The sequence below is a fragment of the Capra hircus genome (assembly GCF_001704415.2).
Source record: "Capra hircus breed San Clemente chromosome X unlocalized genomic scaffold, ASM170441v1, whole genome shotgun sequence".
Classification (NCBI taxonomy): domain Eukaryota; kingdom Metazoa; phylum Chordata; class Mammalia; order Artiodactyla; family Bovidae; genus Capra; species Capra hircus.
The window spans coordinates 19,376,873-19,448,961 of record NW_017189516.1 but is presented as its reverse complement, the minus strand read 5'-3'; the positions used below and the strand labels follow the sequence as shown (position 1 = coordinate 19,448,961).

The 72,089-nt window shown below is 38.7% G+C and overlaps 1 protein-coding gene and 1 pseudogene across 1 annotated transcript; both read right to left on the bottom strand.

Annotated features, from left to right (window-relative positions):
• Positions 1–15,082: 15,082 nt before the first annotated feature.
• Positions 15,083–67,385, bottom strand: RP2 (retinitis pigmentosa 2 (X-linked recessive)). Its single transcript, XM_005700814.3, has 5 exons — positions 67,086–67,385; positions 37,440–38,105; positions 32,142–32,256; positions 18,926–19,011; positions 15,083–17,468 (listed from the first exon to the last, which is right to left on the bottom strand). Exons 1-5 carry the CDS (start codon positions 67,185–67,187, stop codon positions 17,385–17,387), a joined length of 1,053 nt encoding a protein of 350 aa, XP_005700871.1. The 5' UTR covers positions 67,188–67,385; the 3' UTR covers positions 15,083–17,384.
• Positions 67,386–70,792: 3,407 nt separating this feature from the next.
• On the bottom strand, positions 70,793–71,737 carry LOC102187386 (annotated as a pseudogene).
• Positions 71,738–72,089: the final 352 nt, after the last annotated feature.

Here is a 72,089-nt window from a genome sequence, read left to right as displayed (position 1 = left end):
ATCATTATTCCCACTTCACAGGTACACAGACTGAGATTCAGAGAGAAAATAACTTTCCCCACACCATTAACAGAGAGTAGATATGCTTCAAACAAAATGCTTTTTACTCTTGTGTAGGTTTCATTATTTAAAACATCCACCATTTTTATTTCAAGGGAGAGTAGAAGTTGTCAATTAATCTAGCCCAATATTCATTAAACATTTGTTGCATGATGGGAATTCCCTTGGCGGTGCAGTGGTTATGACTCAGCGCTTTCACTGCCGGGACCTGGGTTCAATCCCTGATCGAGAAACTAAGATCCTAAAAGCTGTGTAACACAGCCAAATAAATAGATACATGATTTACAGATGAAGAAATACACACCTATCCCTTGAAATGCTTTCTTCCTTTTTAGGTGTTAACTGCAATTGAGTTGGAGAACTAGTTTTCTTACCAATAGAAAGTAAAAGTCGCTCAGTTGTGCCCAACTCTTTGCGACCCCATGGACTATACAGTCCATGGAATTCTCCAGGCCAGAATACTGGAGTGGGTAGCCTTCTCTTCTCCGGGGGATCTTCCTAACCCAGGGATCAAACCCAGCTCTTCTGTATTGCAGGCAGATTCTTTATCAACTGAGCTATCAGGGAAGCCCACTAAGTTGAAAACAATTTAGTGGAATCAAGCAATAGCATACACCCAATGGGTGAGTTATAATCAATGAAGTTTCCTTTTACCAGATGGCTAATGACCTTTATAGACCAAATATGTATTAATGCTGATGCCACAGATTGATAATATTGGCTCTCTCTCTTCTTGGAAGCTCATCCAGGTTTGTGATTTATTACCACAAAGAACAAAGTGTTAGGATGGAATTCGAACACAAAATAAATACCAAGCAACACCATTAGTGTTACAGGGCTAGGCTATAGTTCCTAACTATTCATTTAACAGTAATCAAGATAGGGGTGTGAAGGCAATTTGTAGATATGATTCAAGTCTACAAACAGTTGACTTAAAGTAAAGAAGATTATCCTAGATAATCTGGGTGGACCTAATTCAATCAGTTGAAGGCCTTCAGAGCTAGGGCTTCCCTGAAGAAGAAATCCTACCCATAAACAGTAGCATCAGCTTGTGCCTCAGAGCTTCAGCCTGCCCATCCTGATACCCCCATCTACAGACTTCAGATTTGACTAGCCAGCCCCCAATCACCTAAACCAATTCCTTGATTCTGTTTCTCTGGCGGAATCCTGAATGATACAACCACTGTCTTTACTTTTATGTATAAATCCAGAATCTAGAACTTTGTCTTCTCTCCTTAGGTAGGATTTTTCTAGATTGGAAATTTCAAAGGAGATTAACTGTCTGATTCCAGAGGATGCTCAACTTTAGAGACTAACCATCATTTTCCATATTAGAAGTAAACTGCACCATGTGTGGCTTAGGAGAGAGTGGTTCCTCTTGGAAACCATCATCTAAGTGAGTTCTCAGAAGTGTCTGTATCTGACTTTCTGAAGATATAAGCACCAGGATCTTATGGCATAGACAGAAGGCCATGAAAACTTTTCTAGGCCTTCTGTGCTCTAGTCAAGGCCATCCATAAATTATGCATCTCTAATGACCAGTTTTCATTCCAATCCCAAAGAAAGGCAATGCCAAAGAATGCTCAAACTACAGCACAATTGCATTCATCTCACACGCTAGTAAAGTAATGCTCAAAATTCTCCAAGCCAGGCTTCAGCAATACGTGAACCATGAACTTCCAGATGTTCAAGCTGGTTTTAGAACTGGCAGAGGAACCAGAGATCAAATTGCCAACATCCGCTGGATCATGGAAAAAGCAAGAGAGTTCCAGAAAAACATCTATTTCTGCTTTATTGACTATGCCAAAGCCTTTGACTGTGTGGATCACAATAAACTGTGGAAAATTCTGAGAGAGATGGGAATCCCAGACCACCTGACCTGCCTCTTGAGAAACCTATGTGCAGGTCAGGAAGCAACAGTTAGAACTGGACATGGAACAACAGACTGGTTCCAAATAGGAAAAGGAGTATGTCAAGGCTGTCTATTGTCACCCTGCTTATTTAACTTTTTATGCAGAGTACATCATGAGAAACGCTGGACTGGAAGAAGCACAAGCTGGAATCAAGATTGCCGGGAGAAATATAATAACCTCAGATATGCGGATGACACCACCCTTATGGCAGAAAGTGAAGAGGAACTAAAAAGCCTCTTGATGAAAGTGAAAGAGGAGAGTGAAAAAGTTGGCTTAAAACTCAACATTCAGAAAACTAAGATCATGGCATCTCGTCCCATCACTCCACGGGAAATAGATGGGGAAACAGTGGAAACAGTGTCAGACTTTATTTTTGGGGCTCCAAAATCACTGCAGATGGTGACTGCAGCCATGAAATTGAAAGACGCTTACTCCTTGGAAGGAAAGTTATGAGCAACCTAGATAGCATATCAAAAAGGAGAGACATTACTTTGCCGACTAAGGTCCGTCTAGTCAAGGCTATGGTTTTTCCTGTGGTCATGTATGGATGTGAGAGTTGGACTGTGAAGAAAGCTGAGCACTGAAGAACTGATGCTTTTGAACTGTGGTGTTGGAGAAGACTCTTGACAGTCCTATGGACTGCAAGGAGATCCAACCAGTCCAATCTAAAGGAGATCAGCCCTGGGTGTTCTTTGGAAGGAATGATTCTAAAGCTGAAACTCCAGTACTTTGGCCACCTGATATGAAGAGTTGACTCATTGGAAAAGACTCTGATGCTGGGAGGGATTGGGGGCAAGAAGAGAAGGGGACGACAGAGGATGAGATGGCTGGATGGCATCATCAACTCGATGGACGTGAATCTGAGTGAACTCCGAGAGTTGGTGATGGACAGGGAGTCCTGGCATGCTGCGATTCATGGGGTCGCAGAGTTGGACATGACTGAGGGACTGAACTGAATGGGATACATGTTTTTGTTTGTTTCTTTGAATCACAACAGCAATAATTTGGTTCCTGAAGTTCTTCAGAAATTTCTTGGGAATTTTTTTACTCCTCTGAGAGATTTTACCCAATAATCTCATTCCATTCTTTATTCCTCTGAAAAAACTTTTGGGCTATTTGGGGAAATGTTCTTAAACTTTCCTCCTCCCATTTGTTTATGGTATATTCTAAACTATACAGATTATAAGTTTCATGTTGCAAATACTGATAGTTGCTTACCAAATAGCCATTATTTTGATCTTTTGAATTTACTGTCAGAACCTTAATTTTTCAGGGAGACAATATGCCCAGTAAGAATAGGGTATACTTCCTAGAAGGTAGGATGGCCATTTGATTGAACTCTGGCAAATGAGATATAAGTAGAAGTCCACTGAGTGAGACTTCTGGGAAAGTTACTATTTTCCCAATGGAAAAGTACAGACTTAGCTGGCCTTTTGGCATTCCCCTTCTGTGTTATTTCTACCTAGAAAGCAGTCACCATATTTAGAGGTATGAAAGCCATGATATTGGCATAAGAAAAAAGTTAACATGTTTAGGATGGCAGAGCAGGAAGATACAACCTAGGATCTTAAAGACATTTTGGAGTTGTTGGGCTGCCTAGCTGCCTAGCTTAAGACTTTGTTACATATGACTCATCATCTCAGCTCATAAAAGTTCAATGTTCTTAGGGTACTCAGTCAGAGTTACTGATTGAGTGGCATTAGAGTACTAGAGGGCTTCCCTTGTAGCTCAGCCAGTAAAGCATCTGCCTGCGATGCAGGAGACCTGGGTTTGATCCCTGGTTTGGGAAGATCCCCTGGAGAAGAAAATGGCAACCCACTCCAGTATCCTTGCCAGGAAAATCTCATGGACAGAGGAGCCTGGTGGACTGCAGTCCATGGGGTCGCAAAGAGTCAGGCATGACTGAGTGACTAACACTAACACTAACACTAACTACAGTACTAGAGCCCCCTATACGTGTTTATATCTGTATTCATCCAACCAGTATTCTGTCTTCTTGGAAGCTTGTTCAGGCTTGTGATTTATTTTCACAAAGATCAAAAAGTGTTCTGATGGAATTTAAAAACAAAATGAAACACCAACCAACACCATTAGTGTTACAGGGCTAGGTTATAGTTCCCAGCTATTCATTCAAACACTAATCTAGATGGAGATGTGAGGGTGTTTTGTAGATATGGTTCAAATCTACAGTCGTTGGTATTCAAACCTGCAATCAGGCAGTATTTGGCTGCCTGAGGCTAACAGACGGCAGGTACAGAAGTCTTGGTGTCTGTCTGCAGTGAATTTTGTGCCATTTTAGAAAAATAAGACACAAAAAAAGTAACACTTCAGGGTTCTGCATGATTAAGAAGAATTAACACTAGTCTAGAAATTTTACTTTATTTCACTGAGTACTCAAAATAACTGAAAAGCAGGCATAATTTTCATTTTACAGAGGATAAAACTATAGACATATATGGCTTTTGGAGATCTACACAGGTAGTATATATAGCAGAATTTAAGTCAAATCCAGATCTGATGGTTCTTAAATCCATAGTTGTTCTTTGCAACTCTGACCTGACTTGTTCAAACGATCAGATGCCAGTGGCTTACTGGAGGAGATAGAAATCAGGCCAGTCCTGAAAGAAGGGCAGAATTTGAAGCTTTGGGGTAAGGGGGGGCAGTAAGAATGATCAAAGTTTCCAGGCATGAAGAGGAACATAAGCAAAGATCAGTTTTCACTGATCATGACTATTCGACAGCCAGGAGATCAAATGGCTAAAGTGGAGGACTGAGCTCTTTAGACAAATAAGTAACTGTTGACTTTTGTCAGCATCCTATGGTAGCTGCTGTGGGCTATGCCAAAGTTAATTTTGTGGAAGTACCTGGCATGTAGTTGTTGCTCAGTTTTTTAAAAATTTATTTTATTGAATTATAGTTGATTTATAATATGTTAATTTCTCTTGTATAGCAAAGTGATTCAGTTATACACACACATATATATTCTTTTTCATATTCTTTTCCATTATGGTTTATTACAGGTTATTGAATATAGTTCCCTGTGCTATACAGTAGGACCTTTATCCATAGTAGTTGTTTATCCATTCTATATATAATAGTTTGCATCTGCTAATCCCAAACTCCCAATTCATCCCTCCACTACTCCCCTCCACTTGGTTTTTGATGTTGTTTTTGTTCTTTAAGAAAGTGGTCCTAGACTTGAAAATGAAAGTGTTCATCATTTGGATTACTCCAAGCTGACAATCTAGCTTGGGAGAGAATAAAATTATTTAAGAGTTCCACAATAGGAAGTGCCATAAGATGCTGTGAGATTAATGGTAACAAAACCACCCCCAAAGGGAGATTGAGGTTGATATATACATACTAATGAGAAACTACTGTATAGCACAGGAAACTCTACTCATTGCTCTATGGTGACCAAAATGGGAAGGAAATCTAAAAGAGTGGATATATGTATATGTATGGCTGATTCACTTTACTGCACAGCAAAAACTAACACATTGTAAAGCAACAATACTCCAATAAAAATTAATTTAGAAAACTACCCCCAAAGGCTACGCTCTTAACTACTATGTAGGGCAAAACCTTGCAGTGTATGGGATGCATGGGAGGAAGTGAGCAAAGATCTTAAATAGGGTTTCTAGTGAGAAGACTGATATAAAAACCATGCAGGTACATTAAGCTGATGAGTATGGACATGAAAAGGAGAGGATGGAGAACAGAAACATTTCAACATCAGAGCTAGTTAAGAGCTGCCTAGCAAAAAACCAAAAAAAAAAAAAAACCAAAAACAAAAGCAGAGCTGCCTAGCAAGGGATGGGTTGGGTGGGGGAAGAACATTCTACTATGACTCCAAATGCAATGGTATAACTGAGATAATTGTGTGTCATCAATGAAAACAAAGATGCCAGGACAGGGAGACCATCTAGGAAGGAGAAATGCGATGAGTTCAGTGTAGTATGTGGTGAGACCAGGAGAACAATTAAAATTTAACTACTGGAGTGGACATATTTGGTAGAGTTGAAGATTGAGCAATAGCAGTCAGATAAACAGCTGTCCTCAGTGGTTCTGGTTGAAGCTATGAGAAAGGTTCATGGAGCCAAAGGAGAGGACATGGTGATCAAAGCAGAGGATTCACAACTGACCCTTGTACTGTGATGACAGCTGAGATGGAAGAGGGAAAATGAAGGTCAGAGAATAAAAAAGAAATGAGGAGCTATCCAAAGAAACTAAGTCTCAAAGAAGTAGGAAAAATTGAATCTAGCACAGTGCCTGGCCCAAGAAGGAGCATTCAGTGAATTCATGGATGGTGGATAACTGCATCATTATCACAGGAACCAAGGTGGGAGAAAGTTTAAAGAACAAGGCAATGATTATCAGAGAAAAATGCTACAGGGAAAAAGTGTGATTTTAAAAACTAAAAGACAACTGTTATCTATGGATCTTCATGAGAAGATTTAGAGGCACTCTTCTGAAATATAAGTGACATTGACACTCACAGCAAAAAGTGGGAGGGGCTCCCCTGGTGGTCCAGTGGTTAAGACCCATGCTTCCACTGCAGGGAGAACACATGCCAAAGAGGGCAGAGTAATGCACAGGAATAGCAACAGAAGATGTGCCACTGACTTGATAGTTATTTGGTTCCTATCCCTTCATCAAGTTGGATTCTTCCTCAACTCTCTCAGTCACTCAGGAAATATCTTTTCTATCTGGACCCCAGATTCAGTCTAAGCTATCAAGCCAAAGGTCATCTCTTTCCAGCCATCTCTGTGTACTAACTTTTTACTTTCCCTAAATTCCCTCCAATTACTTTACCAACAAAGGTCCACCTAGTCAAAGCTATGGTTTTTTCCAGTAGTCATGTATGGATGGGAGAGTTGGACTGTAAAGAAAGCTGAGCACCGAAGAATTGATGCTTTTGAACTGTGGTGTTGGAGAGGACTCTTGAGAGTCCCTTGGACTGCAAGGAGATCCAACCAGTCCATCCTAAAGGAAATCAGTCCTGGATATTCATTGGAAGGACTGATGCTGAAGCTGAAACTCCAATACTTTGGCCACTTGATGCGAAGAACCAACTCATTGAAAAAGACCCTCATGCTGGGAAAGATTGAAGGCGGGAGAAGGGGATGACAGAGGATGAGATGGTTGGATGGCATCACTGACATGATGGACATGAGTTTGGGTAAGCTCCGGGAGTTGGTGATGGACAGGGAAGCCTGGTGTGCTGCAGTCCATGGGGTCCCAAAGTCCATGGGGACACGACTGAGTGACTGGACCGAATTCCCTCCCAAGTTAAAAAAAATAATCTTTGGCAAAAGTATTCTTGTGAATTTTTCTATCTGTTCTTATTCTTTTCCTCTTTTACTCTCTAACCACCTTCTTCCTGCTTTTTACCCCCAACTCAGCTCTAAAAACAGGTAATATATTTACAAAGTTCAAAAGTCAAAGCTGTAAGGAGTCTCAGCTCCACTTCTGACCTCATCCCCCTTGGTTCCTCTTGCCTCTTGTGGGCAATTTTTGGTTTATTTGCCCTTTCAGTAGTCCTTTTTGCAAAATTAAGAATATATGTGTGCGTGTACTTATTATCTCCCCTGTTCTTATACATAAGGTAGCATAGTGGTTACACTGTTGTAGACCTTAGTTTTGTAACCTACAAGTAACATTACTCCTTATCAGTACTGCCCACTGAAGAAAAGTGCACAACATAAAAGTTGTGAGTTATGTTTTATTTGAGAACCTTACTGAGAGAGGACTATAGCTGAGGAGCCAGCCACTCAGAAAGCTCTAAGGAATTGTTCTGAAGAGGTGAGGGAGGGGCCAGGATATATAGGAGCTTTTGCAAAAAAAGTAGTTGAACATCAAAAGATTACTGCTAATCACAAAAAATCCAGTTACCTCCAGTTAATGATTTTAGTGCTTTTCTGTGTATGGGAAGATGCACTGGTTGTTGAAATTGTTCCTTTGATAGGCATCTTAACTATCTAGAGCCATTATCTTGTTTTCCTCCATCTGAATTTCTCTGAGGGTCACCTTGGGGTGAGGGTTGGGGGCTGCAGTCCCTGACGGCTTAATGGTGGGCAACATTGTTGTTTACTGAAATGGCAATCCACAGTTTTTGTCCACAGTACGTCAAGATGGATCTTTGATTTTTGCTATGTGAATGTTGTTTCTCTGCCCATCTTTGATCTTCTTCCCCCATCTTTATTTATTATTTTTTTTTAAATTTTTTATTTTTTTTAAATTTTAAAATCTTTAATTCTTACATGCGTTCCCAAACATGAACCCCCCTCCCACCTCCCTCCCCACAACATCTCTCTGGGTCATCCCCATGCACCAGCCCCAAGCAAGCTGCACCCTACGTCAGACATGGACTGGCGATTCAATTCTTACATGACAGTATACATGTTAGAATTCCCATTCTCCCAAATCATCCCACCCTCTCCCTTTCCCTCTGAGTCCAAAAGTCTGGTATACACATCTGTGTCTTTTTTCCTGTCTTGCATACAGGGTCGTCATTGCCATCTTCCTAAATTCCATATATATGTGTTAGTATACTGTATTGGTGTTTTTCTTTCTGGCTTACTTCACTCTGTATAATTGGCTCCAGTTTCACCCATCTCATCAGAACTGATTCAAATGAATTCTTTTTAACGGCTGAGTAATACTCCATTGTGTATATGTACCACAGCTTTCTTATCCATTCATCTGCTGATGGACATCTAGGTTGTTTCCATGTCCTGGCTATTGTAAACAGTGCTGCGATGAACATTGGGGTACATGTGTCTCTTTCAATTCTGGTTTCCTCGGTGTGTATGCCCAGAAGTGGGATTGCTGGGTCATAAGGTAGTTCTATTTGCAATTTTTTAAGGAATCTCCACACTGTACAACTTCTGTACAACAAAGGAAAATATAAGCAAGGTGAAAAGACAGCCTTCTGAATGGGAGAAAATAATAGCAAATGAAACAACTGACAAACAACTAATCTCAAAAATATACAAGCAACTTCTGCAGCTCAATTCCAGAAAAATAAACGACCCAATCAAAAAATGGGCCAAAGAACTAAATAGACATTTCTCCAAAGAAGACATACGGATGGCTAACAAACACATGAAAAGATGCTCAACATCACTCATTATTAGAGAAATGCAAATCAAAACCACAATGAGGTACCACTTCACACCAGTCAGAATGGCTGCGATCCAAAAATCTTCCCCCATCTTTAATGCTTTACATAATCATATTGTTTAGACTTTCTAACTGCCTGAAGGGCCATATATATTTTGAAAAATGCTGCTGCTGCTGCTGCTGCTGCTGCTGCTGCTGCTGCTAAGTCACTTCAGTCATGTCCGACTCTGTGTGACCCCATAGATGGCAGCCCAGCAGGCCCCCCTGTCCCTGGGATTCTCCAGGCAAGAACACTGGAGTGGGTTGCCACCTCCTTCTCCAATGCATGAAAGTGAAAAGTGAAAGGGAAGTCGCTCAGTCGTGTCCGACTCTTCACGACCCCGTGGACTGCAACCCACCAGGTTCTTCCGTCCATGGGATTCTCCAGGCAAGAGTACTGGAGTGGGGTGCCATTGGTACCCACAAGTAATTTTGATAGGCCTCTCTCTTTGTAATAATGGTTAAGACATAGCCATTTAAACCCCAGCTCTACCACTTATTTGCTATGATAATGCTGGTCTTCAGGGAAAGGAAGCTCAGAGTTACTCTTCTCCTCCCCTACTTCCCTGGATAATCCTGCATGTGTTCTGTTGATGGTGATGCCACTCTCATCCCTAAGCTCTCTCGAGGTGGGAAGATGTCAATAGATAAAGAGGGAGGATAACATCTGAGAGGGACTAAGTGACTTTCCCCACAAGCCCAAAGCAACTAGCTGACTGCTGTTTAACTCAGCCCCAGCACCACTCGGGTTTATGCAACACGTTTCCTCATTAAATGGGCTTCCCTGGTGGCTCAGCTGGTAAAGAATCTGCCTGCAATGCAGGAGACCTGGGTGCGATCCCTGGGTTGGGAAGATCCCCTGGAGAAGGAAAAGGCTACCCATTCCAGTATTTTGGTCTGGAGAATTCCATGGACTATACATGGACTGCCACTCTTTGGTGGCAAAGAGTCAGATATGACTGAGCGACTTTCACTTTCATTTGTGGCATGTACCCCTACAAAATAAGCTTGAGAGTATATATATTTTAACTATTGGATTTTAACAACAGCATATGTATTGCCTACCAGTGCCCACCATTTGAAGTATCTACTCTGTGCCCACTTGTGAGCCTACAGTGTACTTATTATGTATTTGTGTGCATGGATTGTATTTATTGTGCATAGCCCCCTCTTTATATTATTGACCAGAGCCTAGATAACCAAATGGAGGTCCATAAACAGCACTGGAGAAATGGATATATAACTGGATGGGCAAATAATTACCAGATAATGGTTGAATACATTGGTTCAGCAATAGATATATTACATTTCTGAATAACAGAAATACCATGAAGCTTTTCTTATTGTCTCTGGGATATGGCCTGGATGTTCTCAGAAATCTGGCTTTATTAGTTTCCAACTGCTTCTGTAATAAATTATCACACTCAGCTGGTAAATAATCCGCCTGCAATGAGGGAGACCTGGATTCGATCCTTGCATTGGGAAGATCTGCTGGAGAATAGATAGACTACCCAATCCAGTATTCTTGGGCTTCCCTGTGGCTCAGCTGGTAAAGAATCCACCTGCAGTGCAGGAGACCTGGGTTTGATCCCTGGGTTGGAAAGATCCCCTGGAGAAGGAAAAGGCTACCCAATCCAGTATTCTGGTCTGGAGAATTCCATGGACTATATAGTCCATGGGGCCGCACAGAGTCAGACACGACTGAATGACTTTGACTTGACTTTCCTCATTAAATAAAACCTGAATATGAACATCAGATGAAAAGTTAAGTCAGAAACTGCTGTGCTCTTATCTGTTTACAATGCATACCAATGTTCTTAAAGCTCCCTAGGAGCCTCAGTGGGCAGAGACCCTGGTTACTATTTCAACACAAAACATGGGGGGAGGGGGCAGGGAGTAAATATTGTAGAATGTTTTTATTCCGAAGCCAATCAAGGAGAGTATGTGAAGAGAGGAATTACAGGAAAGACTAAGATCTGATAAAGAATTAATAGAATGAAGCACTGGATTATTTCATTCAGTCAGAAACATTTATTAAATGTAATGATCACATTAGTTCAGTTCAGTCCCTCAGTCGTGTCCGACTCTTTGCAACCCCATGAATTGCAGCACACCAGGCCTCCCTGTCCATCACCATCTCCCGGAGTTCACTCAGGTTCATGTCGATCGAGTTGGTGATGCCATCCAGCCATCTCGTCCTCTGTCGTCCCCTTGTCCTCCTGCCCCCAATCCCTCCCAGCATCAGAGTCTTTTCCAATGAGTCAACTCTTCACACGAGGTGACCAAAGTACTGGAGTTTCAGCTTTAGCATCATTCCTTCCAAAGAAATCCCAGGGTTGATCTCCTTCAGAATGGACTGGTTGGATCTCCTTGCAGTCCATGGGACTGTCAAGAGTCTTCTCCAACACCACAGTTCAAAAGCATCAATTCTTTGTCACTCAGCCTTCTTTACAGTCCAACTCTCACATCCATACATGACCACAGGAAAAACCATAGCCTTGACTAGACGGACCTTAGTCGGCAAAGTAATGTCTGCTTTTGAATATATTATCTAGGTTGGTTATAACTTTTCTTCCAAGGAGTAAGCGTCTTTTAATTTCATGGCTGCAATCACGATTTGCAGTGATTTTGGAGCCCCCAAAAATAAAGTCTGACACTGTTTCCACTGTTTTCCCATCTATTTCCCATGAAGTGATGGGACCGGATGCCATGATCTTCGTTTTCTGAATGTTGAGCTTTAAGCCAACTTTTTCGCTCTCCTCTTTCACTTTCATCAAGAGGCTTTTTAGTTCCTCTTCACTTTCTGCCATAAGGGTGGTGTCATCTGCATATCTGAGGTTATTGATATTTCTCCCAGCAATCTTGATTCCAGCTTGTGTTTCTTCCAGCCCAGCGTTTCTCATGATGTACTCTGCATATAAGTTAAATAAGCAGGGTGACAATAGACAGCCTTGATGTACTCCTTTTCCTATTTGGAACCAGTCTGTTGTTCCATGTCCAGTTCTAACTGTTGCTTCCTGACCTGCATACAGATTTCTCAAGAGGCGAACTAAAGTGGACTGGAATGGGTGAATTTAACTCAGATGACTATTATATCTACTACTGCAGGCAGGAATCCCTCAGAAGAAATGGAGTAGCCATCATGGTCAACAAAAGAGTCCGAAATGCAGTAGTTGGATGCAATCTCAAAGACGACAGAATGATCTCTGTTCATCTCCAAGGCAAACCATTCAATATCACAGTTATCCAAGTCTATGCCCCAACCAGTAACGCTGAGAAGCTGAAGTTGAACGGTTTTATGAAGACCTACAAGACCTTTTAGAACTAACACCCAAAAAAGATGTCCTTTTCATTCTAGGGGACTGGAATGCAAAAGTAGGAAGTCAAGAAACACCTGGAGTCACAGGCAAATTTGGCCTTGCAATACGGAATGAAGCAGGGCAAAGACTAATAGAGTTTTGCCAAGAAAATGCACTGGTCATAGCAAACACCCTCTTCCAACAACACAAGAGAATACTCTACACATGGACATCACCAGATGGTCAACACCAAAATCAGACTGATTATATTCTTTGCAGCCAAAGATGGAGAAGCTCTATACAGTCAAACAAAAACAAGACCAGGAGCTGACTGTGACTCAGATCATGAGCTCCTTATTACCAAATTCAGACTTAAATTGTAGAAAGTAAGGGAAACCGCTAGACCATTCAGGTACGACCTAAATCAAATCCCTTATGATTATACAGTGGAAGTGAGAAATAGATTTAAGGGCCTAGATCTGATAGATAGAGTGCCTGATGAACTATGGAATGAGGTTCGTGACATTGTACAGGAGACAGGGATCAAGACCATCCCCATGGAAAAGAAATGCAAAAAAGCAAAATGGCTGTCTGGGGAGGCCTTACAAATAGCTGTGACAAGAAGAGAGGCGAAAAGCCAAGGAGAAAAGGAAAGATATAAGCATCTGAATGCAGAGTTCCAAAGAATAGCAAGAAGAGATAAGAAAGCCTTCTTCAGTGATCAATGCAAAGAAATAGAGGAAAACAACAGAATGGGAAAGACTAGAGATCTCAAGAAAATTAGAGACAGCAAGGGAACATTTCATGCAAAGATGGGCTCGATAAAGGACAGAAATGGTATGGACCTAACAGAAGCAGAAAATATTAAGAAGAGGTGGCAAGAATACACAGAAGAACTGTACAAAAATGATCTTCACAACCCAGATAATCATGATTGTGTGATCACTAACCTAGAGCCAGACATCTTGGAATGTGAAGTCAAGTGGGCCTTAGAAAGCATCACTACGAACAAAGCTAGTGGAGGTGATGGAATTCCAGTTGAGCTGTTTCAAATCCTGAAAGATGGTGCTGTGAAAGTGCTGTACTCAATATGCCAACAAATTTGGAAAACTCAGCAGTGGCCACAGGACTGGAAAAGGTCATTTTACATTCCAATCCCAAAGAAAGGCAATGCCAAAGAATGCTCAAACTACTGCACAATTGCACTCATCTCACATGCTAGTAAAGTAATGCTCAAAATTCTCCAAGCCAGGCTTCAGCAATACGTGAACCGTGAACTTCCTGATGTTCAAGCTGGTTTTAGAAAAGGCAGAGGAACCAGAGATCAAATTGCCAACATCCGCTGGATCATGGAAAAAGCAAGAGAGTTCCAATGATCACATTACTGGACCCTAATGGCTTCTCTTGTGGCTCAGTTGGTAAAGAATCTGCTTGCAATGTGGGAGACCTGGGTTTGATACCTGGGTTGGGAAGATCCCCTGGAGAAGGGAAAGGCTACCCACTCCAGTATTCTGGCCTGGAGAATTCCATGGACTGTATAGTCCACGGGGTCGCAAAGAGTTGGACACAATTGAGCGACTTTCACTTTCCCTGGACCCTAAGCTACTCTCTATGAATACAAAGGTTTCTAAGCCTTGATTTTAGTGCTTGAGGAGCTAATAGTCTAGGACAAAGCTTCTCCAACTTTAAGGTGTGTATGAAGTATGTTAGTCACTTAGTTGTGTTTGACTCTTTGTGACTCCCTGGATTGTATCCCACCAGGCTCCTCTGTCCATGGAATTCTCCAGGCAAGAGTACTAAAGTGAGTAGCCATTCTCTTCTCCAGGGGATCATCTCCCCTCCTCAAACACTCTACCAAAAAAGAAACCCAAAACCATTTTCACAAAAAAGTTTTCATTAGTAAAATTAAAATGAAATTTGAGTTTTTAAGATATACTTTTAAAGGGTGAAATATTTTCTAGAATGGATTTTGAAGGAGAATCATACCCTAATTACAATATCTTCTCTTCCTATGGAAAACAGAGTTAAAAATGAGAAAAAAAAAATTTAAACTCAGCACAGCAAGAATTATCCAATAAGCAGGAAGTAATTTTTGCTGCTGTCTTGTGCAGTTCTGTTTTTTTCCCCTAATGCTCTAAATGTACATGTAGAAGCTTTATACATAGAAATAATAATAATAAATGTTATTTTAAAAACTCACCAATCTGAAGTTTCTCTGATTTATGGGCTGGGAGAGGGAGAAGCTAGATAAAAAGGCTGGTAAATTTGGTAGTAATTTAAAAATAAGGTCTACTTGAATAAATCTGAAAGTATGTCACAATTTGCTATTTTCTCAAATATGGAAGAAAAACATGCCTAATCTTAGTAAGTATTCAATCATAACAAAATGTATCTTTTAACAAAGGGAACATGATACTGGAAATTCCTCAGATTAAAATAAGTTTTCTACTTCCTCTGCGTTTCTCCAGAGAGCTTTGTACACACAACATGGCATACAGTTAATTTCTCACTAATATAAGACAGATTAGACCACTGTATTTTACTCTTATCATTAAAAAAGTTGTGTCATGATCAAATTTTGGTACACATATGAATAAATTTATACTATAGAAGTGCTCTTCAAAAATTAGCGTTAAATCAACTTCATTTTGACAATATTTATTACAAATCACATTTTATAAACACTAGATAAATTACATACAAAAGCTAGACATAAATATATAGAAGTAAAAAGCAGTACTATTGACACAAGAGAAATAAGCTAATATAATGTCAAACATCTATAAACTTAATAAAATTACTGTTTTCATTGCTAATACATTTGCATGAATCCAAAAGCTATTCAGAAATAAAATGTATAATACTAATCATAATCAAGGTTTAAGGTGATAGAAACAACAACCATAGTACTACTTATTTTTAAAAATCTTTTCAAACATTCAGAAGCAAAAACTGTCCTAAAAGACAAACTAAATCTGGGTAAAAGCTCTTACCTAACTGAAGAGTATAAAATTTTAGGCTTTGGTTAATAGACACTAAATTTAGTGGAAATTTTTAAATTAGCATCTGCCTTATATGTAATATTCCTGAGTTTTTGCTAAAATACCATAGATAAAGAACTCAGTCTATAGCGTTGCATAACATTGTACTATATTTTTGGAAGACAAAAAGTATTATGATTTTTAAAACTGTGAATAATGAGATTTAATAATATAATTATGATCAGAAAGAATATGCTTAATTTAGCTTATCTATGAGAAAAATTAATGCCCTCTGACCGCTATTTGGCAAAGCTCATTTGTAAATTATGATCAAAATTATATTAAATCCATCACTGATTTTTATTTGCATCTTATAAAATCATTTTTATTTTAGTGAGAGGTTATGTAATATAGAATGCTCTTGTAAAAAGACTGAAATGATATGATGCTAATACAAGGTGAGGCACAGGGTAGGTGGTCAACATTACTTATTAGTTTAAAGTGAAAAGTCTTTTAATGTATTATTTCTGAACATTGGACATACAATACAGTAGTTGTAAATGAATCTGAAAATATCCACAAAGAGTTCAAACATGAAAGTAAATTGTTAGTTACAATTTTAAGAGGAATTTTTACAAGTGATTTTTTTCAGTCTTAGTTTTATCAAAATAGAATTAAATTTAAAAATAGACCTATGAAAGCTAACTTCCAATTAGCTACTCTGTATGGAGAAGGAAATGGCAACCCACTCCAGCATTCTTGCTTGGGAAATGCCATGGATGGAGGAACCTGGCAGGCTATCGTCTATGGGGTTGCAAGGGTCAGACACAACTGAGCAACTAAGCACACAGCACATGATGTAGATGGCAGGTTCAGTCCCTTCTCACAAGATCAACCTATCAAAATCTTCTGATTACTTTACGTTACAACAACCCTCTCAAATCAGTTTTCCCTGGGCACTGAATCGATGTACCTAAGGACTGGTCCAAGAATGTGGATTTTTAAATAAGTAGCTCCCTCCTGCCCCCTGGTAAATTATCACGTTCAGGTTGATTTGGAAAATAATGCTTTAAAGCAACCAAAATAATTTTTATCAGACTTGAACATTGATTGATAGGAATTTATCTAGCATCTTAACAATCTGCATAATTCATCAAGATGCTTAAGTATTTCTTACGTAAAAATGCTGCAAGGTTTTGTTTTAATTCTAATAGCTCATAAGAGTTGATAAAACAGTAATCACCTTTGTGAACTGCTGGTGATTGGGCTTCTATAGTTTCATTCTTCCATATACCTTTTCCTACCAGGAAGCAGAAAAGTCATCTAACAGTTTTATTAAAAAACTAAACAATGTGGAATATATTCAAATAAGCATACAACTGTTTAGTCTTTAAACAGTTATACCAACATGAGTTACTTGCAAAACTGGTTATCAAATACCTATTAATTAAAAAATTCAATTTACAAAGTATTATGTCAACTCTGTATACAAAATCTCATTTTCCATATTATGGAACTAGGAAGCAAATATTTAACTGGATATGTATGTACACAGGTTCATTTTAACTGATCAGCTAGTAAGAAATCCTTCTAAATTAAAAAAGAAAATGGAAGATATTCTCAAACAAGTATTATAGAGTACTGAGTAAAGTGTAAATTAGAGATTTGAAAGAACGTTTAATTAGGATTAAAATAATGAACTGCTAGTCACTTCTGTTTTCTAATAACAGTATCATATGCAGAGAAAACCTACAATCTCACTGAACTGGGTTAAGTGGGTTTTAAGCTGATTAAAACTATTTAATTTAAAATGAACTCTTTCCAAATCTCATGTAAATGATGCAGCATTCAACAATTTATTTTAAAAATGACTTTAACAATTTTAGCATCAGTTAAAAAAAAAAAGCCATTGCTAACACACAAATTGAAAAGGGCTTAATACGAAGTCCTTGGTTCTGCATTGCACTTCATATTCCCATCTGTATATCAGCAAAATTGTAGAAGCTGTCTACATCTCCAGGTGCCGTCTCCTTGCTTTCTGATACAAATATCTACGTTAAATGTAAGAGAAAAAAATAATGTATTAGTAATCCCCAAATTCCAAAGCCCACATCCTCCACAAAACAGTCAAAAGCTTGCTATTTAAAAGAAATTCTGGATTTTCTGTAGAATTCATGCAGTATAGTTTCAATTAGCTATGATGTAAATGGAGCTCTTTTTAAAGCATTTATGATATAATTAAAGTCTTTGCTTTATAATGCTTTGGTTGTGTTTTACTACTCTTGGAATTTCAGTTTTTAAAATATGTAAACCAATATTATGAAAGCTACTGAATAAAGAGATTTATGTAAAGAACTCTTAATTTCTTTTATTTTCTAATAAAAATCTCAATAGACCAAGAAGCAAAACTTGATATTTTTTTTCAAAGCTGCTAAAGATATTTTACTAATTTTAAATTAACTATTTTCCAAACATCAACAAAGCAGTACTCAATAGAACCCTTCAGAAACAGCTTTTATAAATGTCTGCCAGAAATCAGAGGAGACCTGAGTTCTATTTATCTTGATCATAACTAGCTGAATGACGCTGACAATTTAATCAACCTCTCTGGGCTCCATTTCCACATCTGTAAAATGAGAAAGTTGGATTAGATAATCTATAACTCATTCAGATCTAAAAGCTCCAAATCATATAAACATTTTCTCTCTGTTTCCTTTTCTATTCAATCTGATTATATTTGCCCTCTCCCTTAGTACTTGTTGCAATGATCAAATGAGACAAAAGACAAAGTACTTTAAATTATGCAAATTCAAAGGCCCATAAACTAAATCAGACTACAAAACCAAACGTTTCCTCTCAGATATTTATTTAAAAAGTTACGTATACTCATTTAACCATCTTATATGTTTGTTTCTAAGCTATATTAAGTTAAAATTTGAAATTCTTAGACTCATCAACCACATCTAGAAAATACCTACATGTAATGATTTCTAGATATAGCTCAAGTTTTGATGAAGCATTACTGAAGCAAATAAAAGTGAACACTGAGCAATAGGCTTGTCCATTTAAAGTATACAATCTTAGAAATGTAACATTTTCAGCATATCACTATTTTTATTTATTTGCCACACTGTGTGGCTTGTGAGGTCTTAGTTCCCTGACCAGGAATGAAACCTATGCTGCCTACACTGGAAGCACAGATTTTTAACCATTGCACCGCCAGAGAAGTCCCAACATATCACTATTTTTAAAAAAGGAAGAACTTGAAGAGACATTTGGTGAGACATTTGACTTTAGAAACATGTATGATTGAGATTTTTAACATGTAGACACTTTGTAAATTTTTAAGCTATTAAAATTTCAGTTTGGCAAGGAAAAACCAAAGCTTAGTTCTCAATTGTTTACCAAAGTTTTAAAAATCATGATGTGCTAAAAGTACTATTTAATTGTAATGAAAAGAGAAGGAAATGAAAGGTTTGATTGAAATATAGTCAACAGTATCTTGTACCTTGGTCCCCCTGAATGTCTCGTTGACAATAAGTTGACATCCTTCTACAGCGCCATCTCCATTGAACTCCAAGGCAATAACAGGACCTATAAGCAAAAAGGAAGTGTTGTCTTATCATGAACACAAATCTATTCTCAAATTAATCTTCTTATTCTTCCTTGAAAAATCTACAGCCTTTTCTTTGGGGGTAAGAGAAAAGAAAGAAGAGAGTAGACAGATAGGACACATCACTTCAGCTACTTCTTACTCTAATCATAAAACAAATTAACATAGAGTTTTATCACATGACAAATAGCGTCAGTGCCATTACAGGTCTAGTGTCACATTTTTAAGTGTTGTAAATAGTCTGGCTTTTCTGGCTTTCATTCTTCTATGAAAACTATAAAAAGTCCACCCATTTAGCAATATAAAAAATAGCTGATCAAATGACAAATAAGATCAAAAGCTATTCAAGTCATTTTGCCAGGCAGCCAGTCTTTCTTCCAACTCTCCCACTTACAGCCAAGTTTTGGGCCACCAGTAATGAAGCTAAGCCAAGTAGGAATTGAGGCCAGGTACCAAAAGTCATGATCATCTGAAAGTGTTTTCTTGAATGTACCATAAAACTATATTTTAGAACCAAAGAACAAGCTTTTATTTTTTAATTCTCTGGATAGAACATTTGTACCTCCTTTTCCATACTTAATTTGATTACTTTTAAACCACCTGTACTTAAAATTCTGGCGTAAAGATTAGTGATTCAGTTTGGGCTGGGATTTAAATGTAGCACTGGCACTACTGGTGTCAAGTTATTGACAAACATGGCCATAAGTGAGCCAAACAAAACAAGCCTTTCAATTCAATTCAATTTTTTCAGTTATATTCCTAATAGATTTGCTCTTTATCTCCCAGTAATGTAGAAGTTCTGACCTCCAGGAAATTACAAATTTCTTGAAAAAAGACATAAATCTATTAAACAATATGGAACAAGGGAGGCTAATGAAGTATTAAGGAATGAAATACTAAGATGAATGTAGACATGTGCCTCAGAACAAGGCACAAGAAGGAGAGAAAAGGGCTTGTGACTTAATACAGACAACAAATATAGAAAAGGCAGGCTATGTCACAGTCAACTATACAATTAGATACAATGAACAAGTTTGAGTTTTGGCAGCATCACAGTATGTAGATCAAGATAGGTGCTGAGTAAAGAAGATAACTGAGGAATATTTTCTCAGAAAAAAAAAATGGATGAGTCTATGTCTGAGGCAAGAAATGAGTAAGATCAACCTGGAATATCCTGTTGAGCCAAAAAACAATCAGGCTATCAAAGACCAATAGGGTTTTATCAAAAGGATATAGGAGCCAGCTTGAAGAGGCTACTAATGGCCAAAGATGATACATAGTGAGATCAGAAGGAATAATGATGGCAACTTATTAAAACATACTGAACACATAAAGTCATAAGCTCATAACATTCAAAAAAGACACAAACAAAATTCATTGGACACCATTGAACGTTGCGAGGGCACCAACTTTTTACTCTGAAAATGAATGTTTAATGATTTTTCCTTTATTTACTTTGCATTTCTGATATGAAGCATATTTCAAGTTAGTCAAATAGCTCAGTGTACAAGAAGTTCTGTTAATATCCATTAATAAATGCAGAGGTAGTGACACAATTAGAAAATGATCATTTTGAAACTGTTAATAAACAACTGGATCAGGCAACAATCATCAATGGCTTTAGCATCCCACAGGGAAGACTGACAGGAAACTACAATAAAAAGATTGTCACCACCTGAGCCTAAGAATCTTAGCATCACTAGAAGTACAACAATCAAACATAATGTGCGTTCTTATTACAGAAAAGAGTACAACCTGTGAAATATTCTTACCCTCCACTCCCCTCCCCCAAAACTCCTTAAACCTGAGTGTAAACAAGGCTTTGATTTAACTTCTAATCCACAAGAACTACAGAAGGACAAATTAAACAAACCCATGCATACTATGGGACAATTGACCAGGTTTCTTTTACAAGACAAAGGCATGAAACAAACAGGGGATGGGGAATACCTGTTTCTGGTTAAGAGTGATATAAGATACAAAACAACCACATCCAGTGAGTGAGGAGGCCAATTTTAGATTTGGATCAAATTAATTGTAAAAATACATAAAGAATGTTTTTAGACAATTAGGGAAATTTGAATATGGACTAATCAGTAGATATTAACAAATTGTTAATCATGTTGGATGTGATAATACATACCACTTAGGAGAACATTTGTGTAGTATATAAATTATATCTTTATTTAAAAAGAAAACAGTCATTTTTAACTTCATTTTGTTTAGGACACATATTGAAATGTTTAGGGATGAAATGACAGGACATATCAAAACGATTAAAATACTTCAGCAGAAAAGAATATAGATTATTTTTAAAAGTATGGCAAAAAGTTGATAAAACGGGTATGGGTACACATGGAGTCATTGGAAGCTACTTTACAGTAGAGATAGTACATATAGAAGTTTGCAAAAAAGAGTTTAAAAATGCATTTTAAACTGAATAAATATTGAACTAAAAAGAAAAAGTTGATCATGTACGGTTTCCAGTTTTGCAGAGAATGGAAAGTTTTAATTAAGGTAGAATGGAATATGCTTTTATTCAGGATCACTAAAAGATACATATATATATATAGATACATATATACACACAAACACATATATTATATATATACACTATATATATATAAAGTCAGACATTTATTACTGAAAGTTCTTGTATTCTACAAAGACAATAAAATCTATAATTTGGAAATACAGTTTTGGTAGAATTACCCAAGTATGTAACTTGGTTGCTATCCTTTGAATAGAACATTAAGAACTTCTGATAAGTGACTTAATTTGCCAACAAAGAAACATCAACCAAAAAGGTGGACAAGCGTATCAATTTTGATTAACATGTGTGCATTACCCTAGATTTTAAAAAAACTACACCACCAACAATGCCGTTTTTAAGCAGTTCTAGTCATCTCTGAAGCAGAGAAGGCAATGGCACCCCACTCTAGCACTCTTGCTTGGCAAATTCCATGGATGGAGGAGCCTGGTAGGCTGCAGTCCATGGGGTCACTAGGAGTCAGACACGACTGAGCGACTTCACTTTCACTTTTCACTTTCATGCACTGGAGAAGGAAATGGCAACCCACTCCAGTGTTCTTGCCTGGAGAATCCCAGGGACGGGGGAGCCTGGTGGGCTGCCGTCTATGGGGTCGCACAGAGTCAGACACGACTGAAGTGACTTAGCAGCAGCAGTAGCAGTCATCTCCAGTCATCTAATGATGAGGACTACAATGACTTCAAAGTGATTACTTCAAGTGATTATTTCAAACTGAATTATGAGGTCAAGAAGATCACTGGTCATGTTTTCAGTGTTTTAATGTGAGTGTCTTATCAAATAGCTTGCAGTAGCTTTAAATCTAAATATTCGAACTATCATGAAAAAAATGTGAGACTCTGAAGTAAACAAAAATGATTTCTGGATATCCTATCTAATGAACTCTGTGTTATTTAACATGACCTTGGAACAAGCCATTATCACGTTTCAGTTAGATTACAGCAACAGCCTCCCAGCTGGTCTCTCCATTTTACTCTTAGAGTGACCAGAATGATAAGAGCTACATTTTAAAGGGACCATGGCATTCCTATGCTCTAAAACCTCCAGTAAAATATGTCTCTATTTTTCTTATTTTTAATTGTTCTAAAAATAATGGACAGTTTAGGGAGCAGTTGTCTCAGGATTACCTGAGATGCTGTCTCCCAGGCTTGAAGTCCTAAAACTTTCCACCCAAATAAAACACAACTCTTAACATTTAGGTTGTGGATATATTTTTCTAGTTGGCACTTAAAAATTTATTTATTTATTTGGCTGCTCTGGGTCTTAGTTGCAGCATGTGAACTCTAAATTGTGGCACATAGATCTCATTCCCTGCCCAGGGATCAAACCCAGGCCCCCTACATTGGGAGTGTGGAATCTTGGCCACTGGGCCACCAGGGAAGTCCCTTGTTGACACTTAAGGTTCCAATTCTTACACATATGGATCAATTTGTACCACAGAAGGGCAGTGAATGTGAAAAAGAAGAACTGCAGAAAGAACCTGAGGACAATGAACATGAAAAAGAACTGCAGAAGAAACTTGGTTTTACCCTACACACGCACAGCTTAATACTCAACAGAATTAAGAGAACTCTAAGCAGAAATTTAGAGTTATTTCTTTGTAAAGCTGCTCCTCACTGTTATTTCCTATAAAACCCATCTGCCTACACCCAGAGAAACTGATCTTATTCCTTTCAATTGAAGGATACCATCAGGTTTTCCTGGTATCACTTTTCTTGAAACTTAAGTCTGTAATTGTCTCAAGGCAGAATGCCAAGATCATCAGGGGACTCAATTTATCTCTCTCTACTTAGGAAAACACATTCTAAAAAGGATTCTGAAAATGACATTTTACATTTATTTCAATAATTTGAAAATTATTTCAGAAAAGATGTACAGAGAGCTTACTATAAATTGTTAATTTCATTTTTAATAAAGAAATATAGTTAGGAGGGCATGGTAACTGTTAAATAATTTTTTTCCAAAGTTAAAAAAGAATATTTGACTAATAGTCTTTGAGAAAAATAGTTCATATATCACACTGATTCCCTCTTTTATTGAGAAGCTCTCTTGAAGTCATGTAAGAATCTGTGAAAGAGAAATAATGCATAATTCAGGGAGAAGGGAGGGAAGAGAAGGGCAGTAAAAAGGAAAGAAGAGGAACAAAATAAAGAAAACCAGTAGGAAATGCTGGCAACTGTGGAGAAGGAGGAACAGTGAGGGGGGAAAAGGAGAAAAGAAAGAAGAGGAGTAAGAAGAAGAAGAAATGGAGGAAACAATGCTACATTTCTTAGATTGTGAATAAGGCTTGTCCAGAACTTTCATTACACTTGTGTTGAAGCTTGTATTATCAAAAAAGGAGAAAATAAGCCCTGCATAAACGACATGAGAAACAAAAAAATGATAAATGAAAATATTTAGAAATAACCATGGTAAAAAGTTTAAAACAGTAGGATGAATATAAAAAATAAAAATAAAAATTAACTTTTTCTTCCATAAGTTTTTTTTAAAACTGAAATAAAGGGCTTCCCTGGTGGTCCAGTCGTTAAGAATCTGCCTTGCAACCGTGCAGAGAACACTGGTTTGATCCCTGGACCAGGAAGATCCCACATACCGCAAGGCAACTGAGCTTGTGTGCCTAGTGTATGTGCTCTGCAACAAGAGAAACCCCTGCAATGAGAAGTCCTGACACTGCAACTAGAGAGTAGCCCCCGCTCGCCAGAACTGGAGAAAGCCCTTGTGTAGCAACAAAGACTTAGTGCAGCCAAAAATAAATAAATATTTTTAAAAACTTAAAAAAATGAAATAAAGAGTATAGTTATTCAACACTGAGATCACACTCTTAAGTACCTCCATTTTTTCCCACTGAAGGATATTTTACATATTCCTTTTATTTTACGTTTCTCTAATAATGAAGGATGTTGAGTTCCTCACTTACTTGTACTGTGAATGCTTCATATCCATTGCTTCTTTTTATTGGACTTTTGGATTCTCTTTGCTGATTAGCAGTGTATATAAGTCATAGAAATAAGGCCTTTATATGTGATATTATATACAAATGATCAAAGCATATCTAGAATTTGTTCCCTTCTCTCCACCTCTTTCCATGACAATGGACTTACTGGACAATATTTCTCTCCTGAGTGACTACAATAATCTTGCAACCTTATTTCTTATTTCTGCTGAAAAGATATTAGATGCCCAGAAGCGTTTCTGTGGTTAGGGGATTAACAGCAGACAACTCTTGTAGAGGAACAACTTCTGATAAATTGAATGTGTTCTTGAATGTCTATCAAAATCCTTGAGAAAAAGAAAAAACTGACAGTTTATTAATGTGAACAATGCATTAGGTGTTTGTAGAATATATAATGGAGAAGGCAATGGCAACCCACTCCAGTACTCTTGCCTGGAAAATCCCATGGGCGGAGGAGCCTGATAGGCTACAGTCCATGGGGTTGCGAAGAGTCGGACACGACTGAAGTGACTTAGCAGCAGCAGCAGCAGCAGCAGCATATATAATAGTAAAACATATAGCAATGACACAAGGATAGGAAGGAAATCAGTAATAGCAACATATCTGGACAATCTCTCAAATGTTTGGAAAATAAACATTATACTTCTAAATAATCCATGGATCAAATGGAACGTCTCAAGGGAAACTACTACATCAGGGGTCAGCACACATTTTCTGTAAAGGGCCCAACGGGAAACATTTTAGGCTTAGTGTCTAAATACAATGTTTGCCACAACTAATCATCTCTGCAGCAGAGATGTAGCAGCAAAACATTAAATAAACAAGTGCGGCTGTGCTCTGATAAAACTTCATTTGCAAAATATACAGTAGGCCATACTTTGCCAAACCCTGAGTTAAATGAAAATAAATCATATTAAAATTGGCAGGATGCAGCTACAGCAGCACCTAAAGGAAAATTTCTAACACAAAATACATATACAGTCAATCTTCATTATTTGCAGGTTCCTTATTTGCTAATTGCTTACTTGGTAAAATTTATTTTACGAAACAGGCAAAATATTTTACCTAATATCAATACTTGCACTTTTTTCATGGTCATTCATGGACATATACAAAGTGGCAAAAAATATGAGCTGCCTCACATCCATGCTCCAAGGTAAATTTGAACAAAGTGATGCTCTGCCTTCTTGTTTAAGCATTCATTCTGTAAAGAAGTGGCTTTTTCACAGTCCATTCAGTACCACATTTTTACATGTTTTGTTGGTAATATTGGTATTTAAAACGGCCTTCAAATGTAGTGCTCAAGTGCAGTCTAATGTTCTTAAGCTTAGGAAATCTGTGATGTGCCTTACAGAGAAAATATCTGTTATTAATAGATAAGCTTCATTCAGGTACAAGTTATAGTGCTGTTTGCTGTGAGTTCAATGTTAATGAAATCAAAAAAATATACTAAATGAGGGCTTTAAACAGAAATACACATACAACAAGGTTATGCTGATTGGTTGAAAGAAATGCTGTGACTGGAGACTTGCAGGAACCTAGCCCTACATTTCTCCTAGGAGTAGCAGTACAGTACTCACTGATTCATGTTCACAGCAACTTTATAGAACACATTTACTGTGAATAATGCGAATTACTCTATTAGAAAAGACGAAACCAGTAACGCAAACTAAAACCTTAAGAAACTAGAGAAAGAAGAGCAAATCAAACCCAAAGTAAATAAAAAGTAAATAAGCATTAGAGCAGAAACCAATGAAACTTAAAAGAGAAATAGAGAAAATCAATAAAACAAAGAGTTCTTTCTTTGAAATTATCAATGCAAGTGATAAACTATCAAGGCCAATGGGAGAGGGAGAAGCCTCAAATCACCAACAGGAGTATAAGGACATCACTACTGATTCTGCATACATTAATAAGAATAAGGAAATACTATAAATTCTACACCTATAAATTTGATAACTCAGATGAAATAATTCCCTAAAAGACAAAAACTATCAAAACTCACCCAAGGTAAAAAAATACATATCTTGAAGCGCTCTATATGTAATATATAAATAAATTAATTAAATGTATAGCTACAAATCTTCCCCTCAAGTCTTCAGGCCCAGATGGTTTTGCTGGCAAATTTGACCAGACATTTAAGGAAAAAAATGATACTAATTCTCTATAATCTCTCCAAGATAACAGAAGATGAAGGATACTTCTCAACTCATTTTATGAGGCCAGTATTACCCTAATATCAAAGCCAGACAAAGATACTACAAGAAAACGACAGACATAGTATGCTTCATGAACAAAAATGTAAAAATTCTCAATTAGCAAATTGGATCCAGCAATATATGAAAGGGATAAAACATCACGATCAAGGGCATACATCTCAGGAATATAAGGCTGGTATGACATTCAAAATTAACAAAAGTCACTGACCAGATTAAATGACTCAATAATTTAAAAAAAATATGGTCATCTCAATAAATGCAGAAAAAGAATTTAACAAAATTCAATATCCGTGTGTGATAAAAACTTAACAAACCAGGAATAGAATGAAACTCCCTCAGTCTAATAAAAGATATATATGAAAAAAATCTGTAACTAACATCATTGTTAATGGTGAGACTGAACACTTTTTATCCTGAGATCAGAAACACGGCAGAGATGTCCTCTTTTCACTAGTTTACACAACAAGACCTAGCCAACACAATAATGCCAGAAAAAGGAAATAAAAGGCATGTCAAAGAGACAGAGGAATTAACCTAAAAGAGCTCCCAAAGAATAAAATTGGAACAATTTGACAGTATTGGACTATAACCCAAAGAATAAAATACATATCTATGAGTCCCTACTGACAGACATACATGACTGAATAAATAAATGGGAGAGAAGGGGCAAATCTTTCATATAGAATTCCAAATAATGTATGTAGATACTCCTCTCTCTAGGAGGTGATGCTTAATTCCTTCTTCTTGAGTGTAGACTGTTCTTAGAGATTCAACTTCCAAAAAACATAGAAAGAACTTCCAAAGAGTATAGAAAGGGGGAAAAAGGAACTTTACAGTATTTAAGAAACCTGGCAGATACCACCTGAACCAAGTCACTAAGGGCAATATCACCAGCGTTAAGTTATGTTGCTATCACGTGCCCTATGGTGTGGTGTGATGGGATGTGATGTGATGAGAAAGGCACTTCACCTCTCCTCCAAAACTCAAAACCCCAGTATAACCAGAGAAAACACTAAGACACACACAAATTGAGGGACATTCTACAATAATTTACCAGTACTGTTCAAATATTTCAAGGTTATGAAAAACAAGGAAAGACTTAAGGAACTGTTACAGATTAGAAGAGATTAAGGAGATATGATGACTAAGTGCAATGTGGGATCGGATTAAATTCTGGAACAGAAAAAGGACATAAGTGAAAAAAAAAAACCCAGTGAAATTTGAATAAGGTTTATAGTTTGAATAAAGAGTATTTTACCAATGTAGTTTTGACAAATGTACCATGCTTATGTCAACATAAGAGGAAGGTAAGTAGTAAAACTCTCTGTACTACCTTTGTAACTTTTCTGAAAGTCTAAAATTATTCCAATATAGAGTTTATTAAAAAAAAAATAGAAATGTCTAGTAGATTCTCATCTCAGTCAAACTAGAAGCCAAAGTCTCTATAGTGGCTCACATGGCCCTATATTATCTGATTCTTCCTTTACTACTATCTCATCTATGTTTGCTGAATAAATGATCCTTTAAAACAAAGGAACCCAAATCCGACTAATCATCAGAACCATATGGGGAACTTTGTAAAATGCAGATGCCAAGGGAATATCTCAGAGATATTTGAATCAATCCTGATGTGGGAGTTGGAAATTTAAATCTTTAATAGTACCCCAGGCAGTTCTGAGAATCAGATTCGAAGGATTCTCAGGATGAAAGACACAATGAATTCTCTCATTAAGCTGTCAAATAGCTTCATTAATAGAAAGGAAATAACTGTGACTACTTTAACTGATGACGAAAATTTAGAGACTCTAAAATAAAAACTATTTGAAATAAAAGCAAATTTTCCCAAGGGTAAGTCCACTCTCCTCCCCTCTCAGAACAGTGGTTTGCAACTGGGGGCAAATTTAGCCCCCGAAGGGGCATTTGGCAATGTCTGGAAACATTTTTGGTTGCCATAATTGGGGCAGTGTGCTACTGGCATCTAGTCAGTAGAGGCCAAGGATGTTGCTAAACATCCTATAATGTACAGAACAACCCATCACAGCAAAGAATTATCTAAAATATCAAATACTGGTGAGGTTGAGAAACTCTCCTTAGAGTGACTGATGGCCACTTTTACACAAAGACCCAATGCCTCCAACACCTACAGGAATATCTCCATGGACAGCCTGTTCATTATTCCATATCAATCAATGCATTACTGGGCAGCTTAAAATTTTTGCCCAACTTTTATTTTGAAAAATTCCAGATATTATAGAAAAGTTGGAAGAATGACAAACATCCATTTGCTCTTCGCTTGCATGCATGTTAAGTCGCTTCAATTGTGACCAACTCTTTGCAACCCTATGGACCGTAGCCTACCAGGCTCCTCTGTCCATGGGATTTTCAAGGAAAGGATACTGGAGTGGGTTTCCATGCCCTCCTCCAGGGGATCTTCCTGACCCAGGGGTAGAACTCACGTCTCTTACATCTCCTGCACTGGCAGGCAAGTTCTTTATCACTAGTACTACCTGGGAAGCCCTTGCTCTTTACCTATACCCATCAAATGCTAACATTTGGCCACATTTGCCTTGCCACACACTATACACATACACACACATGCACACAGACATGCACAAACACACACTTTGCATTGCTGAGCCATTTGAAAATAGTAGATATCATAACACTTCAGCATGCATCTCCTATATAAATGACCACAGTACTATTATCACACTTAAGGCACAACAATAACTCCATAATATCATCTTCAACCCAGTTGTCCCCAAAATGACTTTTACAACTTTAGAGTTCACCCCAAAATCCAGTTAAGGTTCATTCCTTTCATTTAGTTGTTCAGTTCAGTTCTGTTGCTCAGTCGTTTCTGAATTCTCCAGGCAAGAATACTGGAGTTGCCATTCCTTTCTCCAGGTGCTTAATACACATTTATTAACTGAATACATTAAATACTATTGATTTTTCAAATTAGATAAAAAGCATGGGCTGATGAATTTTATAGAGATATTCCTCAGATTATAAAAACAAATTTTAAACAGATGATTTGTGATTACCTAGATGAGAAACTGATTATTACTGTGAGATCATTTGGGGTCCTGGAGAACTGGTCATTTCAAGCTAATGGAAGAGTGCTTTCCTGGTGGCTCAGATGGTAAAGAATCTGCCTGCAATGCAGGAGACCCAGGTTCAATCCCTGACTTGGAAAGATCCCCTGGAGAAGGGAATGGCACCCACTCCAGTGTTCTTGCCTGGAGAATTCCATGGACAGAGGAGCCTGGTGGGTTACAGTTCATGGGGTCACAAAGAGTTGGACATGACTGAGTGACTAACACATACATAGGAAGCTTCTGGATCATGGGAATATCTAGCAGTCATTCATGATATCCATGTAGATCATACAGTTAGGTAGATTCCAAGATGACTGGGTATGCTGGTCCATGGTTCCAGTGCTAATTTCCTCTCTCCTCTTTTTTATTACCACTATGGATCCATGGATTTCTGTTGTTGTTAAATCAATTCCCTTCATTATTGTGGTTTTTTTTCTGGGGCGGCCACACCACGTGGCATGTGGGATCTTAGTTTCCTAAACAGGGATTGAACCTACACTCCCTACTTCATTATGCTTTTGATGCTCAAATTGTCCCAAATTTGACCCGTGGAAATTCCTTGAGATTCCTTTAAACTGACTCCTGTGACCTTTTGACATGGCCTCATTAGTCTCTGACTACTTCCTATGGACATCTCTGATTTTAAAAGCTGTCTATATATTGATTTGCTGAAATTCTTAAAACATCTGTCCATTAGTTTGAGTTCTACTTTTTGCAGGAACAGAACACTTCTTCCATGTGGAATGTTATGTGACTTAAAAACACATACTATGGTTGTTGTTAGAGCAATTCTATGAAATTGCTCTTCACTATTCCACTTCACTAACATTACACGAGCATATAAATCATTAATTTAGGTCTATTCATATGCCCACTTCATCCTTAATCCTCACACTTTCATATGTCTATTACACTTATTATTTGATTGACTTTTCTGAAAGGTGCTAAGGGTTTAAAGATTTATTTTCAAGGTTCCATCAGAATGTTCCTGTATCAATAAGGCTGCATCAAAGGAGCCAGGTCATAATTTCCTATATATAATCTGGGATAGATTCATACATTGGTTAGAGACAGTCTATGCTACTACCAGAGGAGTCACAAAAGTATATAAAATATATTGTATTAATATTTAAGGGCTAAAACACACCCAGCATTAGTTATTAAGATTATCCTAATAATCCTCCAATATTTTCCTATAGCTTTTTGCAGTTTATTACAACTTATTTATACATAAAGAGCATATGAATGCAGATGTGCCCCCTTTCCAGGGTATATCCAATCATCATTATGTATTATTATATATTTTGCTCAGGCCAGTCAAGAAAAGCCTGATGAATCTTTAGCAACAACATCCCTGCTCTGACGGATGAACTCTGTCTTCTAGAATCAGGACACCTTCAAATCAAACAGCAACACTTCAGAAGTACACACGAACTCTAGTTCCTCTGTTTGTAGACATATTTCCAGCATCCGAAATTTACTGGTGGCATTTGCCCACTGGGGAAAACAATTCTAATTATGCATAGAAACTTAATCAATCATGTTAAGTACACAGAATGGTATGCCCTTTGATTTATATTTCTTATTTCTTTTCCAGTATGGTCAAAGCACACTCAGTGAAGGCAGAAAGAATCCTTATCAAGTCCTTCATAACTGGCAGGGAGAAGGAAATGGTCCCTCACTATAGTGTAATAATACAACAATAATAAAATAATAATTAAACATGACAAAATACATAATAATAAAATGTGACTTTCAAGAACTAAGATGATAGAACAGGGGAAGGAAAAAACCTAATGCCCAATGTCTAGTTGCAGGGGGCGTTGCAGATCAGTGGTAAAGCATGTGCTTCACATGTATGAGGTCCCTTCATCTGTCTTTGGGGCTTTCTTGGTGGCTTAGACGGTAAAGAATCTATCTGCAATGTGGAAGACCCAGGTTCGATCCTTGGGTAGGGAAGACCCCTGGAGGAGGGAATGGCAACCCATTCCAGTATTCTTGCCTGGAGAATTCCATGGACAGAGGAGCCTGGCAGGCTATAGTCCATGGGGTCAAAAAGAGACATGACTTAGTGACTAACACTTTCACCTTTCACTTCATTAATATCTAGTTAATTACATATCGCATTTTGAATGATGTGACATTTTGACATTTCTGAATGGTAACAGGAAAAACATAAAACAAATGACAAAGAGAAGACAATTTAAGAGAAATACTAAAGTCAAGAGTAAGTCAAATCAGCAGTTTAAGAGAATAACCACAAAAAATATACCAATTATCCAGAAGGTACCTTTGTTCAAAAGAGGAAGGAAGTCAGGTGCTTTTTCATGAAAAACCCTTTGAGCATCTTCGGCTTTCATTGACACCTCCTTTGTCTGAACTAGGAAAAAGCCTTTAGCAACCATCTGTGGGAAATAAAATTTCATTCAGATTTTAAAATGACCTGAGGCTAAAACAATGTTTTCCTTCTACAATTTTTCTATATAAAATGCAACACAGCACTCTGATTTTCATTTTAGTTAGAACTGTAATTCAGGGTGTTTACTGTAACAAGTTTTCACATACACAAGATTCTTCCTTCCAGATGCATGGTCTGGTTAAGAATGAGTACTGCTATGCTTACTGTTACAATTAAGAGCCAAAGAAACATAAATTAGCCCTCAAAATTTTAAGCATTATTTAAATTTTTTTGCCTGAAACTAACAAATAGAAGCTTTAGTTTGGTGATAGTGCAAATACCCAATTGAGAGGAGAACGGTTAAATAAATTATGGTACGTTCACATGATAAAATACCATAGTTCATTAAATATAACAAATAATAATGGGGGAAGCTTATATAATAATGTTATTTTAAAAACCATGATTCAAATTTACATAGTATAGCACAACAATGATAGATTATGTTTATGGAGCACTTACTATGTGCCAGGCAGTTTTATGTATTCTATATGTATAACATATTTAACCCTCTTACAAGACAGATATTATTATTACTCTCATTTTACAGATGAGAAATTAAAGCACAGAGTGGGTAAGACATCTGCCCATGATCACACAGCTATTAAGTGACAGAGCTGTGATTTGAATCCCATTAATCTGACTGCTGTTGTTCAGTTGCTAAGTCGTGACCATGTTTGCAAGCCCATGGACTGCAGCACGCCAGGCTTCCTTGTCCTTAACTATCTCCCTGGGTTTGCTCAAATGTGATTACAGACTAAATAAATTAAAAATCATTCCTACAAAGATAATTCAAGGTACAGCATAAAAAGTTTATTTCTATTCTATTTCTATAGTTCTTTACAGTGAGTACACATTTTTTTTAAACATGCAAACACAATTTATTGCGTGATAATTTTCATCCATCTTGGGCAAATGTTTAGGAATAGGACTGTTCAGTCATATATAAAATGAGTATGCATTAATTTTTAAGATAATTATGAAAATAGTTTTTTTTAAGTGTAAAATTATGGACAGAGTAACATGGAAACTTATTACCATATGTAAAATAGATAGTCAATGGGAATTTGCTGTATGTCTTACGAAACTCAAACGGGGTTCTGTATCAACTTAGTGGGGTGGAATGGGGAGGGAGATGGGAGGAAGGTTCAAAAGGGAGGGGATATATGTATACCTGGGGCTGATTCTCGTTGAGGTTTGACAGAAAACAACAAAATTCTGTAAAGCAATTATCCTTCAACTAAAAATAAATAGATTTTTAAAAAATGCAAAGTGACTCAATTAAAGCCTATTGAAAATTTTAATCGTAAAAGTAACAAATAAGCTCAATATAGAACGTTAAGAAAAAAAACAGAAACAAAGAAATATTCTCCAAACTGCCACTACTCAAAGATGCCACTGCTATAATAAGTACACCTTCTTTTTTGGGCCATGCCACATGGCTTGTGGGCTCTTAAAAGTTCCCTAACCAGGGATCAAACCCATGCCCTCTGTAGTGGAAACTCAGAGTCTTAACCACTGGACCACTCCACCAGGGAAGTCCTAGTATACTTCCTTTTACCCTTCCAGTTTTTGTTCCCCCATTATAGAAATAATACAGGTTTTATGTAAAATCCATAGAACTAAAAACAAGAAAAGAAAACTCTGCTCTTAATCCACTTCCTAAGAAGAACTACAACTATTAACATTTTAGTATATATAACTTTCCAGACTTATCTACTTAAAAAAATCAGATACATAATATTCTACAAATTTTCACTTACTTAGTTGTAAACATTTTCCAACTATTCTACTATAAAATCAGTTTTAATGTTTGATAGTATTTCATTCTATGGCTACATTATTCCATACCATTTCATCAAATTGGATTCAAACTCAAATCCTTTTTTAGAGCCCTCAATGCTGCCTCAGAAATAAAAAGAAACACCCATTTAAAAAGTAGAAGAAAATTACATAAACATCACTGCCAGATGATGACTGCAAAGTTACTTAAAATATCAGAAACAATCCTACATCTGTTTCTAATTCCCTAGACTGCTCATTACCTCTCATTTTATAGTCAGACACATAAACTGACAAAAAATAAAATGATTAATTCAAAATACCATTACCTAAAAACAAATAATGAACTATGAAACTAGTATATCTAGTTTGATATTTCACTGCAGACATGTGAAGAAACTGTTTCATGAAAATTCTACTTTTAAAGACTTGAAAGTAGCAGTAACTACCCAACTTAAATTATCCAATACTTTACTTCCCAGATGGTGCAGTCGTAAAGAACTCGCCCACCAATGTAGAAGTAGGAGACGTGGGTTCGATCCCTGGGTCAGGAAGATCCCCTAGAGGAATAAATGGCAACCCACTCCAGTGTTCTTGCCTGGACAATTTCAGGGACAGAGGAGTCTGGTGGGTTACAGTCTATGGGGTCACAAAGAGTGAGATATGACTGAGCCCGTATGCATGTGGTTACTTCCAAACAACTCAAACTACTTTTACTTTAATTTATCCTATGCATATCTGTGATGCAGTTAAGAGCCAGCAGGAAATCTGATTTTTAGATGAGAAAATTGAGGCTCCAGTGATGCCATCCAACCATCTTGGATGACAGAGGACGAGATGGTTGGATGGCATCACTGACTCAATGGACATGAATTTGAGCAAACTCTGGGAGATGGTGAAGGACAGGGAAGCCTGGCATGCTGCAGTCCATGGGGTCCCAAAGAGTTGGACATGACTGAGTGACTGAACAACGAGAATTTCTCTTGACTCCTATGAAATGTGTTTTCTGGTTTACCCAGTTTTTCTAGACTTCCTACTCTCTCAAGTTTTATACTTTCTATCTCAAAAAACTATTATAATAGCTTTAATTTATAAAAACAGTATGAAAAACATTCTGTGCTACTCCTCGGGTTTAACAAAACCAGAGCTAGCGATCACAGTTTTAGTCTAAGCTGTTTTAAGACATTTGTGTTATGATATGGAAAGACTCAAGTTGTATTTTTTTCCATCTCAGCACTAATTAGCTTCTATACATATTTTCCAAGGAACTCTAGCTTCATTTTTAAAAAAAAAACTATGTAATCTCTCTCTTAATATATAAGTCACTGATCTTTCAGCATGTTGTGATACCCTGTTCACATGTACTTGGCATTTTCTTCATTTTGTTCTCTTTATTCTGTGATTTCAGAATTAGTTAGGATAACTCTAGCCAAAAAGTTCCATGGTTCTTCCTTCTAGGCTGGAGGGTAGTATCTGCTTTGCCTTCACACACTTTTGGTCACATTTCTACTCCACCAGGCATTTACAAACTTTCCTTTACCTCTGAGGCAGCATAACAGTATCATGCTTAAGGGTTAAGGCTATGGTCTACAAAGCCAAACTCCCTGGATTTAAATCATGGCTCTGCTGCTTACCAGCAAGTGACCTCTTGCTGGTTACTTACTTTCTCTGTGACTCAATTTCTTATCTGTATAAAGAGGAACAATGGCACCTATTTCATAGGTTATTCTGAATTAAGTGAGTTAATTCACTTAAATACTATACAATAAACACTATATAAATGTTAGCTATTATTATTATTGTCATCATTTTAATTTTTGTTATTGTTGCATTTTTATTTCAGTTATTCTGTAATCCAGAAGGCTATATAAAGAACACAAATCTTCCTGGTCAGGTTACTTTCAAGTGCACACAACCTGTCATTTCACATATCAGATACCAAGTTAAAAGGTTAAGAATGTCTGATGACTCATGAAGAATGACAGTGTTTGCTTCAATGGCTTTTTTCTTTAAACATATTTTACATTTTTTATGTTCTCTTTGAACTATCAACCAAAAAGGAGTTTAACCTGAATAATTACTTCTTTTGAAAACTGTATGTAGATTTTTTTAAAAATCACCATACAGTATAATGAAAATGTTTACCTCAGATGTTGGATTAACATGTGATTAGACAGCTCAAAGGCCAGAGCACTTTTTCTCCATCTCACCAGATCCATAGCACATGTTTATCAGATTGGCATAATCAAAAAAAATATCAAATTCTTAAGATTATACTTGGCTTCAGTTGTTTGGAAAACTGGACCTCAGATATACTTTGTAGATTTCAGACATGGGCTTTCTACATTGTGGAATGTATAAGCTACAGAGAAGCAGTCACTTGTAGTTGTTTTTCCTTTTCCTAAAACCATTCTTTTTGACAGAAATGTTACAACTTAAAAAAATCCATTCAAAAAGAGTTTTCTGTTTACCTCTCCATTTCTGGAAGTTTGATTTTCAAATTCAAAGAGACTTCCTGAAGAAAGCTTGATTAATGGATAATCAATACATCCTACTGCTGCCTCCCCATTGGAGCACCCACCAACCAGGAACTACTACTTCTGGAATTCCTAACCTCCAGATTCTCACTTATTTCTCAAGTGAAAGTTGCTACCCAAAGAACCCTTCTCTACTCCTGAATGCACTAAAAGCCCCTGATCATGAGCCTACAACCTCTGGTGTCCCAGCTGCCACCTCATTCTATCACACTAACTTCCTCTTCATGGCAATAGGGCAAAGGGAAGTAAGGAAAGTAATGTGGAGGTTGCTCTCACAGTCAAAACAAGCTCCAAAAGGTGATTTCCTAAATGTCTTTCCCACACCCTAAACAATTAAAAACTCCAGATAAATTTCCCCAGTAACTAATTATAAAAGATCATGCTTCACTTTGTAGTACTACTTTTGTGATAAAGAATGGAAATTATTTCAGGGAAGATAATTTTGTCTGTGTATCTCTCCTCCCAGCATATATTACATTTCATCAGCTCTAAACTTCCATCAATTGTAAGACGCATTTCAGAGAAGCAAAGCTGGAAAACAAAGGTATATCCTATAATCAATGAAATATGGTAACAGTAACTTCCACATAATGAGTACTTAACGGATGCTTCCTGAATTAATTATGTTTTTAAAGTTTCTTTGGTTAAGCATTTGAAGCCTAACTTCAGATAAATCCATAGTGGGCAGAGGACTATAATTTAAGGATTGCCTGTATTTCTAATAGCCAATTTGAAAAGAATAGATGTTCTCCAGGAAGTGGTTTGTTCCTATATAGGTGTATGTCTGTTTCAGTTCTCTCTCTCTTCTTACCTCATCAATTAGTTTTCTGGCATTTGCTATAGTATAATCACCAGCAAATAATACCACTAAGCATGACTCATCACTGCTCTTCTGTCTCTGACCCCGGGACACTGGAACGATACTTCTACTGGCTTCTGTGGAAACGCGGACAGCTTTGAGCTCTTCGGTAGTAGGCAGAGGAATATGGTCCTGAACGACAGCATCTTCTGGAAGAAGGCTCCAGTTGCGTTCTCCTGACACAGGTGTAAAGTCATGAATGTTACTCCAGGTATTATTGAAGATACTGAGCCCGGCATCTTTGAACTGGAAAGCTAATTCAGGGTAGTACCATTGAAAACAGCTAAACTTGATATTTGTGGAAGACTCAATAATGGGCTGAGTGGCGCAGCACAAGAAGACTTCCAGCTTTCTACAGTCCCGCACACGAAACTGTTGGCAGGCTAATGCGCACTTACAATCTCTGCAATTCCGGAAAAACACGCTGCCTTTCACGGGTCCCAGAAAAACAACACAGTTAGTACAGTCATCAATAGTAACGGTAGCAGAATGATCAAAAATATAGATATTACAGTTCTCACAGTCTTGAATGAGAAATTGTTGTCCTGCCACTTTCCCAGGTAAGCGACCTACTGTTACATCCTTCAGTCCACTGAACATGTAGTCTTTCAGATCAACCTGTAGGAACAAAACACAGACCTTCAGTATTATTAACATTATTCAGCAAACATTGTCTATTAGGTGTCAGGAACAATTTTTTAAAATGCCAGAACAGAGACTCAAGCCAGGTTTTAATGATCACTGTGTAGTGTTCAGAGCCCAGAGGCTCCAAGGTTTGCCAGCCTGGGAATACACAAGTGGAAAGCCTAGGATCGTGGACACGGGGAGGCCTGCTCACTTTGCCAGCAGGGATACAATCAAATTCAGAGCTAAGGACACACAGAAAACTGGAATCAGTCATCTTTACTCTCCCCAGGTGGGGTCTATACACTCCTGGCTCCTTCCTAGGAGCCTCATAAATACAGGGAAAGAAAAAAGATCACAAATAACCACACAGACAGATTGTAGAGCCCTGACATACTCTGTCTCTAGGACACCTGCTTCCTGGGAGATATGTCTGGTTGATGTGGGTAGGGGTGATGGCACAAACTTTTCTTATAACCAGACCTGGCAGTTTCTTACACAAGGTTCCAGTGAGCTTACATATGCTGAGTACCCAGTCCCCAAAGTAGAAAGCTACCTTTGGGTTTTAGTCATTGAAACCATGCGAGGAGGCCAATCAGTCCAATCTCTTGGTGGGGCAGTCAGGCACATCTACCCATCTCTCAAACTGGTAGGTTCTGGCTAACCTAGTGGATACAGTGGGGCAACTAAGAGCTGCAGGGCCTTTTATGATACCCTAAACTGGGTAGGACTTATGAAGAAAATGGCCTTCCTAGTCCTCGGGAACTCAGCTAGGATTCCCAGAAGACCTACTTCATTTCACATTCACTTGAAAGATTTTCAGAGCCCTATGTTGCCTAGAAGGGAAGGAACAATTTTTAATGATAAAACAAAACATTCCAACTCTTACTGACTTTGCAACATAGTGAGAAAATAAACATGACAAAATTTTTTTAATAAATAAATAAAAGGCATGGGAGGGAAAAGGGAGAGGAAACTGTTATAGATAAAGAAAGGCTCAAGGACAAACCAACCAAACAATGTGTGGACACTGCTGGATCCTGTTTCAATATATCAACTGTAAAAGTAATTTTTAGAAACAATTGGGGAAATTCTCATACATACACACTACATATTGGATGATATTAAGTAATATTTCAGCTTTGACCCTTTTCTTTTTCTGATGCTTCACTTAAAAAAAAACCAAAAACCTGTTTCTTTAAAACTTCTGAATTTGGAAATACACCCAGATTGGAATATGCTTCTCTTTTCTTCTATAAACTGATGCCTGGGGTCTTACTTTCTAAGCCCCAACTGATTTCTGCAATGTGCTACAGAAAATGGAAGAACGTTAAGGCATAAGAGTCATTGTATGTTAGAATTTGTATCTACAAATTTGATTCAAACATTTATTAAGCTACTCCTACAACATAATTTTTTTCCCAAATTTCACCATTTCTAGCTTTAGATATTTTAAACTAAAACCCACAGAATCTTTTAAACAGTATACCTGGAATCTGTCACATTACCTTTTAAATTTTAGCTGACCTCTCAAAATATAGTCATTAAAAGACCATTTTGATTTTTCCAAATTACTTTGAAATCTACTTGCACTGTCTTACCTCTTTGTGAATATTAAGTTTCAGGCAAAACTATTCATGTAGCAGAAACAGGCTCCCATAGGTATAGTACATCAAAAACTTCATTATGTACAAAGGAATAATTTAATCACCTTAATCATATGCAAACTAGCTTAAAGTGACTTATTCAGTATTACACAATAAATGTTGTACTCATTTGGTTTTACACAATGTACTAGAAGAAATATTGGTCTGTAGCATGAGGCAACAAAAGAGGCACCTCTTTCCTAGTCTCAGTTTGGTCACCTATAAGCAACATGAATGAAAAAGGCACTTTAACTTTCTAGATCTTCAGTCACTCACCCATTCAGTCACCTGAACACCCAATAAGAGCCAGACATTGTTTTAAGCACGAAAATGAATATGGCCAGTTTTTTCCATAAAAGAACTGAACACTAACTAAACAAATAATTTTAAAACAACCTGGCTGATGTTATGGGAGTCTGGGGGTAAAAGGATACATATATATGTATGGCTGAGTCCCTTCACTGTTCACCTGAAACTATCACAGCATCATTAATTGGTTATACTCCAATACAAAATAAAAAGTTATAAATAAATAAATTGGACATCTGAATTTTGGGGAAAAAAACAATAAAATAACGTGGCTGGGTAATGAGAGATGCCCAGAATATTCTGGAAATACAGAGAAGCAACATCAGGGGGAGGGAAGGTAGGGGTATAAGACTTCCTATTTAAAGTGAGAATGAATAAGCTGAAGTTCACCAGGTAAAAGGGGTGGGAGTAAAGGATCTCCCTTCCCTTATCAGGCAAAAATGAAAGAAATGAAACAAAATAACACTTCAGGGAGTGTGAGGAAACTGGAAAGTGGTTTGGTGTTACCAGTGAAACTGCAATGGGAGCAAATAAAGCTAGAGAGAAAGGCAGGGGCCATATTATGAAACTTGGAAGTGATCTATGGGTAATAGGGTACCACAGAAGGAAATAAATAAGCAAAATTTATATTTTAGGATGATTATTCTGGTAAGAATAAAGACAAATGGCATGGGGACTGGAGTTCAGTTCAGTAGCTCAGTCGTGTCCGACTATTTGAGAACCCATGAACTGCAGCACACCAGGCCTCCCTGTCCATCACCAACTCCTGGAGTTTACTCAAACTCATGTCCATTGAGTCAATGATGCCATCCAACCATCTCATCCTCTGTTGTCCCCTTCTCCTCCTGCCTTCAATCTTTCCCAGCATCAGGGTCTTTTCAAATGAGTCAGCTCTTTGCATCAGGTGGCCAAAGTACTAGAGTTTCAGCTTCAACATCAGTCCTTCCAGTGAACACCCAGGACTGATCTCCTTTAGGATGGACTGGTTGGATCTCCTTGCAGTCCAAGGGACTCTCAAGAGTCTTCTCCAACATCACAGTTCAAAAGCATCAATTCCTTGGCGCTCAGCTTTCTTTATAGTCCAACTCTCACATCCATACATGACCACTGGAAAAACCATAGCCTTGACTAGACAGACCTTTGTTCATAAAGTAACGTCTCTGCTTTTTAATATGCTATCTATGTTGGTCGTAACTTTCCTTCCAAGGAGTAAGTGTCTTTTAATTTCATGGCTACAAACATCATCTGCAGTCATTTTGGAGCCCAAAAAATAAAGTCAGCCACTGTTTCCACTGTTTCCCCATCTATTTCCCATGAAGTGATAGGGACAAATGCCATGATCTTAGTTTTCTGAATGTTGATTTTTAAGCCAACTTTTTCACTCTCTTCTTTCACTTTCATCAAGAGGCTCTTTAGTTCTTATTCACTCTCTGCCATAAGGGTGGTGTCATCTGCATATCTGAGGTTATTGATATTTCTCCTGGCAATCTTGATTCCAGCTTGTGCCTCATCCAGTCCAGCGTTTCTCATGATGTACTCTGCATATAAGTTAAATAAGCAGAGTGACAATATATAGCCTTGACGTACTCCTTTTCCTATATGGAACCAGTCTGTTGTTCCATGTCCAGTTCTAACTGTTGCTTCCTGACTTGCACACAGATTTCTCAAGAGGCAGTTCAGGTGGTCTGGCATTCCCATCTCTTTCAGAATTTTCCACAGTTTATTGTGATCCACACAGTCAAAGGCTTTGGCATAGCCAATAAAGCAGAAACATGTTTTTCTGGAACTCTCTTACTTTTTCAATGATCCAGCTGATGTTGACAATTTGATCTCTGGTTCCTCTGCCTTTTCTAAAACCAGCTTGAACATCTGGAAGTTCACAGTTCACATATCGCTGAAGCCTGGCTTGGAGAATTTTGAGCATTACTTTGCTAGCATGTGAAATGAGTGCAATTGTGCAGTAGTTTGAGCATTCTTTGGCATTGCCTTTCTTAGGGATTGAATGAAAACTGACTGTTTCCAGTCCTGTGGCCACTGCTTAGTTTTCCAAATTTGCTGACATATTGAGTGCAGCACTTTCACAGCATCATCTTTTAGGATTTGAAGTAGCTCAACTGGAATTCCATCACCTCCACTAGCTTTGTTCGTAGTGATGCTTTCTAAGGCCCACTTGACTTCACATTCCAGGATGTCTGGCTCTAGGTGAGTGATCACACCATCATGATTATCTGGGTCATGAAGATCTTTTTGTACAGTTCTTCTGTGTATTCTTGCCACCTCTTCTTAATATCTTCTGCTTCTGTTAGGTCCATACCATTTCTGTCCTTTATTGAGCCCATCTTTGCATGAAATGTTCCCTTGGTATCTCTAATTTTCTTGAAGATATCTCTAGTCTTTCCCATTCTATTGTTTTCTTTTATTTCTTTGCATTGATCGCTGAGGAAGCCTTTCCTATCTCTCCTTGCTATTCTTTGGAGCTCTGCATTCAAATGGGTATATATCTTTCCTTTTCTCCTTTGCTTTTTGCTTCTCTTCTTTTCACAGCTATTTGTAAGGCCTCCTCAGACAGCCATTTTGCTTTTTTGCATTTCTTTTCCATGGGGATGGTCTTGATCCCTGTCTCCTGTACAATGTCACGAACCTCCGTCCATAGTTCATCAGGCACTCTATCAGACCTAGTCCCTTAAATATATTTCTCACTTCCACTGTATAATCATAAGGGATTGGAGAGACGGTTGCAGTCATCCAGAAAGGGCTGGAACTAGATCAGTGGTTAGCAGGGAAGAGGAAGATAGGATGAATTTGAGAAATTGAGGAAGTAGAATCAGCAGATTTAGTAATTCAGTGGCTGTAGGAGGTAAGGCAGAAGGATGAGTCAAACATGATACCTAGCTCTCTAGTCTGGTTTTTCAATCTTTTTTACTACAATCCACATTAGAACATTATCCAGCACAGCCCAGTACACATATATATGAATATTTGTATACACATACCAATGAAATTAAAGTTTCACAAAATTACACTTACGCTTATTTCGTGTTAAATCCCTAATATTTTCTATTATCCCACCCACAGGTTTGAAAAAACACTGCTCTGGTTTATGTGATTGGATGCTGGTGGTGCAGGTAGCGCTAGTCATAAAGTATATGCCTGCAATGCAGGAGACATAAGAGACACGGGTTTGATCCCTGGGTGGGGAAGATCCCTGGAGAAGAGAATGGCAAACTACTCCAGTATTCTTGCCTGGAGAATCCCATGGACAAAGGATGCTGGTGGGCTACAGCCCGTGGAATCACAAAGAGTTGGACACGACTGAAGTGACTTTGCATAGCACAGCACAGTGTCACACACCAAAAATTAAAAAAAAAGAAAATACAAGAGGCAAAACAGGTTTAAAGTGGGAAGGGGTGTTCAAACAATTCTATTTGTAGGATTTTACAGGTGATGCATTCATATAAAGGTACAGTGCTCCAGTTTGGTCTCTACCAAGATACCAAACTAGCATAGTTGTTGGCTCCCAACTGCCCAAGATCAATCTCAAATGGACCAAGTAAGAAAAACACTAAGAAAAGGGGAAATGATGAAAAACCCCTGTGGTGGGTGCGAAAGATAAAACAGAAAAGGAAACTCAGATTTCTGCTCTTGCTTCTCCCCCTCCCAAATCTTGAGACAACAATACTTCCCCTACACCTACTGGGACTCAGACTGCTGGTCTAGAATTCCTTGGGAGCAAATTCAGGACAGGGTAGAAACCCTGTGCTGGTGAAGAGCTAAGAAAAAATGGGTGGTGACTAACTTTGATAGTGATTTAGGATCTCTCCAAATCCTCAGAACTAGCGAATTAAAATCTAAGGAGTGTTTTCTAATGCTGCTTCTCAAATATTGATTGGTCTAGCAGACCACCCCCAACCCCCGCCACCAAAAACATCTCCTCCCAAATTCCACAATTCTAGGAGATCCAGAATACACAATGAATAAGTTTGAGTTCTAGCATCCAACTAGTAGTGTATACACATGTTTTTCTCTCAAGCACACGTGGGAGATTTTTTTAAAACATCATGTACTAGTGTTCAGTTCAGTTCAGTCATTCATTCGTGTCCAACTCTTTTGTGACCCCATGAATCGCAGCATGCCAGGCCTCCCTGTCCATCACCAACTCCTGGAGTTCACCCAAACTCATGTCCATCGAGTCGATGATGCCATCCAGCCATCTCATCTTCTGTCGGCCCCTTCTCCTCCTGTCCCCAATCCCTCCCAGCATCAGGGTCTTTTCCAATGAGTCAACTCTTCAGATCAGGTGGCCAAAGTACTGGAGTTTCAGCTTTAGCATCATTCCTTCCAAAGAACACCCAGGACTGATCTCCTTTAGGATGAACTGGTTGGATCTCCTTGCAGTCCAAGGGACTCTCAGGAGTCTTCTCCAACACCACAGTTCAAAAGCATCAATTCTTCAGCACTCAGCTTTCTTCACAGTCCAACTCTCACACCCATACATTACCACTGGAAAAACCATAGCCTTGACTAGACGGACCTTTGTTGGCAAAGTAATGTCTCTGCTTTTCAATGTGCTGTCTAGGTTGGTCATAACTTTTCTTCCAAGGAGTAAGCGTCTTTTAATTTCATGTCTGCAATCATCATCTGCAGTGATTTTGGAGCCCCCCAAAATAAAGTCTGACACTGTTTCCCGACCTATTTCCCATGAAGTAATGGGACCAGATGCCATGATCTTCGTTTTCATGTACTAGTACTAGATCATAAAGAAAGTCTCTATTTTAAATAATAGATAACCTAAAATATTTAGGATTAAATGTTAAAAAAACCATCTATGGAAGGTACCAAAAATGGTGCTTATATAGCTGCAATAAAAACTCTCAAATTAATGCATTAAATGTCCATCCTAAGAAATTAGACAATAAAAAGTAGAATAAACTGACTTTCTGTAGTAGAAGGAAAAGAGATAAAAATAATATGAGACTACTGATTTACAAATCAAATATACAGTAGAAAACATCAGCAAAGCCCCAAATAGGTGTTGTTTTTTTTTTTTTTGGTGGGGGGCAGGGATCTAAAAATTAGGTAACTTTCTGTCAAGAATGATCAAGAAAAGAGAACAAAAACACAAACAGTGGAAGGGGATGGGAATGTGGTCATGGAGCAGGATAATAGGATATTGATCTAGTCAGCAACATGCAAGAGTGGTTGAAGTTGGTTCTGCTTTAGGCCTTAAGCAGGAGAAAAAACACTCTCTAGTCTTCAGCTTGTCTCTTGGCACCAGTCCACCTCCCACAGTGGGAATGAGAAGATCTAGAGCAGCAGCAGAGTGCCACCAACAGGTTTTTTTGTTTTTTAAAAAAAGAGCCCAGGAGTCGGTCTGTCTCTACCAAGGCCTCAAACTCAATGAGCAAGGGAAAATCTTCAAGCTTCAGTATGGTTACTCTCACTGTACCAGAAACTCCTTAAAATTTTTATGTAAAAGTTTGTGTGTATTTTCCTGGGGAATTTATTTGGCTTCAAGATCCTGGACAAATTATCTTTGTGTAAGACATAGATAGCAAGTTCAAAAGTCTGCAAGCATTATTTATCTCAGAATTAAGTAGGAAACAAACCACTGTCTGGATAAAGATAAAAAATAAAACAGTTAATACTTCTTAAAGGAATTCAGCTTTTTTTTTTGGCATGGGAAATGATTTATGATATATTATAAACACACAGTATTTAACATACAGAAATTTCAACTATATTAATTATAATATAACTAGTACTATATCACTAGTGTAGTTAAGACTTGTTGCAAATGCAGAAAGAAAATCTATCCTTAACTTCAAAAATACTGAGCTGCTGTTTTAGGCTTGGGCTGCATTATGGACTGAATGTGTTGTCTCAAAATTCATGCCTTGAAGCTTTAATCCCTTGATATGATGGTATTTGGAGGTGGGGACTTCGGAGGTAATTAGGTTTGTTTGGTGGTTTAGTCACTAAGTCCTATCTGACTTGTGACCCCATGGACTGTAGCCTGCCAGGCTCCTCTGTCCATGGGATTTTCCAGGCAAGAATACTAGAGTGGATTGCCATGTCCTTCTCCAGGGGATATTCCCAGCCCAGGAATCAAACCCAGGTTTCCTGCATTGCAGGCAGATTCTTTACTGACTGAGCTATGAGGGAAGCCCAACTAGGTTTAGAGGAGGTCATGAGGGAGGAGCCCTCAGGATGGGATTAATGCCCTTATAAGAAGAGATGCAGGCAGGCACTGAGGAAAAGAAGGGCATGTGAATACACAGGAAAATGGCAGCTAACTACAAGCAGGAAGAGGGCTTTCACCAGTGAGAAATACAGAACTCTTGGCATGCTGCAAGCCCATTCAAATCCTTGCACTAAGAAACTCGACCAAACTCTAGCAAGGCTTCTAGTAGCACAAGGCTATGTCCTATTAAAATGTCTGCCTGAGAAAGCTCAACCTTGCATGAACATTTACTATTTGTTCTAGCCAATATCTGATGATAGGCCCCTGACCTCCCTTTCTTAGAACATTTACTGAAAAGGGCTTACAATTGTGACTGTATTCCTTACTAGAAGTGTCTTTCTCAAGGACCAGAGAGCCACTGCTACGAAATGTAATTATTAGGAAGGACAGGGTCTCTGTTTACCAGTCTCTGTGGGAAGATAAGATCTTAACTTCTAAACTGCCAGCTAACAAACATGGCTGGCCTATTCTCATTTACAAGGACCAACTTTGTAATTTTTCACTTCTCTGACTCTACTGAGGCCCTGCTCTTCCCCTATCCCTCATTCTCTCTTAAATGGCTTAAATCACCGCTGCACAAATTGGAATGGAACTCAGCTGTTTCCCCTGTCAGGAGTTACTGAACAAGATCTGTTTTCACTGCTTTAACTAATGTCCAGCAGTATTTATCTCTGACACCAGACACTGCATCTGCTGGCACCTTGATTTTGTACCTCCCAGCCTCCAAAACTGTGCAAAATAAATCTCTGTTGTTTAAGCCACCCAGTCTATGGTATCTTGTTATAATGGTCTGAGTAGACTAAGGCTGGCTGCCATAAGAAAATAATACAGACTGGTTAAGTTAAACAATAGAAATTTATTTTTCACAATTCTGGAGGTTGGGAAGTACAAAATCAAGGTGCCACTGGGGTTGGTTTCTGGAGAGACCTCTCTTTTTGTCTTTTGGATGGTTGCCTTTTTGAATTATCCTTACATGGTCTTTCCTGGGTGAGTGCAGGGTAAGCTTTCTGATGTCTCTTCTTATAAGAGTACTAATCTTGTCAGATCAGGGTCCCACCTTTATGACCTCATTTAACTTTAATTATTTCCTTAGAGGCCCCATCTTCAAATAAAATCAACCATACTGGGAGTTAGGAATTCAACATATGAATTTGGAGGTGGGGGTGGGGAACCACAAACAATCAGTCTATAACAGCTGCTAATGCTGAGGAATTAAATGTAATTTACTATTCTAAGTATTTCACCTGGACACTTCAGTTCTCACATTTCATTCAGAAATTAATCCTATAGCTAAAGAGTTCTATAGTATAAAGTTATGTGGACTATCAATATGATCTACAAAAAAAGAAATTTAGGATTTATGTTGCTGTACTTACTTTCTCAACAATTCCTGAAAGCTCTTCAAAACAAAAAGTGATAAACAACTTGAAGTTTAGTACTGTAATACTTTTACAAAAGTTACTAGTCCTCAAAGTACCCCAAATCACAAACACAAAAGTTCAAGTTTTTAAACTACTTTTTCACAAGAATTACTTATGAAGTGAGGTTAGTTTAATCCATATTTCTAACTACAAGCTTTGAAACGTAGTGGATATACTCTCAAAATCAAAGAAACATTTCAGGAATTGGGATTCCCCAGATACAGCTACGAAACAAAGGAAAATATTATTTTCCTGACTGAAAACAAAAGTGAACATCTTATTTTTTTACTGAGCTCTTATGGAAATTTTTCATTATTATTCATCTCCACAGTTAAATTTCCATAGTAGTCTGAGATGAAATAATGGAATTTGTTAGTTTCAGTGGAAATCTGGTCTTGGTAGAAGCTCAAAATAAAACTCAGGAGTATAAGAAGCATTACATAGGTACCAGGCACCATTTAAATGCTTTATAATCATTCACTCAATCCTCATAAAAACCCCTATGAAGGTTGTGTACTATTGAGGCAGGCCTGGGACCTGGGACCCTTTGCTGCAGTGCTGCAATGCTTGTACCTAGGCACACTTTTCCTCCAGCAACAAAATACAAAGAAACTACACAGGACTAAAAAATAACTGCATGCAAGCTCAGTTCAGTTCAGTTCAGTCGCTCAGTCATGTCCGACTCTTTGCGACCCCATGAACTGCAGCACGCCAGGCCTCCCTGTCCATCACCAACTCCTGGAGTTCACCCAAACTCATGTCCATTGAGTTGGTGATGCCATCCAGCCATCTCATCCTCTGTTGTCCCCTTCCCTCCTGCCCCCACTCCCTCCCAGCATCAGGTCTTTTCCAGTGAGTCAACTCTTCAGATCAGGTGGCCAAAGTACTGGAGTTTCAGCTTTAGCTTCAGTCCTTCCAAAGAACACCCAGGACTAATCTCCTTTAGGATGAACTGGTTGTATCTCCCTGCAGTCCAAGGGACTCTCAAGAGTCTTCTCCAACACCACAGTGCAAAAGCATCAATTCTTCAGCACTCAGCTTTCTTCACAGTCCAACTCTCACATCCATACATGACCACTGGAAAAACCATAGTCTTGGCTCAGTTAGGGCAAATTCTGGACTCAAAAGATACAAAGAGACCAAAAAACTCAACTGCCACTTGTGAAGAGCCTGCAGCAAAAACAGGGTGTGTCAAGAGCAAAAGCAGGATACTGCAGCATGCTGTCTGCACATGACACCACCTCATGGGTGGGCAAAACACCTAAGCCACTCCTCCAGCCTGACCCCTAGACACACTCCTACACTCATCTCATATAAGGAAGAAGCTTGCTGCCACCCCCAGCAGGGAGGGAACAACCAAGGGGATCTGCTGTTTGTTCTTGCACCACCCTGCTGCTGCAGCAGGGGACCTAGTAAAGCCTTGCCTGAGTTTCTTGTCTGTTGTTGTTCAGTCGCTCAGTCTTGTCTGACTCTGTGAGTCCATGGATGCAACATGCCAGGCTTCCCTGTCCTTCACTATCTCCCAGAGTCTGCTCAAAATCATGTCCATTGAATCGGTGATACTATCTAACTATCTCATCCTCTATCAGCCCCCTCTTCTGCCCTCAATCTTTCCCAGCATCAGGGTCTTTTCCAAAGAGTCGGTTCTTTGCATCAGCTGGCCAAAATATTGGAGCTTCAGATTTAGCATCAGTCCTTCAAATGAGTATTCAGGGTTGATTTCCTTTAGGATTGACTGGTTTGATCTCCTTGCTGTCCGAGGGACTCTCAAGAGTCTTCTCCAATAGCACAGTTGAAAAGCATCAATTCTTTGGGGCTCAGACTTCTTTACTGAGATGGACTTCTTTTCAGTCCATCTCTCAAATCTGTTCTTGTCTGGACTCTAGTCAATTGCTATTGATTGGGGTAGGCCAAGAACCCTAGTCTGTAACACTATCAATATAATTATCTCTATTTTACAGATGAGAAAATTGAGGTACCCAGAGGCTAAATAACCTGGCCAAGGTAACACAGTAAGTGCTTGCTTAAACTGAGATTCAGATTTAGGCAGTATGGTCCTAAGTACATTCTCTTGGCTGCATCTTCAATTTAACCATATTTAAATAGAAACCAATCTTTACTATGTGAATAGATCAATGCAACAGAATAGAATTCAAAAATAGACTTATGTATACACTGACAAGAGTGCGAAGCCAATTCAATAGAGAAGGTCAGTCTTTTCAATAAATAGTGCTGGAACAATTAGACACCTATATGTAAAAAAATAAAAAGTATCTCTGGGACTTCCCTAGTTCTCCAGCGGTTAGGACTCTATGCTTCCATTGCAGGAGGCATGGGTTTGATCCCTGGTTGGGACCTGAATGCTGCAAGGTGTGGCCAAAAAGTAAAAAGCATCTCCCATATCTTGTATCATATTTAATAAATAACCAAAATGGATCAGAGAACCTAAATATAAAACCAAATTATAAACTTCTAAAAGAAAACAGATGAGAAAATCTTTATAATTTGGTTAGGCAAAGATTTCCTAGATGTGAAACTAAACATGATTGATAAAAGAAAAAAGTAAGGGACTTCCCTAGTGGTATAGTGGCTGGGACTTCGCTCCCAGTGCCGGCGGCCTGAGTTTGATCCTTGATCAGGGAACTGGATCCCATGTGCCATAACTAAGATCTGGAGCAGCCAAGTAAATTAAATAAATATTGAAAACATAAAAAACTGAAAATTGGACTTTTATCAAAATTGAAACTCTACTTCAAAATATATCAAGAGAAGACACCTCATTATTTGAGGGGAAAATATTTGCAAGACACACATTATAAGGGACTTGTATCCAGGATATGTAAAAAAAAAAATTCTCAAAACTCAATAATTACAAAACAATCCAGTAAAAAAAAAAATGGGCAAAAGATTTTAATAGACACGTCACCAAAGAAAATATAGAGATGGCAGATAAGTAAACGAAAAATGCTCAACATAATTAGTCATTTGTTGTTTTCAGTCACTCAGCTGTGTCCAACTCTTTGCAACCCCATGGACTGCAACATGCCAGGCTTCCCTGTCCGTCACCAACTCCCGGAGCTTGCTCAAACTCATGTCCATGGAGTCAGTGATGCCATTTATCCATCTCAACCTCTGTCGACCCCTTCTCCTCCTGCTTTCAATCTTTCCCAGCATCAGGGTCTTTTCCAATGAGTCAGTTCTTCATATCAGGTGGCCAAAGTATTGGAGCTTCAACTTCAACATCAGTCCTTCCAAGGAATATTCAGGACTGATTTCCTTTAGGATTGACTGGTTTGATCTCCTTGCAATCCAAGGGAATCTCAAGAGTCTTCTCCAACACCACAGTTCAAAAGCATCAATTCTTTGGTGCTTGGCCTACTTTACCATCAAACTCTCACATGCATACCTGACTACTAGAAAATCCATAGCTTTGACTAGATGGACCACTGTCGGCAAAGTAATGTCTCTGTTTTTTACTATGCTGTCTAGGTTGGTCACAGCTTTTCTTCCAAGGAGCATCTGTGTTTTAATATCTTGGCTGCAGTCACCATCTGCAGTGATTTTGGAGCCCCCCAAAGTAAAGTCTGTCACTGTTTCCATTGTTTCCCGATCTATTTGCCATGGTGATGGGACTAGATGCCATGATCTTAGTTTTCTGAATGTTGAGCATTAAGCCAACTTTTTCACTGTCCTCTTTCACTTTCATCAAGAGGCTCTTTAGTTCCTCTTCACTTTCTGCCATAAGGGTGGTGTCATCTGCATATCTGAGGTTATTGATATTTCTCCCAGCAATCTTGACTCCAGCTTGTGCGTCATCCAGCCTGGCAGTTCCCATGATGTAATCTGCATACAAGTTAAATAAGCAGGGTGAAAATATACAGCCTTGATGTACTTCTTTCCCAATTTTGAACTAGTCCATTTTTCCCAGTCTTGTTCTAGCTGGTGCTTCTTGACCTGCATACAGGTTTCTCAGGAAGCAAGTAAGGTGGTCTGGTACTCCCATCTCTTTAAGAATTTCCCACAGTTTATAGTGATCAACACAAAGGCTTTAGCACAGTCAATGAATCAGAAGTAGATGTTTTTCTGGAATTCTCTTGCTTTTTCTATGATCCAACGGATGTTGGAAACTTGATCTTTGGTTCCTCTGTCTTTTCTAAATCCAGCTTGAACATCTGGAAGTTCTCAGTTCATGTACTGTTGAAGCCTGGTTTGGAGAATTTTGAGCATTACTTTGCTAGTGTGTGAAATGAGTGCAATTGTGTGGTAGTTTGAACAATCTTTGGCACTGCCTTTCTGTAACAGGAATGAAAACTGACCTTTTTCAGTACTGTGGCCACTGTTGAGTTTTCCAAATTTTCTGACATAATAAATGCAGCACTTTCACAGCATCATCTTTCACGATTTGAATAGCTCAGCTGGAATTCCATCACCTCCACTAGCTTTGTTTGTACTGATGCTTCCTAAGGTCCATTTGACTTCACACTCCAGGATGTCTGGCTCTAGGTTGGTGATAACACCATCATGGTTATCTGGGTCATGAAGATTTTTTGGTATAGTTCTTCTGTGTACTCTTGCCACCTCTTTTGAATATCCTCTGCTTCTCTTAGGTCTATATCATTTCTGTCCTTTATTGTGCTCATCTTTGCATGAAATGTGCCTTTAGTATCTCTAATTTTCTTGAAGATATCTTTAGTCTTTCCCATTCTATTGTTTTCCTCTATTTCTTTGCACTGATCGCAGAGGAAGGCTTTCTTATCTGTCCTTGCTATTCTTTGGAACTCTGCAGATGGATATATCTTCCCTTCCCTTTCTCCTTTGCCTTTCACTTCTCTTCTTTTCTCAGCTATTTGTAAGACCTTCTTAGACAACCATTTTGCCTTTTCCACTTATTTTTCTTGGGGATGGTTTTGATTACCACCTCTTGTACAGTGTTACAAATCTCCGCCCATAGTTCTTCAGGCATTCTGTCTATCTGATCTAATTCCTTGAATCTATTTGTCACTTTCACTGTGTAATTGAAAGGGATTTGATTTAGGTTGTACCTGAATGGCCTAGTGGTTCCCTACTTTCTTCCATTTAAGTCTGAATTTTGCAATAAGGAGTTCATGATCTGGTCTGAGCCACAGTCAGCTCCCAGTCTTGTTTTTGATGATTGTATAGGGCTTCTCCATCTTCGGCTGCAAAGAAAATAATCAATCTGATTTCAGTATTGACCATCTAGTGATGTCCATGTGTAGAGTCATCTCTTGTTCTAGAAGGTCTTGTAGGTCTTCATAGAACCGTTCAACTTCAGCTTCTTCGGCATTAGTGGTTGGGGCATAGACTTGGATTACTGTGATATTGAATGGTTTGCCTTGGAGATGAATAAAGATCATTTTGTTATTTTTGAGATTGCACCCACGTACTGCATTTTGGGTTCCAGAAAAACAACTATTTCTGCTTCATTGACTATGCTAAAGCCTTCGACTGTGTGGATCACAACAAACTGGGAAATTCTTCACGAGATGGGACTACCAGACCACCTTACCTGCCTCCTGAGAAATCTGTATGCAGGTCAAGAAGCAACAGTTAGAACATGGACATGGAACAACGGACTAGTTCCAAATCAGGAAAGGAGTACGTCAAGGTTGTATATTGTCACCCTGCTTATTTAACTTGTATGCAGAATACATCTACAGAAATGCCAGGCTGGATGAAGCACAAGCTGGAATCAAGATTGCAGGGAGAAACATCAATAACCTCTCAGATATGTAGATAACATCACCCTTATGGCAGAAGAGGAACTAAAGAGCCTCTTGATGAAAGTGAAAGAGGAGAGTGAAAAAGTTGGCTTAAAACTCAACATTCAAAAAATGAAGATCATGGCATCCAGTCCCATCACTTCATGGCAAATAGATGGGGAAACAATGGAAACAGTGACAGACTTTATTTTCTTGGGTCCAAAATCACTGCAGATGGTGAGTGAAGCCATGAAATCAAAAGACACTTGCTCCTTGGAAGAAAAAGTATGACCAACCTAGACAGGATAGTAAAAAGCAGAGAGATTACTTTGCCAACAAAGGTCCATCTAGTCAAAGCTATGGTTTTTCCCGTAGTCATATATGGATGTGAGTTGTACCATAAAGAAAGCTGAGCACCAAAGAATTGATGCTTTTGAACTGTGGTGTTGAAGAAGACTCTTGAGATTCCCTTGGATTGCAAGGAGATCAAACCAGTCAATCCTAAAGGAAATCAGTCTTGAATATTCCTTGGAAGGACTGATGTTGAAGTTGAAGCTCCAATACTTTGGCCACCTGATATGAAGAACTGACTCATTGGAAAAGACCCTGATGCTGGGAAAGATTGAAAGCAGGAGGAGAAGGGGACAACAGAGGATAAGATGGTTGGATGGCATCACTGACTCAATGGACATGAGTTTGAGCAAGCTCCAGGAGTTGGCGATGGACAGGGAAGCCTGGCGTGTTGCAGACTATGGGGTCACAAAGAGTTGGACGTGACTGAGCAACTGAACTGAACTGAACTGCATTTTGGACTCTTTTGTTGACTATGAAGACTAGTCCATTTCTTTTATGGGATTCTTGCCCAGAGTAGTTCATATAATGGTCATCTGAATTAAATTTGCCCATTCCGGTCCATTTTAGTTCACTGACTCCTAAAATGTCAATGTTTACTCTTGCCATCTCCTATTTGACCACTTACAATTGATCTTGATTCATGGATCTAATGTTCCAGGTTCCTATGGAATATTGTTCTTTATAGCACTGGAGTTTACTTTCACCACCAGACACATCCACAACTGGGCACTGTTCCTATTTTGGTTCAGGCTCTTCATTCCTTCTGGAGTTATTTCTCTACTCTTTTCCAATAGCATATTGGGCACCTATTAACCTGGGGAGTTCATCTTTCATTGTCATATCGCTTTGCCTTTTCATACTGTTCATGGGGTTCTCAAGGCAAGAATGCTGAAGTGGTTTGCCATTCCCTTCTCCAGTGGGCCACATTTTGTTAGAACTCTCCACCACGACCCCTCCATCTTGGGTGGCCCTACACAGGCATGGCTCATAGTTTCGTTGAGTTAGGGAAATGCAAATTAAGCCACAATGAAATACCACTACACTCTTATTAGAATGGCTATTCTTTTTTAAACTGACCTTACCAAGTACTGGTGAGGATGCAGAGAAACTAGATTTCTCATACGTTACTCACAAGAATGTAAAATAATAGAGCCATTTTGGAAAAGGTTTTAACAGTTTCTTAGAAAGTTTAATATACAATTTCCATATGATCAGAAGTCTCATTCCTAGGTATTCACTCAATTGAAATGAAAGCTTACTTCTGTTAAAAAACCTGTATGCAAATATTTCTGGTAACTATTTATAATTACCAGAATTTGTAAACAACCCAAATGTCCTTCAAGTGGTGAATGGATATGTGGTACATTCAAAAAAATGGATTACGACTCAGCAATAAAAAGGAACTGATATATGCAATAACATAGATGAATCTTAAATGTATGATGCTAACTGAAAAAAGCCAGATTCAAAATGGTATCTACTACATGATTCCACTTACAGGACATTCTCAAAAAGATAAAACTACAGGGATTAAAAAAAAACTGATCAGAGAGACTGTGGTGCTGCAGAGGGTATGAAGTCTAGTCCTTCATTTTATAAATGAGGAACCTGGAGCAAGGACGTCCTCCAAGGCACGCAGCTGGACTGGAGGCATAAACTATGTGACCCCCAGTACATTCCTGCTTGCAGAAGGACAACCCGGAAGACAAGGTTAGAAACAGAAGTCTTACCAGGACTCTCCTGAAATGAGGATCTGAGCCTCCAACCTGGATAGGTGGAGCTTGCAGGACTGACTTGGGGACCCAGATGGGAGTGGTTGCAGTGCTGTGTGTTGCAAAGCATGTGGTGGAGATGCACATCTGGAAATACCAACTTGGTGGGGCTGTGGGGACATCTTTTTTGAATTCTGGTCCCACCATTGAAGATCCCCTGTTCTTTTTTGAGATTAAGCCCTGAGCTTTTAGAGTGGGACCACTGACTCCAAGACCCTAGACTATCAGAGAACTAACCCTCAGTTCAGTTCAGTTCAGTTGCTCAGTCGTGTCCGACTCTTTGCGACCCCATGAATTGCAGCACGCCAGGCCTCCCTGTCCATCACCAACTCGCGGAGTTCACTCAGATTCATGTCCATCGAGTCAGTGATGCCATCCAGCCACCCTAGGGAGTATCAAATAGTGAGAACTCACACAGAGGAAACCACTTGAATATAAGACCCAGTGTCACCCAACCACGAGTAGCACCCTGTGTTTATGCCTCATCTAGATAGCAAACAAAACAAAACTACAAACCAAATCATCAGTAGACAGGATTACCACCTCACTCAGCCTTGCCCAGCAGAGGAAAAACAAACAAACAAACAAACAAAAATTAAGCACAAATCTCACCCTATAAGAAGCTTACACAAACCACTGGACCAACCTTATGAGGGCAGAAACCAAAAGGAAGAAAGAATTCAGACTTGAAGCCTGGGAAAAGGAGACCTCAAACACAGTATGTTAAAAAAAAAAATAATAATGAAAAGGCAGAGAAATACTACACAAATGAAGGAACAAACTAGAAACACAGAAGTCCAAATAAATGAAGACGAAATAGGCAAACTACCTGAAAAATAATTCAGAATAATGATAGTAAAGATGATCAATAACCTTCAAAACAAAATGGGGAAAATGCAAGAATCAACTAACAAAGACTTAGAAGAATTAAAGAATAAACATGCGGAGACAAACAACACAATTACTGAAATTAAAAATACTCTAGAAGGAACCAAGCAGAATATATGAAGCAGAAGAATGAATCAGTAAGGAGGAAGGTAAAATGGTGGAAATAACTTCTGAAGAGCAGAATAAAGTAAAAAGAATGAAAAGAACTGAGGGTAGTCTCAGAGACCTCTGGGACAATTTCAAATGCACCAACATTTGAATTATATGGGTCCCGGAAGAAGAAGAGAAAAAGAAAGGGTATCAGAAAATTTTTGAAGAGATTACAGTTATAAATTTCCCCAACATGGAAAAGGAAATAGTCAATCAAGTCCAAGAGGCACAGAGAGTCCCATACAGGATAAACCCAAGGAGAAACACACCACGAAACACACTAATCAAAGTAACAAAGACTAAACACAGAGAAAGAATATTAAAAGCAGCAAGGGAGAAGCAACAAGTAACATACGAGGGAAACCCCATAAGATTAACAGCTGATCTTTCTGCAGACCAGAGGGAATGGCAGGATATATTTAAAGTACTGAAAGGGAAAAATCTACAACCAAGATTACTGTACCCAGCAAGGATCTCATTCAAAATTGATAGAGAAATAAAAAGCTTTTCAGATAAGCAAAAGTTAAGAGAATTCAGTACCACCAAACCAGCTTTGCAACAAATCTTAAAGGGACTTATATAGTCAAGAAATACAACAGAAGAAAAAAGATCTACAAAATCAACCCCAAACAATTAAGAAAGTTGCAATAGGAACATATATATCAATAATTACTTTAAATGCAAATGGATTGAATGCTCCAAGCAAGAGACACAGACTGGCTGAATGGATACAAAAACAAGACATATATATATATGCTGTCTACAAGAAACCCACTTCAGACCTCAAGACGCATATAGACTGAAAGTGAGAGGATGGAAAAATATATTCCATGCAAATGGGAAGCAAAAGAAAGCTGGAGTAGCAATCTTCATATCAGACAAAATAGACCTTAAAAAATAAAGATTACAAGAGATAAGGAAGGATACTACATAATGATCAAGGGATCAATCCAAGAGGAAGACATGACAATTGTAAATATCTATGCACCCAACATAGGAGAATCTCAATACATCAGACAAACACTGACAGACATAAAAGGAGAAACTGACAGTAACACAATAATAGTAGGAGACTTTAACCCCCCACTCACACCAATGGACAGATCATCAAAACAGAAAATTAATAAGGAACACAAGTCTTAAATGATACATGAGATGAGATGGATCTCACTGACATCTTCAGGACATTCCATCCAAATGCAGAAGAATACACCTTCTTCTCAAGTGCACATGGAACATTCTCCAGGATAGACCACATCTTGGGTCACAAATCAAACTTCAGTAAATTTAAGAAAATTGAAGTCATATCAAGCATCTTCTCTGACCACAATACTATGAGACTAAATATAAATTACAAGGAAAAAAAAACTGTAAGAAACACAAGCACATGGAGATTAAACAGCACATTTCTGAATAACCAACAGGTTACTGAAGAAATCAAGAGGGAAATAAGAAAGTTTCTAGAAACAAATCACAATGAAACAGGACAACTCAAAACCTATGGGATGCAAAAAAAGCAGTTCTAAGAGGGAAGTTTATAGCAATACAATCCTACCTCAAAAAATGAGAAAAACGTCAAATAGACAACCTAACTTTACACCTAAAGCAACTGGAAAAAGAACAAAAAACCCCAAAGTTAGTAGAAGGAAAGAAATCATAAAGATCCAAGCAGAAATAAATGAAAAAGAAATGAAAGAAACAATAGTAAAGATTAATAAAACTAAAAGCTGGTTCTTTGAGAAGATAAACAAAATTGACAAACCCTTAGCCAGACTCACCAAGAAAAAAAGAGAAAAGAATCAAATCAACAAAATTAGAAATGAAAAAGGAGAGGTTACAACAGACAATGCAGAAGTACAAAGGATTATAAGAGACTATCATGAACAACTATATGGCAGTAAAATAGATAACCTGGAAGAAATGGACAGATTTTTAGAAAAGTTCAGTCTTCCAAGACTGAACCAGGAAGAAATAGTAATTATGAACAACCCAATTACAAGCACTGAAATTGAAGCTGTGATCAAAAATCTCCAAAAAAAACAAAAGCCCAGGACCAGATGGCTTCACAGAATTTTACCAAACATTTAGAGAAGAGCTAATGCCTATCGTTTTAAAATACTTTCAAAAAACTGCAAAGAAACATTTCCAAACTCATTCTATGAGGCCACCATCACCCTGATACCAAAACCAGACAAAGACAACACAAAAAAGAAAACTACAGGCCAATATCACTGATGAACATGCACGTAAAAATTCTCAACAAAATTGTAGCAAACAGAATTCAGCAACACATCAAAAAACACATACACCATAATCAAGTTGGGTTTATTCCAGGAATATAAGGATTCTTCAATATACGCAAATCAATCAATGTGATACACCATATTAACAAATTGAAAGATAAAATCCATATGATCATCTCAATAGATGCAGAAAAAGCCTTTGAAAAAAATTCAACACCCATTTATGATTAAAACTCTTCAAGAAATGGGCATAGAAGGAACCTACCTCAACATAGTAAAGGCCGTATATGATAAGCCTACAGCAAACATTATTCTCAATGGTGAAAAACTGAAAGCATTCACCATAAGATCAGGAACAAGACAAGGGCGTCCACTTTCACCACTATTAGTCAACATAGTTCTGGAAGTCCTAACTACAGCAATCAGAGAAGAAAAAGAAATAAAAGGGATCCAGATCAGAAAAGAAGAAGTAAAGCTTTTACTGTCTGCAGATGATATAATACTGTACATAGAAAACCATAAAGATAGTATCAAAATATTATTAGAGCTAATCTGTGAATTTAGCAAAGTTGCAGGATACAAAATCAATACACAGAAATCACTTGCATTTCTATATACTAACAATGAAAAATCAGAAAGAGAAATTAAGGCATCAATCCCATTCACCATTGCAACAAAAAGAATTAAAAATCTAGGAATAAACTTACCTAAGCAGACAAAAGAGCTGTACACAGAAAATTATAAGACACTAATGAAAGAAATCAAAGATAGCATAAACAGATGGAGAGATATTCCATGTTCCTGGGAAGAATCAATATTATGCAAATTACTACCAAATACAATCTACAGATTCAATGTGATCCCTATGAAATTAACAATGACATTTTTCACAGAACTAGAACAAAAAATTTCACAATTCATATGGAAACACAAAAGACCCCGAATAGCCAAAGCAATCTTGAGAAAGAAGAATGGAGCTGGAGGAATCAATCTTCTTGACTTCAGGTAATACTACAAAGCTACAGTCATCAAGACAGTATGCTACTGGCACACACAGAAAAGAAATATGGACCAATGGAACAAGATAGAAAGCCCAGAAATAAACCCATGCATCTAAGGATACCTTATTTTTGACAAAGGAGGCAAGAATATACAATGGGGCAAAGACAGCCTCTTCAATAAATGGTGCTGGGAAATCTGGACAGCTATATGTAAAAGAATGAAATTAGAACACTTCCTAACACCATACACAAAGATACACTCAAAATGGATTAAAGATCTAAATGTAAGACCAGAAACTATAAAACTCTCAGAGGAAAACAGGCAGAACACTCGATGACATAAATCAAAGCAAGATCCTCTGTGACCCACCTCCTGCTACTGCTGCTGCTAAGTCGCTTCAGTCATGTCCGACTCTGTGCGACCCCATAGACGGCAGCCCACCAGGTTCCACCGTCCCTGGGATTCTCCAGGCAAGAACACTGGAGTGGGTTGCCATTTCCTTCTCCAGTGTGTGAAAGTGAAAGGTGAAAGTGAAGTCGCTCAGTTGCGACCCCATGGACTGCAGCCCACCAGGCTCCTCTGTCGATGGGATTTTCCAGGCAAGAGTACTGGAGTGGGGTGCCATTGCCTTCTCCTAGAGTAATGGAAATAAAAACAAAAGTAAACAAGTGGGACCTGATTAAACTTAAAAGCATTTGCACATCAAAGGAAACTATAAGTAAGGTGAAAGAAAACCCTCAGAATGGAAGAAAATAATAGCAAATGAAACAACTGACAAAGGATTAATTTCCAAAATATCCAAGCAGCTCATACAACTCAATACCAGGAAAACAAACAACCCAATCAAAAAGTGGGGAAAAGACCTAAACAGACATTTCTCCAACGAAGACATACAAATGGCTAACAAACACATGAAAAGATGCTCAACATTGCTCATTATTCAGTTCAGTTCAGTTCAGTCACTCAGTTGTGTCCAACTCTTTGTGACCCCATGAACCGCAGCACGCCAGGCCTCCCTGTCCATCACCAACTCCCAGAGTTCACTCAGACTCATGTCCATCGAGTCAGTGATGCCATCCAGCCATCTTATCCTCTGTCGTCCCCTTCTCCTCCTGCCCCCAATCCCTCCCAGCATCAGAGTCTTTTCCAGTGAGTCAACTCTTCGCATGAGGTGGCCAAAGTACTGGAGTTTCAGCTTTAGCATCATTCCTTCCAAAGAACACCCAGGACTGATCTCCTTGCAGTCCAAAGGACTCTCAAGAGTCTTCTCCAACACCACAGTTCAAAAGCATCAATTCTTCGGCGCTCAGCTTTCTTCACAGTCCAACTCTCACATCCATACATGACTACTGGAAAAACCATAGCCTTGACTACACGAACCTTAGTTGGCAAAGTAATGTCTTTGCTTTTGAATATGCTATCTAGGTTGATCATAGCTTTCCTTCCAAGAAGTAAGCATCTTTTAATTTCATGGCTGCAGTCACCATCTGCAGTGATTTTGGAGCCCCCCAAAATAAAGTCTGACACTGTTTCCACTGTCTCCCCATCTATTTCCCATGAAGTGATGGGACCAGATGCCATGATCTTCGTTTTCTGAATGTTGAGCTTCAAGCCAACTTTCTCACTCTACTCTTTCACTTTCATCAAGAGGCTTTTTAGCTCCTCTTCACTTTCTGCCATAAGGGTGGTGTCATCTGCATATCTGAGGTTATTGATATTTCTCCCAGCAATCTTGATTCCAGCTTGTGTTTCTTCCAGCCCAGCGTTTCTCATGATGTACTCTGCATATAAGTTAAATAAGCAGGGTGACATATACAGCTTTGACGTACTCCTTTTCCTATTTGGAACCAGTCTGTTGTTCCATGTCCAGTTCTAGAGAAATGCAAGTCAAAACTACGAGATATCACTTCACACCATTCAGAATGGCCCTCATCAAAATGTCAACAAACAATAAATGCTGGAGAGGGTGTGGAGAAAAGGGAATGCTCTTGCACTGTTGGTGGGAATGTAAATTGATACAGCCACTATGGAAGACGGTACGGAGATTCCTTAAAACATTAGGAATAAAACCACCATATGACCCAGCAATCACACTCCTAGACATATACCCTGAGGAAAGCAAAACTGAAAAAGACACATGCATCCCATTGTTCATTGCAGCACTATTTACAACAGCTAGAACATGGAAGGAACCTAGATGCCCATCAACCGATGAATGGATAAAGAAGTTTTGGCACATATATACAATGGAATATTACTCAGCCATAAAAATAAACACATTTGAGTCAGTTCTGATAAGGTGGATGAACCTAGAACCTATTATACAGAGTGAAGTGAGTCAGAAAGTAAAAGATAAATATCATATTCTAACACATATACACGGAATCTAGAAAAATGGTACTGAGGAATTTACTCGCCGGGGAGCAATGAAGAAACAGACATAGAGAATAGACTTATGGACATTGGGAGAGGGGAGGAGAGAGTGAGATGTATGGAAAGAGTAACATGGAAACTTACATCACCATATGTAAAATAGATAGGAAACTGGAATTTACTATATGGCTCAGGAAACTCAAACAGGGGCTCTGTATCAATCTAGAGGGATTGGATGGGGCTGGAGATGGGAGGGAGGCTCAAAAGGGAGGGTATATATGTATACCTATGGTTGATTCATGTTGAGGTTTGACAGAAAACAACAAAATTCTCTAAAGCAATTATCCTTCAATAAAAAAATTAAAAAAAAAACTGATCAGAGGCTAGAGGCAGAGTTGACTACAAAAGGGCATGAGGAAATTTGGGGAAATGATCGTACTGTTCTAGTTTTTGGCTTATTTGAACTTTTTGGCCATTACAAATAATGCTGTTACGAATATATGTGTACAAGCTTCTGTGCGGAAGTATGTTTTAATTTCTCTGGGATATACTTAGGAGTGGAATGTAACGGCCAAAAAGTGGAAACAAGCCAAATGTCTAACAAAATGGATAGTAAAATAAATAATTTATAAATAAGATGAAATAAAATATCTACTCTATGTTAAGGTTATTCAGCAATAAAAAGGAATAAATTATTGATATATGCTATAATATGGATGAATCTCAGAAACATGCTAAGTGAAAGTATACAAAAGAACACATACTGTATGATTTCACTGATAAATGTCCCAAATAGACAAAATCTCTATAGAGATTGAAAGTAAAATTATAGTTTCCTGGGGCTTTGGGGAGTAGGGAGTAACTACTTATGGATCTGGGTTTCTTTTGTGATGGATGAACATGTTAAAAAATTACATCACAGTGATGGAAACAGAACTCTGTGAACTTGTTGTATGCCTATTAATTATATCTCAATGAAACTATTTTTAAATGTATAAAGAAAAAACTAGTTATTTCCATTAAGTAACAACTTTATGTACAGGATTTAAAACAAGTCGACAAGTTTGACATTTCTCCCATCAAGAGAACCCCTTCCTTTGGATGTAGGTGACACCTGTGATTGCCTCAATAAACAATATGGCAGAGACTTCCCGGGCTGTCCAGTGGTTAGGACTCTGGGCAGGGGGCACAGGTTCCATTCCTGGTCTGGTTGGGGAACTAAGATCCCAAATTCCACATGCTTCGAGGTATGGCCAAAAAAAAAAAAAAAAAAAGGCAGAAGTAATGCTACATTACTTAAGAGAGCAGTTAGAAAAAGCCACGCAGCTTCTGTCAGTCTCAGGACATTTGCCTTTGGAACCCAGCCATCATGCTGTGGGGAAGCCCAGGCTACATGACGAGGCCCCTGGCCCTTAGCCCCAGCTGAGCTTCCAGCCAAAAGCCAGCATCAACTTGCCAGTCACCTCTGTGATTAAGTCATATTGAAAGCAGACCCTCCATCCCCCAGTCAAGTTGCCGTGATTGATGACACACAGAGCAGAGAGCCAACCAGGCTAAGCCCCACACAAATTGCAGAGTTGTAAGCAAAATAAGTACTTGCCATTATTCTGTGACATTAAGTTTTGGCGTAGTTTGGTAGGCAACCATGGGTAACAGAATACCTTAGGTACTTACTTAAGAGGTTAAAAACACCATCTACTGAAAAACAGCCCCCTACTCAATGTAGATACTTCTTTCCAGTAAATCACCATCCAACCTCTATGTGAATGTTCTGACCAACATGAAGATTGGTCACCACCCCTTCTGGTAATAAACAACTCTTGAATTATGATCTGCCTTGTATTAAGGGTGTTCTTTGGAAGGAATGATGCTAAAGCTGAAACTCCAGTACTTTGGCCACCTCATGCAAAGAGTTGACTCATTGGAAAAGACTCTGATGCTGGGAGGGATTGGGGGCAGGAGGAGAAGGGGACAACAGAGGATGAGATGGCTGGATGGCATCACCGACTCGATGGACGTGAGTTTGAATGAACTCCAGGAGTTGGTGATGGACAGGAAGGCCTGGTGTGCTGCAATTCATGGGGTCACAAAGAGTCGGACACGACTGAGCGACTGAACTGAACTGAACTGTATTAAGATTGGTTCTGCCTGTCTAAATTCTGTCCTCAGAGGTAGCCAGTACTATCTAACCTCTCTTCCTCAGGACAGGTCTTTACCTTACTAAATAGTAGAGAAATCTTTACCAGGTTTCATTTTGTAGCTGAGAAAACTGAGCGGATATAATATGTATTGTCCGTGCTCAAAATCACAACTTTCATACCTATGCCACCATTTCTATCATCTAGGAAGAGAACGGTATAAGTAACTAGAAAATGAAAGCTATTTTTCTGTACTACTCATCCTTCCTTTGTACTTAAATATTTCCTGTTTTAATTTAAAAATGCCAGTTAGCTCTTCAAGGGCATGCAAAATAATTCTTGTCATTGTGAGTCTTCCTTGGTGTTTGAGGACATATATATTGAATAATTTACCTAGCTATGGGAAGCAGCATACAGATAACAAGGATACAGGCATTTCTTTTCAAAGGATTTAAACACAGATTTTATAATCCAAAAATACTTTGCATCTTATCAATGTAGTAACTGTATGCTGTTTTTTTTTCTTTTTCAAAGTCAGCAACAGAAAATGAGCTTCTTACACTGTTGATTACAGTAAGTCCGTTGTCATAACAACACCTAAGTCCCCAAACATTCTTTCTAATTGAGACAATTTCTTCTAGCTTCAGTCCCCCAAGACTGACTCAATTACACAACTCAAAATCCAAACCCCTGAGGGTGCCTCTCAATAAGGATACTGATTATGCAACCTAAGGAAAAGTCTAAACACCACTTTTCCAAGTTGCAAGGAAACTTTTCAGGCAATGCACTTTGTTTTTACAGCTAAGTCTTACAAGTTGAATGGTAATTTTCTGATGTAACTTTAAAATTGTTTATATTTCATGATCACATTACAGAGATCTAAACTTTTAATACAAACCATTCTGTTAATATAACTTCAATATATCTCATTCATGTTCTCTGGGCTGTATTTACATCCTGTTTCTTTTAAGGTACAATTAAAATCTTCTAGGAGCAAGCAAGACCATGCTAAACTCAATAAAAGTATCACTGGATTAATATAGAACATATGTATACTACCCATATCGAGCTCATGAGTTAAGGAGCAGAAAAAAAACTTTAAAATCATATAAAACCTTAGCAGGTCATCATAAATTAGAGGGGTCCAAGAATGAATTCTTAGTAATTCCAAAAGAATAAAAAATTCCAAAAAGAAAAAGCAATGTTGGGAAATGTGTTATCTCTGTTGTTTCAAAATGTAAGCTGGTAATTCTCTAACAGTAAAAAAAATTTTTAAAAGGGCTTGCTTTCAGACAGAAAGTACAGTACTTTCCACTCCTACATTATAAAATGCTGCTATCCCAGTGAAAATTTGCTGTATGACTCAGGGAACTCAAACCCAGGCTCTGTAAGGACCTAGAGGGGTTGGAAAGGGTGGGAGGTGGGAGGGAGGTTCAAGAGCGAGGGGACATATGTACACCTATGGCTAGTTCATGTTGATTATCGGAGAAAGCAAACCAATATTGTAAAGCAATTATCAATCAATTAAAAATAAATCTAATTTAAAAAATGCTGCTATCAAGTATGGATAAAATAGAATAAACCGACTATGCAACCCTATGTAGCAGGGGCAGAAAGATGGGGCTGAGAAGTCTGTAAAAAGGCGTCCAATTTTTAAAATCTGACACTTGGAGAACCGAGTTTATGTGAATAAATTCTGCGGGGGACTGGAAATCATGTAGGATGGTCTATGAAAACAAATCATTAATAAAACATTTACTATAAAGCATTCATTGATAAAGATGTTTTATTAAGCAAGGAGTTGTATTAGCTGTTCATAACACTCATTTAAAAATCTTTATCATTTTGTTTAGAAGAGAAAAAAATTAATGAATCTATCAAAGTATTTTTCTAAACATAAATGGAGAACTATGTAGAAAGAGGAAGCATTATGAAATTTATGACTAAGTGTGTTTTGTGTAAGACTGTAAAACTGTTCAAAGGTAGTGGACGTGTTCAAAGGTTTTTCATTTCTGGCTATAGGGAAAAGTAAAAATAAGGGCATTTTCATTCACTCAACAGTAAAATACTGCCTAGCTTATGTAGATTATTTTCACCTTACAGTCTTAACACACATTCCAAAGACTGATTTGATTTTCATTATTCCTTTCGGGGAAGAGGAGGGAAAGCAGGGCTGTATATGTCAAATGGTCCACTTCGTCACTGAGAAAATTTTGCATTGGAATATATCAGGAGGCACCAGAGATTTACTGACTAGGGAACAGAAAAGAGAAAACAGCCACAGAAAGAACATAAGCTGCGAAAGAGATGAGATCAGTCCCAAGAGTAACTCGAGGACTGGACAAAACCCTGCTCGGCGCTGCAAGTGAAATGAGCAGACGTGATTTGGGGCATTCCAGGTTCTCCTTCCTTCTCCGGAGTCCATTCTTGGACCGGAGAGCAGGATGCAGAGAGGAGGGAAAGCCCGCAGTGTCCAACTGCCTGGACAATGAGCTCTAGGGCCCCATCCAGAGCTGCACCGCCCTCCTTCAAGCCTTCTCTAGCGTTCAATTTCACGGCTCCCCCAAAAGTCATTCACTTCGACTTCAACAACTCGCGGGAGAGAGCACGCGCGCAAGGGCAGCAGCTGCTGGGCCCGCCCCCTTAGCGCTGCTGGCCGCGGGGGACCCTTGCCGAGCTGCTCAGCAGGACTGAGACCAGCCGCTAAGGGAATCTACCTTCTCGCGCTGGTCCCAGCTGTACTGCTTCGGCTGCACTTCCTCGTCCTCCGGTTGCGACTCCTTCTCAGCCTTCCGCCTCTTGGAGAAGAAGCAGCCCATGGTCTTGGCCCGCGGGGTCTCACTGGCCGCTACTCCTCGCCGGCCCGCTGGCTCAGACACCTCCTGGAGTTGTGATGTGAACCCCGGGCGCCTGGGCCCCGCAGCGGTCTGAATACTGCCCCGCGGACCCGCCCAGTAGCCCGCAGCCCAGGTTTGCCCGCCAGGCCCAACAGCCCTGTTCTTTTTCCTCTCAGTTGTCCTGACGACCCACTGCAGCCAATGACCGCTCAGCGCTCGGGGAACCAATCAAAGCCCCGCGAGCAGCCTGCGCGGCCTATGAAGAGAGGTCGACGCACGAACACAACCAATCTTCGCCGGGCTCCTGCGCCAGCCTCCAGGGGCTGATCCGGCCGGCTTCGGCGCCCTCACAGCCGACCCAGCTCCCAACCTGCCCCGCCCCTCTTAGAACTCAACTGGACTGTCCGGCTGCCGGTAGTACATCTGCGACAGCCAGGTCTTTTTGCCCTAGGTTCTGTTTCCAAGTTCTAGACGCGGAAGGGCAGCCTAGTTGACATTAGACTTCAGTTTTGTGATGCTATTGGTGCGGGAACAGGAATTCCTGCTTGTGCAGGAAGGGTCCTGAAATTCACTGGCCTCAATCCTGGACCCCACGTCGTCTGGCTAGTGTCACCCCCCAGGAAATCCCCCCAACGACCTTTCTGACCCTCCTTGCCCTCTCTAATGTGCTTTCTTAGAGCTTCCGCGAATGACTCTAAAATTGAACAAGAACTTAGAAAGATAAGTATTTTTGTACCGTCTCCTTATTGGAACTGTGAATTTCTCGAGACCAAAAGCCCTGTCTTTTTTTAAATCCCCCAAACCTTGCTTAACTCCACACTCATTGCTCAATAAGACGTTTGTCAAATGAATGCTTGCACACTAGTGAAGGAAACATTTACAGCCTTTCCCTATTCTTTCCCAAAGTGGCTCAAGAGGAGGGGTCGGGGAGAGTAATGGTAAAAGGGTTCTCTTCATGGAGTTTATTTATTTATTTATTTATTTTTCTTCATGGAGTTTATAGCCTCATGGAGGACGTAAGCATTGCCATGTAAACTATCAGATATATTCTCAATAAATGCTGTAGGGTTTGTCTGAAGATATTTTTAAAAATATATATTGAATATTAACATATGCTATGCTTGGGTTAACTTTTACTACAATACACATGTATTGCTTGTATAGTAGAAAAGATAAGTTGTTGGTTTAATTCTCTGAGCACAGTATTTTGGCATTTGGTAGGACATCAAATGCAGATTAGTGTAGGCTTAAATTTGGTTAACTTTCTACATTCCCACACTTATTCACATCTAATGTATATCCTTAATGAGCCTCTGGCTTAACTTGAGCATTAAGAATGTTCCCTTTTTCACTTCCTGCCATTTATTGCACAATCAGGAAGAAAAGTACATGTGCTCAAGTATTAGAAATTACTGTTAATTTAAGTTCCAGATCTTAGGCAATAAAGTCTTTAACCAGTACACACTTTTCCTTCTTCAGAGTGAGATGAAAAGTCTATGTGACAATGTTTTGAGTAAGACCCTTAGATGTTTTATATTCATAAAAGGTTAAAATTGTGACTTCCAAGTAGTACAGTGGAGGAAACAGAGGTCCACAGAAGTGAAGAGACTAATCTGTAGTCACAGTGAGAGTGGTTCGACAGGGTCTAGAAAGATCCAGAGTCTGCGCTGTTCAGGGCTTCCTCCTCCTAAATTTGTTCTCTGATTCATCTGAAAGAAGTAAAGAAGTTGCTAGGCCTTCTGATGCCTTGGGAGCTCTGTCCCACAGTGATGTTGTTCCTCTTAATGAACAAACAAAACTAATTTTAGAGAAACAATCTCTAAAGCTCATGGTTTTGAAGTATTCATTAATGAGAAACTTAAACCTAAAACAAAATCTATATCCAATAGTGATGTTTTCAGGAACCCTTTAAAAAAAAGTGAAGATAAAATCCCCTTTCTGTTAAATCCCATCCCATCATCACCCCTAACCAAAAATGAAATAGTTTAATAATTATTCAGTTCAGTTCAGTTCAGTTCAGTCGCTCAGTCGTGTCCGACTCTTTGCGACCCCATGAACTGCAGCACACCAGGCCTCCCTGTCCATCACCAACTCCCAGAGTTCACTCAGACTCGCGTCCGTCCAGTCAGTGATGCCATCCAGCCATCTTAAACTAGGACATATTCAAAGCCAATGAAAGAACTAGTGCTAGAGTTCACTCATACTCTTTCTTTTTCTTTCTTTTCTCCCCCCTTCCTTCCCATGCCAATGAATTTTCATAACTGCTTTTTTTCCCCTGCAAACCAGCACTCTTTACTTACTTATTGGCATACATATGGCTGAGAAGAGTCATCATACCCTGATTCCTCATTCCTTTCTGTCCAAGAGTATGCTAGGGTCTCTTTATATCTTAGCTCAGATTCTCAAGGAAGATAACCAGATAAAGTGTTGGCCAGTCAATAACAGATTGGACTTCCCCAGTGGCTCACTGGTAAAGAATCCACCTGCAATGCAGGAGCCGCAGGAGACTCAGGTTGGATCCCTGGGTTGCTTTGGGAAGATCCCCTGGAGGAAGGCATGGCAACCCACTCCAGTATTCTTGCCTGGAGAATCCCATGGACAGAGGAGACTGGCAGGCTACAGTCCATAGGGTCACAAAGAGTCAGACTGAAGCCATTTTGCATGCTCACACCCATGCACAATAATGGAATGGTTACCCATCGGTCATGTGCACACCCCTGGTCTAATTACTTCAGTCATAAGATGAGTTCTATTTTGCAAACACGAGTGGGGAGCAGGTCCTAAAAGAGCGCATGTGCTGGCAGTCCTAACTCTGTAGAGTCCAGAAAGACACTGGTCATTCCTTCTGCCTGTAATCCTGCTACTTATACTCTTGTTATATCTTTTCTATAGAAATTTATCCTTCATGTTCAGTGAATAGATGGATATTCATCTGTATTAATAAGTTGAGTTGTGGGTTTGCACCTGGACACAAGCTGCAGATATAGTCTGGGTCCCCTGAGTGTCTTGACCACAGAAATTATAGAGTTATTTACCTCTCAGAAGACATCACTGAAGACATATATCTTCACAGCATGGATAAACAAGTTACTCCAGCAACGGTGGCTGGAAAAGTCCCTTTTCTCGAGTTGACCTGACCCATGCTTGCTCACTCTGTACTCAACCTAAGGAAACACTTTACAAGTGAAGGAGAAAAGAGAGGAGTGTTTCTATGATCCATTGCTGTGTAACAAACTTAATGGCTTAAAACAACAATTATTTATTTTCCACTTGAATCTGTAATTTAAGCAGGGCCCAGGGGGGACAGCTCAATTCCAGCTTCATGCTACATCCAGAGCTTCAGCTGAGATAACTCAAATGGCTGAATCATACCTCTCCAACAAGGTAGCTTTAAGGTATTCGGATTTTTAAATATAAATTTATTTATTTTAATTGGAGGCTAATTACTTTACTATATTGTATTGGTTTTGCCGTACATTGACATGACTCCGATTTTAATACATGATGCTGAAGGCTCCAAGGATAAGTTTTCCATGAGACCAAGGCAGAAGCTGCAAGGCCTCTTATTTATTTATTTTTTTGCTTGTTCAATAAGTTTATTATTGTCTTATCTGAAAAATCTTGATAGAAAATTGTGGTTTGGTTTAACTCTCAGCAGCTCATTCTTGAGCTCTAAGGAAGCTTGCCTTCTGAGCTACCCGATCTTTCTTCTGGGCAAGTGACATTTTGGGATGGTTCCACCTCTTCTTTTTAACTTCTTTCTTAGGCTTCTTCTCATACACTGGATTCTCTCGTATTGCAGTATGAGCTTTCTTATACATCTCCTCCATCATGTCTGGAGTTACATTGTTTTTTATGTACTGAGAGAATTGTTTCTTGTAAGCATCTTCATCTTCTTCAATTAGGTAATGTGTGTAATCTGCAACGTTTTGCCCCATGATGTGCTTTCGGTGTACCTCAGCACTGAACTCTTTGCTTTCTGAATCATAACCAGGGAACTGTTTGGTACTGTGAGGGATAGACAAGCCTCCATCGACAGCTCATTTTAGAGCCCCCAAAACTTTATTCCCAGTAGTAGTTCTGGCAAGTCCTGCATCCAAGTAACAGGTGAAGGCACCAGGTTGACCATCAATGCTTTCCACATTGTATTCATCTCCAGTCACCTTGACTTGGCCTTCATAAATTTTGTCCATACCAAACCTATTAAGAAGCCTGAGGGCCAGCAGCAGGCCAGTACAATATGCTGCAGCATAATTTGTCAGGCCAACCTTCATACCGTATTTTGGGAGTTGGTGAGCATAAGCTGCACAAATGATCATATCTCCTTCTCTACGGGCATAAGCAATCTGACAAATGATTTCTCTGTTCGTTACACGAACAATCATTCTGTATTTAGGTGTGTTGTACTTATTTTTATCTTGGATTACCAATCGTTTCTGAGCATAGTAGTCAGTTTTGCCCTCTCGCCTTCTGAATTTCACTTGGTATCTCTTGAAGTAGGCCTTGTTCTTGACAACTTTAACAAACCCCATCCTGCAGAACAGAACCCCAACTCCGTGGCTTGCCACAGAGCTGCAGAGCCAGCACGGCTAGGGGCAGTGGGTGGGGCAGAGGTTGGGAGGAGTGCATAGCCTCTTAAAATGTAACTTCAGAAAAGACACATCACTTTCACTGGATTCTGTTGATCACATTGTTCTCGGCATCTGGCAAACAGTGGAAATTGACCAGAGGCCAGACAAGAAATCGAGATAAGGCTTTACTGGGGCCCCTGCTGCCCCAGGCAGGAGAGAGAACAAGCAGTAAGTTCCCTTTCTTGATCACTCTCTGAGTTGGGGGCAAGCTTGCTCCTTACATGGGGTGAGTGTAGTAGTGTGTCCAGGAGTC

Coding starts and splice junctions, on each gene's coding strand:
- RP2 (XM_005700814.3), bottom strand. CDS start 67,187: ATGGGCTGCTTCTTCTCCAAGAGGCGGAAGGCTGAGAAGGAGTCGCAA. Junction 38,106..67,085: donor GCTGGGACCAGCGCGAGAAG/GTAGATTCCCTT, acceptor TTGTTCCTACAG/GTTGATCTGAAAGACTACAT. Junction 19,012..32,141: donor CCTTCCTCTTTTGAACAAAG/GTACCTTCTGGA, acceptor TTTTGCTTATAG/GTCCTGTTATTGCCTTGGAG.